Genomic DNA, 72,089 nt, shown 5'->3' on the forward strand with positions numbered 1-72,089 from the left:
TTAAAATTTATTAATTTTTTTTTCTTCAAAAATCTTGCTTGCATTTTTGAAAGTTTTATCACTTTTGAGTAGGGATGACAACGGATAACAAAAAACCCGTAACCTGTGGATACTCAACAGCGATTGACAGGTAATTTTAATAAATTTTATCCTTTGATACAATATAGATATAAATGTGTAACTGTTTGCGGGTCACATACGGATAATGCGTACACTTATCCGTCATGGATAAATCCACGAACTTGTTGTACTTTTAGCAAAGTTTTAGCTTGACGCTTTAAAGGTACTCTAACGATTGGCATAAAATTCATAATGACCCACTTTATATGCAAGATTATGTAAATAATACCAACTTATTGTATATAACATCATTGTGCATGGTAACAAGAAGCACAAGAAGTTAGGGGTTGCTTAGTTAATCAAGTTATATGACAGGGCCATCTTTCTGATCATTGCCTTGTAATTCTGTAAATATGTGATAAGTTCCAAAAGCAACACACCATACCCATAAACATCGGCTTTTTAATAACATATATACTAGTGGATATATACTTAGGGGCTAAGTCGTCTCCCATGTGTATCCATATTCTAATTTACATAACCATATTAACACAACCAATTTTAGCAAATTCTTCCAGTAAAATATTTATACTTGTTTTTAATGGTCATACTCTTTAATTTAATTCGATAATCCGCAGATATACCCATAAGTTTATATAACTGCTCATAGCGGACATGGATAAAATATTTAAGCAGTTGATGGATATACTCGCAAATTGACGGATCAAGAAAAACCCGCAAACATGGTAATGGGAAAAGGGTTTCCTCACCCTGTTACCCGCGGTTTTCTTCTTTACTTTTGAGCTTTAATATCTTGAATTCACATGTAGGCTTCAACTTGACGCTGCTTGAAGAATCTTCTTGATTTACCAACTTTGTTAAGTTAACAAGCTAGATTTTATATAACTTCGAATTTTTCATATCTTTTGCTCCCCTTTAATCAATCAATCAATCTTCTTATTACTTTTTTTTTATATTTTCTATCGAAACACACATTTAATCTTGAAAATGGTTTGTCAAGGAACATCAAGTTGAAACCTACATTTAAGATTCAGACTATTAAGATAAAATTAGTTTCTATATTATTAGTTTCCATATTAATAGTTTCCATGTATTAGGTTAATAAACTATATAAATAACATCTTGTAATCCTCATAATCATAATCAAATACAATAGCCTACAAGGTTTTTCATGGTATCAGAGCCATAATCCGACCACCAAAATTCCGGCCAAGAAAAAAAACCCATAAACCTAATCGACTTCAATTACCCCTTTTAATCTTCGAATTAAACAACACCTCCACTACCAGTAGTCTCGGAATCAAAATCTGAGAAAAACCCTAAAATTTCTCTACCGCCGGAATCCCCACGCGCCGCCATTCTCCGTCGTATAGTTCGCCGGGAAATTCACTAATTCGACAATTAAAGCCGATTTCCGGCGAGTTACGATACACTGCCACCACGATTGTTATCCTCGAAGAATTCCGGTCAAAACCCACACTTTAATTTTATTTTTGTCGCCGTTGACCGTCGTCGCCGCCGTCGAAACCCTAATTTTATGAAACAGAAAAATTAACCTAATCTTCTAATGGCAATTGATGTGACCAATTTATACATATTGACCACATCATTATTGGCCATTTTATTAAGTATTTTAAGTTGATTTTATGTGCATTTGACGCGTTTAAGGTGTTTGTTAGTGTTTTCAGGCGCTTGACAGGTTTCGTGTTCATTCGGCACATTTTCGGATGGTTTATTGGCCTAGAGGTAGTTTTGTAAGATCGAGAGTTGTTCAAGTAAAGAAAGATAGAGAAAGTTTGCAAGTCTTCATGATTTAAAGAGAGTGCTCGGATAAGAGATTATGCACTGCGACGCAGTGAGGACCAATCAGACCCACTGCGCCGCAATGGTTTACAAAGAAAAGGAGAATTCGATCAGAAAGTTGGGACTGCGCCGCAGTCAATAAGTCACAGGGCCACTGCGCCGCAGTTAGCCTAGACAAAAGCGTACCCAGATCAGTGAATAAGCACTGCGCCACAGTGGGGAGCAACATAGCTCACTGCGCCGCAGTGGTTTTACGAATCTGAGGGTTTTGCATCATATTTGAAGGGGTATAAATACAAACCAAAACCTAATTTTTCCAGTTATCAAAAATCTCCAACCATATTTGAAGGGTTCTTCAATCTCCAAGCAAGTTTTCTTAGGCGGATTCATTGAAGATTCACAAGCACCCATCTAGATCGTATCTACTTTTATTGTCTTGCAATTTCAATTTCTCAAACGATTGGTACATCATGTTCTCTTTAATTTTAATCATTATTTGAATTGATCATGAATGGCTAAACAATTTATCATCCACCTTGATGAAACTAGACGAATGATGTGATTTCAATATTTTTAATTTAAAGGGTTTATTTAATTATCATTGGTCTGTGATCTTGATGATTTAATTCTTTTAATAATTATTATGATATTGGTTGCATATAAATTCTTCGTTGGTGGTACCAGTTGAATTTATATGTGATTTTAAAATGTTTGTTTGTCTATGAGCAATTATCACTAGTTCATGGTATGGTAGTGAATATCATTTTAAGAGAAGTGTAATTTTGTCAACGTAATTTATGATGGTTGGTGGTACCACGTTATTTTTACATAGGGGCAATTGATAATTTGATAGTCAGTAAAACTAATTGTTGGAAGAGTTGTCTTGGCATCGGTGGTACTGGTTTGGGTAATTCAACTAGCAACTTAGGTGATTTGGTAATTTGTTCACGGTTGGTGGTACCACGTGAGTACCTTAATCTTTTCATGACTATCCTTAAATTCAAATGAATTTTGTCTTAATTAAATGCAATCACATTTGAAGTCAAGTGAATTCAAGGTGGATGACTTTTATTAATATTGTCTGAAGTTCTTCTTTACTTTTATGCAATTTGGCTTTCAAATTTATTTCAATTTTATTGTCAAAAAGATTTTCGAAGCAATACCCGTTTTTCCAAACCATTTCATCAAACAACTAGTCAATCCAATCCCTGAGAACGAACACGGTCTTACCTTTTAACTATATTACAAACGGTCGGGTCCACTGCCCGTAAGTGCGTAGTAGTGAGTTTTTAGGAGATTCTAGTTTATAAATTTAAAGCTCGATTTGGCACATCAGCAATGCTTGCTTCTATTTTCACACAAGATAAAGCAATCCACAACTCTCACAAATTTGCTTTCAAACTATCTCCAACTAAATATGGATATTGGAAATCCATGCTTGAAGCTTTCTTCACCACACATGGTTTATTTGGTTATATAAGTGGCACAATTTCATGTGCGTCTCCACCAATAGAATCACATACAGACAAAGACAAAGATGTCACTCCATCAAATTCACAACCAAACCCGAATCATCCGATTTGGTTATCTAATGATGCCCATGTACGCATGCTCATAATGTCTGTTGTGTCTGAAGCATCATTCCAACATGTACAAGGATGTACTTCATGTGAACTGTGGTTATCTCTTGCTCGTGCATATTCCCCACAAATCTTGTCTCGGTAATATACCCTTAAATCTCAACTCCTTCAACTTCAAATGAAGGAAGGTGAGTCAACGTCTAATTATCTTACTCAAGCACAAAAGTATGCTGATGTCCTTGCAAATATTGGCGAAGCAGTGAAAGACAAAGATTTTGTGATGCATGTTATTACAGGTCTTCCTGATGATTACAACAACCTGAAATCAACAATACTTGGCCGACCGTCACCATTGGCATTCGCTGAACTGCGCGGGCTTCTCCTTGATCTTGACTACATGGTCAAGAAACCTGTGGCCGATTTAACCCCTACTCAAACTTTCTCAATTGCTACATTGCCACAGTCTTCGACCCCTAGTGGAAATTCATCTTCGCTTCCTATTGATACTATGGATGCCCTTCAACAATTGGTTGCCCGTGTTGGTTTTCAACTTCAGCCATCATTCAATCAATTACCACAAGCTTTGTATACGAATAGGTCGAACAATAACCGAGGCAACAATGAAAACAACCGAAGAGGGTGCGAAAATTATCAGAATTTACAAAATCGTGGTGTAGGTAATTGAAATCAATTTTCTTGGGCAACTAATCAAAACACTAGATATGGTAATTGTAGCAAGTGTGGAATTAGTCATATCCGGTCACAATGCCCAAATCGGGACCCCTCTACAATGCTAGGTAGCCATCTGCTAACTTTGCTCAGACCAACTATGTTGCCAACTCTCGCTCTCCTGCATCAGCTTCATGGCTTCCTGACTCAGTTTCTAATTTCCATGTCAATTCTAATCTTTCTAGTTTTGACACGGTTCGACCATACTTTGGAGATGACAATGTTCATGTTGGCAATGGTAAGGGTCTTCCTATTTTACATATTGGCTCTTCAACGTTTTATTCACCCAATAAAAGACTTTCTTTACGAGATATCCTTCATGTCCCTGAAATTAAACAAATTCTTCTTTCCATTCAAAAGTTTTGCTTAGACAACAATGTGGTTTTTGAATTTCATGCAATTTTCTTTTCTGTGAAGGACAAGGTCACCCGTTCTACCCTCCTCACTGGTCCAAGTAATGTAGGTTACTACTCCTTTTGTCTACCGATCTATCAACCTATCCAAAAATATGTGTTCACCACTGTTTGAGTCTCTCCGGACGTGTGGCATCAAAGACAGGGTCACCCTCATTCAAAATTGTTTTCTTCTATGTTATCAAGATTTAATTTACCGCTTTCTAGTAATAGTTCTTTAAGTAATTGTACTACTTGCTCTATTGGCAAGTCTTCCAAACTGCATTTACCATTATCACGCAATAAAGCTTCAAATGTTCTTGATCTTATTTATTGTGATGTTTGGGGTCCTTCACCCGTCTCTTCTTTTGATGGTCATTCTTATTTTTTGTTGTGTGCTGATGCCTTTTCACGTTACATGTGGTTCTTTCCCTTGAAGCGTAAATCTGATGTTTATCATATATTTACTCAATTTGTTGCTATGGCAGAGCGTCGATTTAAAACAAAACTGAAATCAGTCCAAACCGATGGTGGAGGTGAATTTCTCAAATTATCTCCTTTGTTTTCTCAAATCTAGGCATCATTCACAGATTCTCTTGTCCTCACACAAGTGAACAAAATGAATTTGTTGAAAGACGACACCGACACTACTAGAAATAGGGCTATCTTTGACCCGATTTTTATGAACCACGCTAATAGATGACGCGCAAAATGAGAAATCATAAAATAAGGGTCAGTACGAGTAAATTTACTGTTGGGGATGACGCGTTTTCAGAAGCGTCATAACATATGGGTCATAATATGTTAAAATTTAGGATTCTAGATGACGCTCGTTTTGCTTCGCCAGTCATCATTTTCTTTTGCATGATTCCCTAGGCATCATTACTTATGTTTTTTTTTATAATCTCTGCCTGAATATTTTATTTTTTTTTTGCCAAAATTTGAACGTTCTGCCATATTTTTCATCTCAAAACCTTCCCCCCTTCTTAAAACTCTCAAAACACTCGATCCCGCCCTAAATTTCCCATAACTCTCAAACCTTCACTCGACATCAAACCTCTCTCAAAACTCTCAAAACACTCCCGCGCTAATTTCCCCAGTTTGCCCTAATTTCACTCGACATCAGTATGTGAAGATATAAATAATATAATTTTATCATTTTTTGGTTGCAATTTTGCATTAAGAAGACATTTTTGGATAAACCTTACTGTGAAGAACATTATATTCATGTTTTTCGTTTAAGATAGTCAGGTTTCTATTCTTATGCAGTTTTGGTAAAAAGGTGAAATTATTAATTGTATGGATTTGGGCCTTGATTTATTACTGCTTACTTTAACTACGTCAGAAATCGAGTACACAGATTTTGACGACAATAGTTATTATCCGTGATACTGTTAATAGTAGTGTTTTTTCATCCATGTTCTCAAATTTGCAGTAAAACAAAAAAGTGATATGTAAACTACATTTGTTATTAGTTATGTGAACTTTGTAAATGTGCGAGTTCTTTAGTTGAATTAAATGGAGGAATTTGTCTATAGGGAAGTGGATTGAATTGGACAATTCTAAAACGATGGGATGTGCCATGAGAGTGGTATACGGTTTCACTGACCTCACTTGCTTGTGGATTGAGGTGTTATTCTATGCTCTCTATCAAAAATATATGTTCTTCTGTGTTATTCCATCTATGTGTGCGTGTATACTACTATAAAAATGGTAGTTCTTGTATTTTATTTTTTTTTATATTGAAACCATCTTAGGGGTGGTGAGGGCTATAGAAGATAGTTTATGGATTGTGTTTCTGCAGTTTTAACAGCACTAAGAGGGTCATATGGGTGGCTACTCTCTTTAGCCAGCAGCTAACTCCGTCTGGATCATAAGCTCAACATTGTCTTGGGCATGTCATTCTCACGGCTGGGCATATGGGTAACAACATTTTGCGAATAAGATGATATTTGAGTGTTTGTCAAATCTCATTAGTTAAGAGTTAATGGGTAAAATGAAAGAAAGGGGATTTTTGTGTAAAATGGATAAATGTTTGTTAAAATGGGAGTACAAAATCTCTCGAGCAACGTTAAGTAGGTAAATTTGTTTAACCACTACATGATCAGTTTTATTGCAGCTCATATGAAACTAAATATTCCAAATTGATAATCACCCCCCACATAATGAGATATTCAGAAGCAGAATTTGTTATCCCAAACAGTAAAAGCTGATATTTGTAACTTGTAACCTCAATAATCAGTTAATTAATTTTGAAACAAATATAAAAATATCACCCTTTATTTCTGTAGAATTATTAGTCGATAGATGTCATTTGCTGACTATAATCGGTATGGTACATAAACATGAAATTATAGGTTTTAGAAGTTCTACCTTCACGTCCGTATTTTAATTTGTATTTACCTGTGAACATCTGCTAGAAAAAGTAACTCTTGATCCTTTATACACTTTGGTATTTTTCCGGTGAAGGTAATATTTGACCAGGCGTATGACTTCTTTATGTTTATCTGTGTAATATTACTAATGTACTTCTATAGTTTTTTTTTTGACGAAATTAACTTGTGCAATCCTTTGTTCAGCTTCACGACAGCCGTTGTACTTGCAACACTTTATAGTGTCACCAACAGAAGCGAACAAAATCCTGATGACATATATCGCTATGGTTATAACTAAACTGCTTTTAGTTCTACCATTAACTTGTTAAGTTTACACTTTTTATGGTTCTTATGTAAACAACTTATTTATGCAATTATGCCTTTTAAACTGTTCTTTGTTTTTCAATGACTGCATATGTGTTGCATCTGACTCTACATTTTTCTTAACAATTTTTTTAAGGGCTCAATCTCTTTTTTTTCCCCAATGAAATAATGTCTATCCTGTTTTGAGATTCAAATTCCCTTGTTATGTAGTGCCTTGTGTTTTCAGTTAGAAAAATACTGTTAATTTCATTTAGTTGCATTTCAAATTTGAGGGATCCTTTCAATCTTCAAAGAGGTTGGCTATTGTGGGATGTAATTGGTCTTATTGGAGCCTTAATTACTATCTCGCTTGCTGGAGTTGCCATGTCCTTGTTCAATGGTGACCCGCCTGAAAGAGAGGCTAGTCCTTCAGTTTATAATTGTCCATCTTTCCCCTTTACAACTTGTAAGGTACATGGTGTTAGAATGATTATAACTTAAAGTAAGAATTAGAGACAGAACACTCTTCTTTACCGATGCCATACAAGTTAACAACGTGCGTTCCCATGGATCTTGCTTATAGCTTTTGAGACAAAATCAAGTATACATTCACCTTGCATTATGTGTAGTACTGTAGTTAACTATCCAAGAGTAAAATCAGCCATGGGTTTGACATGATCAGGAAATAGAGTAATTTGTCTCATAACTTTGATATATAATAGTGTAATGATTTGGGTTCATCAACTTTGTTCCGGACTGATGCTCTTGTTCGCTTACTTCCTCTAATTGGATCCTCTGGCGTCAGGTACACAACACTTGTTCATACTCTAATACTCGCACTTTAAAACTATTTTTATTTCCTAATTTTTTTCCTGGATAATATGTATGTCATATATGATTATAGAAATTTTATTCTTTTAGTATTGATCCTGATTTTGGGTTCAACGGTTCAACCCATGCACCCTGTTATGTTTTGTACTGATTCCTTTCCCCTGTTTGAACCATTAGGATAATACATAAGCCAAAATGGGTTGAAACTGTCACATTTCTAATTGGATCTTTTATTTACAAAAAGAAAATATGTAACGATTTGGTGTATTGCAGCACTGCCTACTTAGTAGGCATCACAGGTGTCCTTGCTCCAGTCCTGGAAGAGAATGTGTTCAGTGGCTTTCTTATGGTGGCACTCACTAAGTGGTATGGTCTTCATTTGGGTTCCGCATATGTGTTTCCCTTTTCTCTTTATGCAATTGATATAATCATGTTAGCAATTTGTCCATATACATACTTATAGATCCTGTTACTTAGGTGTGTATATTATCGAATACGATAAGTAAATTTTCATTCAACATAAGTCCCTTAATTGGCCATGCATATGCTTGTCTTATAATAGAAGTATGTTGTGATCATCTGTCTTTGCAGGGTGCCCACACCTGTCTCAATCCTTATAAGTGCTGCAGTATTTTCAGCTGCACATCTCAGAATTTCCATAGCTCTTTATACTCGGTACAATTTCTGCATAGAAGCTAAAAATAGGAGGAAATTCGAGAAGAATGGTCAATGTATGTGTCGAATTTCATTTTTAGGTAGAAAGTATTGTAAACCACATTTAACTAATTATCGGTATCTATTTGGACATGAATCGTTATGTAATGAATTGGTGACACATGGTTTTGATATTTATGAAACGCGTTAATTTTGTACTATTATCAGGTTAATTTATTGTTAGGTTTATTATGTATATAATAAGGTTTTAAGAAAAACAGAAAAAATAAAAAAAATGATTTTATAGGTTATGACATGCAAAAACATATGTCAAAAAAGTGGGTCATAACGGTTATGACTCTCTACTATGAAGGTCAAAAAGGAGAGTCATAAATGTGTGTCATACGAGCACGTCATATACGGATGACGCACAAATGCGGGTCATGAAGCTTTATGACTGGTCCTTCCTTGACGAGCATTTGCGCGTCATCCGAGCTCTTCTTGACGCGCATTGCGCGTCATCGCTGGGTCTATTTGTAGTAGTGCGACATGTTGTTGAAACTGGTCTCACTCTTCTTTCTCAATTCGGTGTCCCATCTAAATTCTGACACTTTGCTTTTGACACTACAGTCTACCTTATCAATCGCATGCCCTCTTCAAACACAACACGCACCTCTCCCTTTGAGTTTTTGTTCAAACGGACACCCAATTATACTTTTCTCCGTGTTTTTGGTTGTCAATGTTTTCCTCACCTACAACCCTATAATCCACACAAAAAGAATTTTCGGTCCACTCCTTGTACATTGTTGGGGTATAGCACCTCTCATCACGGGTATTGGTGTTTTGACCAAGCGTCTGAGCGTCTCTATATTACTCGTCATGTCCGCTTTAATGAACACTTATTCGCATTTCATCAACCCACCTCGCCACCGACACCTACCTCCCAACCAGACGAATACTTCTCGTTTAATCCATCACCTCCACCTCCTACAATCAACCAAGTTTCCGATGAGTCAGCTGACAATATTGATTTATCTCCTCCACTTGAGCCCACAACCACACTCATTCCTCGTGTCCCACCAGTACAACATTCATCCGAACCTGCACGACTCGTAGATCCTATTTCCTCCTCTAGACCCTCATCACCACGCCAACCCACTACACGTACACATCCTTCAAATCTTTGCCAAAATCCGCCTACAACAAAAAATTTTGATTCATCTGCGAATCATACCTCCACATCTCTTTTTGAATCTGAACTCGCTACCTTTCTGAATCTGAACAAAAAATTTTATCGATTGCTACAGGTAACCATTGTCCTATGAGACAATTAGATGTCCAGAATGCTTTCTTACATGGTGATCTTAAGGAAACAGTATATCTACACCAACCACCAGGTTTTGTTGACAGGTCAAAACCTGATCATGTGTTTTTATTGCACAAATAATTGTACGGTCTAAAGCAAGCACCGAGAGCGTGGTTTCATCGGCTCTTTCAGGCTCTTTATCGCATTGGTTTTAGAGGTTCCAAAACCGATCCCTCGCTCTTTGTTTATTGTTGTCGTGGTACATTGTTGTATATGCTAGTGTACGTTGATGATATTATTTTGACAGGTAACAACCCTTTGGTGCTTGATTAGGTTGTTCATCAGCTTAGTCGTGCTTTCGCCATTCAAGACATGGGGCCTTTGTCCTATTTTCTGGGTGTGGAAATCACACGTACATGTTCAGATTTGTTTCTATATCAATCCAAATATATTAAGGGTCTCTTGGAACGCGCAAATTTGTCCAATGCTAGACCAGTTCCATCTCCACTTTCTACATCTGTGGTTGTGTCGAATGGTGATAGCACTGCTTTCTCAGATCCAGTATTATTGAAACAATATTGGGGGTCTCAAGTATGCTACTCTTTCGAGGCCTGATATCGCATTTGTTGTGAACAAAGTGTGTAAATACATACATTCCCCGACTGAGAATCATTGGTCAGCTGTTAAGCATATTCTTCGTTACTTACAAGGGACATCTGATTACGGAATACGCATCTCTAGCAACTCATCGACTCAGTTACATGCTTATGCCGATGCCTCCTTCAATGTTCTTAATGCCTACTCTGATGCTGATTAGGCTGGTTGTCCAGATGACCATTGATCCATGGGGGGATTTGATATATATCTAGGATCTAGTCTTGTCACTTGGTCTGCTAGAAAACAACGCACTTTATCTCAGTCATCCACAGAGGCTGAGTACAAGGCTATGGCTGACACTGTCGCCGAACTTACATGGCTTCAATCTCTACTTCAATAATTGCGCATTCCTATACAGACTACTCCAACATTGTGGTGTGACAATCTAAGCGCTACTTATTTGTCAGCTAATCCCGTCTTTCACGCTGGCACAAAGCATGTGGAAATTGGTTTTCATTTTGTACGAGAGAAGGTTGCTCAAGAAAATTTGTCAATAAAGTTCATATCTTCAGATGATAAGATTGCGGATGTTTTTACAAAAGCCTTATCTTCAGATCGGTTCATGTTGTTGCGATCCAAGCTAAGAGTCGCACAACGGTCTTAGCTTGAGGGGGCGTATTGAGATAAAATTAGTTTCTATATTATTAGTTTCCATGTATTAGGTTAATAGACTCTATAAATACAACCTCTTGTAATCCTCATAATCATAATCAAATACAATAGCCTACAAGGTTTTTCACAGACATCAAAGCTCTAAAGTAATAAAGATTTAAAAGTACACACAATTATAGATTTTAAAAGTTGCATGAAAAGATCAATTGTAGTTATCCGTATTGAAAGAATTTTATTAAGAATTTGAAGATTTAAATGAAAGATTAACTCAAAACCTTGAGTACAAAAAGAGAAAGCTTCAAATTAAGTAAACAGGTTTAGCAAGAAAGACATACTCAATGGGTTCATCATGAAGATTCAAAGCTTGAAAATAATGCACCATTTACAATTCACTAACAAGTGGAGAATGTTAGAACTAAACTTAATAGTGTTTAATTGTAAGTTAGAGTTATAAATTTTTGTATTAAAGGTACAATGGATCCAAACTTAAATTGATGTAGTCTTTACTCTATAAAGCCTCAAACCCCCTACCCTACCTTTTTTCAAAAATGATGATTTGAATATATAAAACTACCATGAAAAATTTCCTCCAAAAACCTACCTCTCGATCTCATCTATCGGCCGCCATTATCTCTGCTAGTCATGACAAACATCGATCACCAACATCATCCTTCGTCATACACACGCTCATCGTACCCATCTGATGCGTTTTTATTTTTAGATTTGAAAACAAAATGATTTTTAGCTAAGAAAACCTACACTGGTTTAAATTTATAATGTTATACAAGTAAATACCTAAACAAAACACACTAATGAGTGGTGGACCCGATCAAAAGTAGATAGTGTTATGGTAAGTACATGATCGTTCACAGGGACGCTTGCACTACCAAGTCTAATAATATGTGTAATTCTAGCGGTTGGGGGTTGTCACGATTTCCTATTAAAACTAATTAAACTAAAAGTAAAATAGAAGCCGCAACTGCTTGGTCTAGCGAGAAGCTTCCGTTAAATCTAGAAAATTGAATTGAAAAGCAAATAACAACAATTAAATTAAAATACTTGTTTGGCATCTTCGAACTCATGGTACGGCCGAATACTATCCTACCTACTTACTAGTCTGTTGGAAAACTTAATCATGACTCAGATTCTCGTTAGATTCACTTTGCCTAAGTAACTAAACTCACACTACTCTTTAAACAAATTATCGTTAGACTAATTGTTTAAGTATTAATAACCTAAGTTTGTATTACTAGTCCATCATTTTAGTATACCCTGCTCTTAAGCTATGACCAGATAATAATTCTCTCTGAAGACCATAGTGCACGTTTCCAGGTTACTAGATCGCGTCTGACATTGTTAAGCGTCGTGTTCAACTTATTCTAATTTTTATGATACTGGATCCGTTCGTTAGAACTAAATCACGTTTTACATCTAATTATAAATCGATTAGTGTTTTCAACCTTTATGTATTAATCCTAGTGTATGATTATAGACCGATCATCAGAATGAAATCAATATAATGCAGATATAGAATCTATAATAATATGAGGAACTTGTTAACCATGGATCTACGATAAACACAATCCAACATATCTAACAAATAAAATAAGATAAATAAATGTCTACATGATCACGTTGATCCAAACAAGTATTCAGCCTATTAGCCTGACATTATTAAAGGAATAACAAAGTCTGAAAAGATGAAAGACATTGTTTACCAACAAAAAGTAAAATAAGAGAATAGATCTAGGTTGAAGATGAAGATCGAGAGGTGTTAGAAGCTCCAAAACCTCCATGGAATCTGCTCTCTCTTAGGGTTTTGAGGGTTTCTTGTAGTATATATAGGCTGAGAGTCGAAACTGAGTCTGAACCGCCTAGCGGCGCTGGAGCTGGGCTCCATCGGCGTTGGGGCCTCCAGTTGATGGGCCAACGCCGCTGGCAGCTCCCGTGCCTTCTCGATTTGCTTCGTTCGACTCCCGAATTACCTTCATGTGTCTTGTAACTTCATCGGCCTTCATGTTGAGTTTATTGATGTCATTCACCCTCACTCGCATCTTTTGTGAACCTGCATTTATATCGAATCCATTAAGTACCAATAGTTCCGAAATATTAATTCATTTATACATTGAAATGTGGCTTATGATGGGGGGAATTTATCACAAAATGAACGCTCATCATGTAACACCCCGCTAAAGTGGAATATACGGGATGTACAGATAAGCACAATTGCACACAGTACAAGTTCCAACACAGCCAACAACATCATTAAGAGAAGAAGTATGATAGTTATTACAGAACATGGGGTATACCCAGAATATTTAATATTCAAAAGACAAAACAATTGTCTTAAAGTACCGAATTCTTGAACTGAATAAGCAAAGGAAAATCTTCACAGCTCCAGGTCTTGTACGCTCGAACAGTCGCCAAAGAGATGAGCTTAAAAGAGGAAGACTCCTATGCTAATGATCTACTAGTCTAGCCTGAAAAGCATGTGAGTTCAAAAGGTCAACTATGAAAGTAGTTGGTGAGATTCACATAAAGTACTATATATTTTACATATAGATACTATGTAGAGTAAGAACAAGGTCATAAGATCTGTACGTTTAACAAAAGTACTTTGTAATAGTAAGAATAGTTCAAAAACGAGTAATGAACTGTAATGTAAAGTAAGAACAAGGTCATAAGATCTGTACGTTTAACAAAAGTACTTTGTAATAGTAAGAACAGTTCAAGAACAAGTAATGAACTGTAATGTAAAGTAAGAACAAGGTCATAAGATCTGTACGTTTAACAAAAGTACTTTGTAATAGTAAGAACAGTTCAAGAACAAGTAATGAACTGTAATGTAAAGTAAGAACAAGGTCATAAGATCTGTACGTTTAAAAAAAGTACTTGGTAATAGTAGAAAAGTAAGAACAAGGTCATAAGATCTGTACATTTAACAATAGCACTTGGTAATAGTAGAAAAGTAAGAACAAGGTCATAAGATCTGTACGTTTAACAAAAGTACTTGGTAATAGTAGAAAAGTAAGAACAAGGTCATAAAATCTGTACGTTTAACAAAAGTACTTGGTAATAGTAGAAAAGTAAGAACAAGGTCATAAGATCTGTACGTTTAACAAAAGTACTTTGTAATAGTAAGAACAGTACAAGAACAAGTAATGAACTGTAATTGTATTATCTCAGCTAACCCGATTGGCCAGAACTGAACTGTAAATATAATGTTATGCTCATAATAATCAAGTAAATCAAGTAAGATCTAGGTCATAACAAGAACAGATAATATGCATTCTCCAGAACTGCGGAGAATGAGGGTGGACCTACCCTAAACAGCGCTGTCCATAATTACCTACAGTTCAATCCCTGAACTGTGGGATATGAATTGATAGCAGTGAACAAGAACTGAACAAGAACAAGTAAGAACTAGAACACGATAAGGAACAAGTACGGTAGTATAAATGTATTTAAGGATCTTGCCCATTCTAGACTTAAATACCTCTTTTTAAAAAGATAGGAATCATATCATAAGTATTTCATAAGATCATAGAATAGTACGTAAAATAGTTCAAGAACATATATATGTACAAAATAGTTTTCATGCTTTTCAGTCCCCGATAAGGAACTTGAACAAAATGTACGAAAGGGGGATTAGTGAACTCATAGTGATCTGGTATAAGCACAGTTTATAAGCACAAAGATCAAGCACAGAAATAGATAAGTTATATCTATCAAAATCCAAGTACATCTTGATGGAAGCCTATGTACAAGTCATTGATCATAAATAAGTACACATATTAATTCGTGTAATTAATTAATCATTGAAATGTTCTTGATGAACTGATGATTAGGTCCTCGATGATCTTTGAAAGTTTTAACTCAAAATAAATTTGAATGAACTTAAGTACTTGAACTGGACTCGATTTGAACGTCTTTGAACTCACACATATGTAAGTATAATGTTACTTAATTGAACGTTTCTTTAATAATGATCTTTAGCCTTAAGAACTTAGTTTGGTGGTTCATAGAACTCGCACTTTAATGATTAAGATGAATCATGACTTTAATGTACTGGTCTAGTGGTTCAAGTATGCCAAGTTATAGAACAAGATCGTTTTAGTGTCAAGATCTTCTTGTGTTAAGATCTTCCTGTGTCAAGATCTTCCTGTGTTAAGATCTTCCTGGGTCAAGATCTTCCTGGGTCAAGATCTTCCTGGGTCAAGATCGTCCTGGGTCAAGATCGTCCTGGGTCAAGATCGTCCTGGGGTCAAGATCGTCCTGGGTCAAGATCGTCCTAGGGTCAAGATCTTCCTAGAGTCAAGATCTTCCTAGTACCAAGATCTTTCTAGTACCAAGATCTTCCTAGTACCAAATCTTCCTAGCACCAAAATCTTCCTAGCACCAAGATCTTCCTAGCACCAAGATCTTCCTAGTACCAAGATCTTCCTAGTTCAAGAACAATTGTTTGAGCAAAACCAATCTAGAAGATTAGCTACCCAAGAAGTTTGTGATTCCCAATCACAACAACTTCGAATGAACAACCAAACACACCAAGAGCCTGGGACGATCTTGGGAAGATGGTCCCAGCTCAAGAATAGCCTCAACAAGTATGAGCACAATAATGAAAGTCTAGATCGATTTTCAGGACTTGTTTGGACATACCACTAGCACAAGTACACTCCATAACAACATCTAGTAACACTTTTAATGATTTCAAGATTAAACATAATATGAACAAGTCATGACTTCAAGAACAAGTTGCACCTTCATTTTCCAAAAACGGGTTTTGTAGATTAAAGCACGTTATGACCCAAATTTGTTCATACATATGTTGTTACACACATTTAGACACAAACCCATTAACATTTAACATGATTTTCGTTCAAGAACTGGACCAAATCATCAAGAACATAAACTTGAAAAAGTATACTTTTAATTTGATCAAAAACTCATCAAATGTTGTTGTTACCTGAGAAACGATTCAAGAAGTGTGTTTTGATTATCACAAGGATGCTAAAAGTACAAACGATTTTGATCAAACGTCTCAAAATCAAGAGATGCCCAAGTGTGTGTTTTATGGTGGCTGAGTGTGTGTTTTAGTGAGAGAGTGGTGAGATGGAGAAGATGAAGAATAGGGCTTTCTCTCACTAACTCTCTATTTATAGTCACCCATAATAAATGAACTTAATAAGTGCAAGGACTATTTGCGAACATTTTGAACTAGAACTTTTATGAACACAAACGTTTACGAGCCGAACTTTAGTACTTCATCGTATTTAATCATAAACTCGTCATATAAATCATGATTTAAGATGAAATTGACCTTCATATAAGCACATAATTGGGTCTAAAGTACGTCAAGAACTTAAATAATTTGAATTGTCTAGCCGTTCTAATGGCGAAAGTACGATTCGAGGAACTTATTCAGAACATTTCTAAGACGGTTGTTACACATCATATACCCCCACACTAAAGTCTTTGCTTGTCCTCAAAGCAAATTGTGACACCCTCAAAGTATATTATTTTGCGGAAAACAAAGGTGTGAACAATAGAGGAAATCACAAACATATATTTTAATAAATGACCTCTATAATGAGACATTTTTAGTAACTTTCATATATAATAATCATTGTTTCTTACAAAAGATGAGTACACATCAAGTACAAATGAGATTCTTTATAAATATAAGCGTATTAACAAGCTAAATACATCTCAAAATGTTTTCTCCTAATATACGTTGTGACTCCAAAAGCATGCATCACGTATATGCATCATATAGCTCAAGTACCTGAGAATAAACTTTTAAATTACGTGAACATAAAGTTGGTGAGCTTATAGAGTAAATATATTATACCATGGATCACAAGATTTTTCTCATATGATAATGCATGCATACATATATCATAAAATATCCTATTTAATTAAAATTGAAATTTAGATTATTAACATAAATAGATTTATACTCTTGGCATATATATATGTTAATCATTGATTTCAAGTAATGTTACTTAAAATAGTATATTTTTAATTGTTTTATTGTAATGTGTATATTATCATGCATCGCATGAGGCATAATCTACTTTTGAAATAAACAAAAATTACAAAACCAACATATATGTAGTCGTCATTAGAACGTCTGAAAATTTGGTAAACAGACGCCGAACAAAATCACTTACATTTAGATGTTACTTCTTTTCTTATTATAATTAATTTAACTCCTTACATAGAAATAATAAAATAATAGAAGTAAATAAGTAGGACCCACCAACCCACCTCTATTTGTCTATTAAAAAACATACATTAATAATCACAAAATGAATGGAATTACGTAAGCCAAAAAATTTAGTCAGGAGTCTTATTTTTCTCTTTTTATATAGGTAGCTCTAAGCCAATGTGTGACTAGCCTATTTGGCAGAGGTTTATGCCTCTTGGGAAGAAAACCAAAGTTCAAACTTCGACGTAAGAGAATTTGGGGTAATTTAGGCTAAAGTGAGTGGGGCCATCCCATTTGGGGCGACTCTTGCCATGTGTTTTTATGTCATCAAAAGGGTAGCCCCTCAAAATTGAGGAAGTCCGTGAGACTACTTGTAAGGGGTGGGAGACTCATGTCTCACATTTCAATTATTGCTTTTTTTTCCGCCTCTTTTTTTTTTATAAAGAAAAATCCATATTTCCATAAATAAATTACATAATAACTATAAATCTGTTACACATAAGAATAAAATACATTATAAGTAAAATTCTACTACACACCTAAAATTACAATACATAACAACTAAAGTTCATTACACACCATACTACAAATAAAAATATATAATACAACATAAGCTAGTCGTCGTCGTTAAAGTAAGACTCAACGACAGACGACACGTATTCTTCCTCATTCGCATTAGACGTGTGGTTCTCTCATAGATTATCCACCAAATCAGCCAATAACATATTATGTGTTTCTCTGCTCCTAACTGCATTTGAGTTTTCAATCCGCTTCTCCATTGGAGTTTCTTGCCTCCAATAATCCCCGTCTAAAGTCGGGTCATGCTCATTGAAGTCTTGTGAAGTCCCTCACTTGATGGTTTAACCCACAAGTGTAGAATACAACAAGTCAAGTAAGCACTAGATTGGACTAGTATTAACAATAGCACTTGGTAATAGTACTTTGTAATGAACTGTAATGTAAAGTAAGAACAGTTCAAGAACAAGTAATGAACTGTAATGTAAAGTAAGAACAAGGTCATAAGATCTGTACGTTTAACAAAAGTAATTTGTAATAGTAAGAACAGTTCAAGAACAAGTAATGAACTGTAATGTAAAATAAGAACAAGGTCATAAGATCTGTACGTTTAACAAAAGTACTTGGTAATAGTAGAAAAGTAAGAACAAGGTCATAAGATCTGTACATTTAACAATAGCACTTGGTAATAGTAGAATAGTAAGAACAATGTCATAAGATTTGTAAGTTTAACAAAAGTACTTGGTAATAGTGGAAAAGTAAGAACAAGGTCATAAGATCTGTACGTTTAACAAAAGTACTTGGTAATAGTAGAAAAGTAAGAACAAGGTCATAAGATCTGTACGTTTAACAAAAGTACTTTGTAATAGTAAGAACAGTACAAGAACAAGTAATGAACTGTAATTGTATTATCTCAGCTAACCCGATTGGCCAGAACTGAACTGTAAATATAATGTTATGCTCATAATAATCAAGTAAATCAAGTAAGATCTAGGTCATAACAAGAACAGATAATATGCATTCTCCAGAACTGCGGAGAATGAGGGTGGACCTACCCTAAACAGCGCTGTCCATAATTACCTACAGTTCAATCCCTGAACTGTGGGATATGAATTGATAGCAGTGAACAAGAACTGAACAAGAACAAGTAAGAACTAGAACACGATAAGGAACAAGTACGGTAGTATAAATGTATTTAAGGATCTTGCCCATTCTAGACTTAAATACCTCTTTTTAAAAGATAGGAATCATATCATAAGTATTTCATAAGATCATAGAATAGTACGTAAAATAGTTCAAGAACATATATATGTACAAAATAGTTTTCATGCTTTTCAGTCCCCAATAAGGAACTTGAACAAAATGTACGAAAGGGGGATTAGTGAACTCATAGTGATCTGGTATAAGCACAGTTTATAAGCACAAAGATCAAGCACAGAAATAGATAAGTTATATCTATCAAAATCCAAGTACATCTTGATGGAAGCCTATGTACAAGTCATTGATCATAAATAAGTACACATATTAATTCGTGTAATTAATTAATCATTGAAAGTACAAGATCTAGTTGATTTAAGTTCAAGTATGCCAAGTTATAGAACAAGATCGTTTTAGTGTCAAGATCTTCCTGTGTCAAGATCTTCCTGTGTCAAGATCTTCCTGGGTCAAGATCTTCCTGGGTCAAGATCTTCCTGGGTCAAGATCTTCCTTGTTCAAGATCTTCCTGGGTCAAGATCTTCCTGGGTCAAGATCTTCCTGGGTCAAGATCGTCCTGGGTCAAGATCGTCCTGGGTCAAGATCGTCCTGGGTCAAGATCGTCCTAGGGTCAAGATCTTCCTAGAGTCAAGATCTTCCTAGCACCAAGATCTTTCTAGTACCAAGATCTTCCTAGTACCAAGATCTTCCTAGTTCAAGAACAATTGTTTGAGCAAAACCAATCTAGAAGATTAGCTACCCAAGAAGTGTGTGATTCCCAATCACAACAACTTCGAATGAACAACCAAACACACCAAGGGCCTTGGACAATCTTGGGAAGATCGTCCTAGCTCAAGAATAGCCTCAACAAGTACGAGCACAATAATGAAAGTCTAGATCGATTTTCAGGACTTGTTTGGACATACCACTAGCACAAGTACACTCCATAACAACATCTAGTAACACTTTTAATGATTTCAAGATTAAACATAACATGAACAAGTCATGACTTCAAGAATAAGTTGCACCTTCATTTTCCAAAAACGGGTTTTGTAGATTAAAGCACGTTATGACCCAAATTTGTTCATACATATGTTGTTACACACATTTAGACACAAACCCATTAACATTTAACATGATTTTCGTTCAAGAACTGGACCAAATCATCAAGAACATAAACTTGAAAAAGTATACTTTTAATTTGATTAAAAACTCATCAAATGTTGTTGTTACCTGAGAAACGATTCAAGAAGTGTGTTTTGATTATCACAAGGATGCTAAAAGTACAAACGATTTTGATCAAACGTCTCAAAATCAAGAGATGCCCAAGTGTGTGTTTTATGGTGGCTAAGTGTGTGTTTTAGTGAGAGAGTGGTGAGATGGAGAAGATGAAGAATGGGGCTTTCTCTCACTAACTCTATATTTATAGTCTCCCATAATAAATGAACTTAATAAGTGCAAGGACTATTTGCGAACATTTTGAACTAGAACTTTTATGAACACAAACGTTTACGAGCCGAACTTTAGTACTTCATCGTATTTAATCATAAACTCGTCATATAAATCATGATTTAAGATCAAATTGACCTTCATATAAGCACATAATTGAGTCTAAAGTACGTCAAGAACTTAAATAATTTGAATTGTCTAGCCGTTGTAATGGCGAAAGTTCGATTCGAGGAACTTATTCAGAACATTTCTAAGACGTTTGTTACAAAATGGTTCACTGGTCTTCACATAATTTTTGGACAAATCTTTAGAGGGCTCCAGTAGTCACATCTGGAGCGAGTCCAGTAAATCTGGACCTAACAAGTCTTGACAGTAAGCTTTGTCTTCATCATGCAAAGTCATGTTATGTAAAATAATACATGCATATATCACGTCATGCTTCTCTCCGTGCTTCAAAACCGAGAAGGAAAACTGATAGCATTCTCTACATGCTGAAAGCTCGCTCAATATTATTTCGTGTCGACTCTTGTTTTTTCTTTAAGTATTTTCTTTTGTCATCAATTGGGTCGGTAAAGAGATGCGGCCAAAAAGGGCGTGCGGGCGGGTTCATCGGGTTTACCAGGTAATGCTGTGACTTCGGATGACTTTGAGATGTGGGGGATAGCTTGGAGGGGTAAATGGACATTGGCAAGTGATAGGTGGATATGAACAAGCAACGGATGAAGATAGAGCAAAAGAAGTGCGAGATAAAAGAAGAGAAGACATATATTAAAGATATGCAAATGTTAGACAATTACACATCCTGGCTCACAGAATTTGATAGAGTAGCTATTGAGGCAATGAAAACAAAAATCCTCGCAAAACATGGTCTGTGAATTTGAAGTATTTTAGTATCAATAAGTAGTCGTTTTAAGTATTTTAATGTTAATAAGTAGCCGTTTCAAGTAGTTTTAGTATTTCTAAGTAGTAGTTTTAAATATTTTAGTATTAATAAGTAGTCGTTTCAAGTAGTTTTAGTATTTCTAAGAAATAGTAGTTTTAAATGTTTTAGTATTAATAAGTAGTCGTTTTAGGTAGTTTTAGTATTTCTAATAAGTAGTACTTTTAAGTATTTTTAGTATTAATAACTAGTTTTAGTAGTTTTAAGTAGTATTTCTATTTGGTAGTAGTTTAAGTTTTTATGTAATATAAGTAAATACTTGTATGTTTTAATGTAATGGAATTATGTATTAAATTTCATCAAGCTGGTGTTTGTTTAATGACTTTATATAAAAATCATGACTTAATCAAAAAACTTAATCCATTAAGTTATCAAAAGTGTTTGTTTTTCTGACTTAATAAACAAAAAATAATTATATTGACTTAATCCATACAGTCATTATTTATCCATTAAATCACTTTATCAATTTAGTAAGTTAATGGTTAAAGAAACAAACAAGGTATGTCTTAGTTTTGAAAAAAGTTTAAATGTAATAAAAAAGTTGTGACTTAATCAAAACACTTGATCCATTAAGTCATCAAAAGTGTTTGTTTTTATGACTTAATAAACAAAAAATAACTATATTGACTTAATCCATACAATCATTATTTATCCATTAAGTCACTTTATTAATTCAGTGAATTAATGGTTAAAGAAACAAACATGGGGTGTAACTGAAAATAAAAATAATTATGAACAAAAAAAATAATAAAGTCATCAAAAGTATTTGTTTTTTTGATTTAATATTTTTATATTTTAGTTTTGAAATAAGTTTAAATGTAAATAAATAATAAAGTAAGAACATATGAGGGGTGTAACTGAAAATAAAAATAATTATGAAAAAAAAAATTTTTAAAAAGAAAAATATAAGGGTTGTCATAACCACTCACTTCAAGGCGAAAACCAAAAACCCTTAGATAAAAGGAACTCCACATGGCAACTCCACATGAATTTGGGGGTTATGAAACTTAAAACCCCTTATGCCCCATTAGGGATGGTAATGAGGCGGGTATCATCGGGGATCTCAATCCCCATCCCCATACCTGATTCTCACTTATAATCCTCATTTCCGTCTCCATCGGGTATCGGGGATCCCCGTCGGGTAATCGAAGATATTTTTTGGACTAAACATAAATTCATTGAAGTAGAAGATAGCTAAAAAACGTGTAGTCCGACTTTTTTCTATATATAAACTAATATCTATGTTAAGTAATTAATAAATAAAGTGTAACACATGGAAAGTATTAAACGAAAGTAAAACTTCAAATAATACAAAAAAAACCTAAAATGTAATTAATAAACATATATATTTTTTTCACATTCGGGTATAGGAATCGAGGATTTATGGTTTCCCATCCCTATCCTCATTCCCATCGGGAAATAGAATTATATTCCCGTTCCCGTCCCTATCCTCATCCCCGGTCAACTCGGAAATTCCTCAATCAAATTGGGTTCGGGTATCGGATTCTCCATCGGGTACGAGTTTTTTTTTTCATCTCTTCCCCATGCCTTTAGGGGAGAAAGACCAAAACATAAAAGACGCTCATGAGAGATGATAGTAGGAGTTGGACCAACTCATAAATCAACATATCTTTTTTTTTTCTTTTTTGGTAGCTATAGTAAAATCCTTAGAAAATACTGTAGAACACAGAAACTTTGAAATAAATGAATTATTTTCCACTACTTAGAAAATCGATGATTGGTGGAATGGCGGGCCCGCACCTTGAAACACAAAAGTCTTCTAACTTCTCGTTGGGTTGAAAATATGGTGAAAACAAAAACTTTGAAATAAATGGAAGTTAATTTCATTACATGCCCATGTGGTTTGTCATATTATTAAGTTTCACCCTTGGACATTTTTTTATTACTACATCACCCTATGGTGATTTTTTGTTTCATTACACACCCCTCATCCTTACGTCCTTTAGTTGGATTCCGTTAATCCCCTCATGTGTATTGCACATGAGGGTATATTCGTCATTTTCAATTAAAAAACATCCAGCCCTTATTCTTTTTCTTCTTTTTTCATATTCATTTATATAAATCTCCATATATTCATAAACAAAACTATATAAAATTAACAAACATGTTCCATTTTTTCTACATACATATACATATATGCATTAATTTCCAAAAACACACAATGAATCCTTTAACAAATAACCCACATCATCTTCATACATATATATAATCATTCCCGGAATAGTTGTGTTGTGGGTTTCAGCTCTAAACGCGGATCTAGAGAGTGTTTATCTATTTCATTTTTCCAGCCACCATACTCTTTTTTGCTAAATGTAACTGTTTGTTTGTTTTTTTGCTAAAAGATGAAGGAAAATTGCATATTACATAGATAGATGAGATTGTGGCCGTTGAGTTTGGTTTCAAGGAAATAGATGGTAGTTAATTAATTAGCTGGAACTTAAGAATATTGATATAGTTTGACATGAGATTTAATAAAATAAAAATGTGGGAGGAGATCGATGATTCTAGAAAGGGACATGTAGGTGGGGTTGTTGTGCGTGTTTGGTTCATAAACCAGAGTTCAAAATGAATATGGAATGGATGGAGATGAATGGTAATATGTATTGTTGTTGAAGATGCTTGATTTTGAATTTTTGATTTTTTTTTTATTAAAATCTGGGTTGTTGATGATAAAAATAATGATTGATAGAAGTTAGGGAAAGAAAATAGTTTGAAGGAGAAGAGTTTTGATCTATTTAGGGAGATAAAATAGTAAGATAGATGGAGATGTTATGGTTCTTAGATCTGAAAAATAAAGGAGGAAGAAGAAAATTAGTGTGTCAGATGTAAAAGTATAAAAATACCCACATGAGAGGTGTAACGGAGCCAAATAAACGGACGTTAGGGTGGGGGTATATAATGATACAAAAAGTGATATAGGGTGATGTAATGATAAAAACAAAAGCAAATAAGTGAAAATTGATAATATGACAAACATGGGGTGTTGTAATGAAATTAACCAACAAATGCAAACCATTTTCCACATTTGTGATCTATGTGTAACGTGTTGAATGAAATGAAACTTTAGTCATGCTGATATATTTATTCTTTTTCCACAATATAGAAATTGAATGATGACTTGATTCACACCCTGAAAGACAAAGTCTTGTAATCTTTTATGAGTTTTAAATATATATATATATATATATATATTGAAATGCATGTTAGATTAAATGTGAAAAACGAGATAAAAATCTAACATGCATTTCAAAATATATATATATATTTAGAAAATGGATTATTGGAGGAATGACCGCCCTAGTATGAAACACCACGTTGATAAAAACAAAAGAGTTCTTAATGATATCTATAGTATAATAATTAAAAGAGAAAGGAGTATATTTGGCACCCTTAAACTCCCCTTTTTTTAGCTTAATTCTCCATTCTAATTAATTATTTATTGTTCTAATTAAAAATTTTATGCCGATCTATATTCTATTAAAAAATAAAAAACAAATTTTTGTATCTTTAAAACTGTTCCAAAAATTATTATATATATACAACCTAAGAAAAAACCCTCACAAATTCTAATTAAAAAAAAAAGAACTTCAACTAACTCATGAATTCTCAACAAATTCGACTAACTCAACAAACAAAAAGGGTTTTATTTATATATATTTTGTTCATGTTTAATCATTATTATTTAACATTGAATTTTTATGTTACTATTATTATTCATCTCTTTTAATTTTGTATATTGTCCATTATAGGTTCATTTTCTTAGATATCTTTTTCTTTTTTTCTTATTAAATGGATAATTATGTTTAAAATCTATCAATAGTCTTTTCTATCAAAATAAATCTTTTTAAATTTTAAAGATATATACTATCATTCAATCTCTCACAAGAAGTTATCATATATACAACCTAAATCATGGTTATATAACTTCTCAACAAAAGAAATATACATTTTTTTTTGTATCATTTTAATATAATTTTTGCTATTTTGTTCATTATTTCATATTGAATTGGTATGTTATTGATATCCTTCAAATTCTTTTAATTTATTTTATTCTCAATTCTAGGTTGATCACGACTTTTTTTTCTACTAAAGGTTTTATTCTTTTAAATTTATTTTGCTCATTAATTTATTTTCCTCGCATTCACACTTTTTTATAAATTAATAAATTATGACATGTATTTTGTTGTTTTTGTTAGATAAAAAGAAGACAACGTTGGTTTATATTGAAGATTGTAACCCAAGACATGTCAATCATCATCAAACACTTGCTATCATTTTGATTCTTTTTGATATATATATTTTGAGACTACTCGTTCATTGGACGGGACTAAAGACTAGTATGCTTATATTATAGGGAGAGATTCCCTCAAGTTAAGTCCCCAACTTCAGTCAAGTTGGGAAAATCTTAACTCTTAATAGAAATCAAAAGTTAAGATTTAAAAATCATCTTTAAATCTTGTTCCTTGATTTCGATCTAAGAGATAATATTATCTTAACATGATTAGTTATGTTAGGGTAATTTGAGGGAATCCCCTCCCTATATTATGTATATAAAATTTGAAAAGAACATAAAATAGATTATAGAAAAACAAAAAAAAAAAAGAGAAAAAAAAATTAAAAATAAAGTAAAATCTTTAATTTAACATAGATATTTTACAAAAGTATATTAATATAAAGAAAATTATAAACCTTTAAGTAACACATTAGAAATAATTATCAATATAATTTAGTTTTGTGTTATATTATGTTAAATTATGTTTCATTATATAAAGATAATTGAATACATATATAATGCAAAAGGATAAGTTACAAAAAATTAATTCTAGTATTCATTAAATATTTATCGTAATTTTCAATAAATAAATTTTAGGTTAGATCAAATTGTTTGTGCATAATGTTGTGGTGAATAATGTGTCATATGAGCACGAAAAAATATATATTTAATTGTCAATATATAAAAAAGATACCGAAATTATCATAAAATGTCACATAAGCGAAAAGCTGAGTTAGTAAACAATCCACATTAGCCCAAATTTATTTTCTCTTAATTACGTATACTAGTGGCGAAGCTTCAAAATTTTCAGTGGGGGGTCGGGATCTAATTTTTTTCTCTCTTACGCTACAATGGGAGAGGGGGGGGGGGTTTCAAAACCGAGTATATTGGAATTTTTTTACACGAAAACAATATACCTCCAAATCAAAAAAAAAAAAAAAACGGGGGGTCGGGAGCCCCTCTCCTCCTCTTAAAAACTACACCACTGATGTATAGAGAAGAGTTTTGCTAAAGGTTTTTATTAAGATTTATCAAATAGTTGTATACGTATAGTAAATGTTAGGTGTGTGTTTTTTATATGAAAAAAATATAATGTTTTTAAGCAAATTATGTAAAGCTCTAAAACTTTATTTAATGTTTTTCAAAAAAATAAATAAATAATAGATATGACAAAGACTAAAGACTTCAAAACAGATGGAAGTATTTTCCACATTCTAGAATAATTGGAGGAATGGCGGGTCCACCAACTACAAAATCTTCTTCGAGTTTATAAAAGTCTGGCATGTATTTATTTAAAAGAAATCACATATACGCACAGTGTAAATATATATGTTTAAGTGTAAATATATATGTTTGAGTTGAGTTTGCAAAGGGTCCATTATTCCATTAACAATATGCAACGTCGAAATAAAATGGAAATGGACACCTGTCATTCCTTTGAGTAGTAAATGAACGCATCTGCACGTAGCCTATACTTTAGAAATGTTATTAGTATTATTGTTTTCAATCAATCTACCACTAGTCCACTGCTTACAATATATGTAGCAGACTATACAAATCAGTAACGTAGTATTATGATAAAAACATTAAAATAAATGATACGATTATCATTTTACATACTTTAATAATGTGTGTACTGTGTGTAGTTACAGGCCCAAGTTGTAGTCAACGTTTGGGATGGGTTTATCAAGCCCACCAAAAACTTGTTTTATTTTAATTATTTTTTTATAAACTTTGTAAATTTGTATTTTTGTTAAACGAGATCAGATATGTGAAATATAATAAACAAAATTTAATTAAATACGTACATAAATATTGTATGTTTTTTAATTATTTTGCATTAATATATTTGCTAAACAAGATTGAATATGTAAAATAAATTAAATAATTATAATTATTTTTTAACACCATACCCTTTACTACCTTCAATGGTCCTATTTATAACAGTTTTAATGAGGATCACTATAAATTCAAAGTCTTTTTTCGGATTTAAACTTCTTTATTTGTTTGTGTTATTAACAATTTAACATCATTGTTACTATGTAACTTTTAATGGATGTTCCTTTGAAGAATGAAGATAATGTCACTGTTAATCATTGTTCGAATCGAACACCAACTTTTGCTGATTTACATGTAGTGTACGCTAAGTATAGTTAAAAACTAGTTTCAATACCCGTGCGCGATGCACGGTTGACGTAATTTATTTTTGAATTTTTGTTGTGCGTATTAATAAAATTTTATACCTATTTTTTTATTCCTAGAAAAACTATAATATGAACATATAAATCTGTTATTTTAAGACACTATAAATACAAAATCCAAATACGTAAATAAATTGTTTAATAATACTATCCGGATATTGCTAAAATACACAAAATTATAGTGTAACTATCATTATCAACACATGGCGCATCTAACACTAAATAAATAAACATATAAGTATTCTTGCTTTGGAAATCTAGTTTCTCATGTTCTGTATGGGCAATTAATGATCCATTTCTTTGAATCGTAAGTATTCTTACACTTGAGTTCATTAGGCGTCTTGCCAAAACACATTATTAAGAAATTCATAGTTCTAAAAAAACATACAAATAAATAATAAATAATAACATACCGCTTAAGAACTAAAAATCCATGTATTATTTTTTTTTTTCACTGAGCGGGAGAAAAAAACCCTACAATTGCATGAAAAATTAATACATCAACATATATTTAGATAAATTAATGGCAAGGCAAACTATAAACAAACAAACCCAATATTGACATGTATTGGTTTGTTACAATATAAATATAAAGTTAAAATTATTAATATAAATCAAATATATGATAATGTATGTAAATTAATAATAATTATAATAATAAGATAACAATCCCATAACTAAAAGAATGATATTTTACATAATTAGTAGGATTAACATGTACTTTAAAAGTGAAATGATCTTTATATAACATTGTCATATACAACAATGTATGCATTATATAGTTTTATAGTATAATCATATAATGCACGTATTGTTGTGTATGGAAATTTTTTTTTACTTAAGATCACCTTCAATCTTAAAAAGGAAATGTTTCATTCAAGTATTATACTAGGTACGGTTCAATTCAATTGGTAGATAAGTTTATATTTCCTAAAAGTATATATCCAAGTTACAAATTTACATAAGAGTAATAAGTAATACTAAAAGGATAAACACCATTTTTTATAAGTAAAGAATTGTTAACTATATCAATTAATGATCAAAGACACATGATTTACCTATAGAAAAGATTATAGGATCGAAATCTAAGAGATATCACCACCAAAGTACCAAGAAATCGCAAATAGCCAACAAAGAGGCTAGGGTTCTAAGGGAGGCTTAATATGTGATGAAAGCTGATTATGAGGCACTAATCTCACGTTCGTAATCAAAACCCTATTGTAACCTGTAACAACCGTCACCTAAGCATTCATCTTACTATACTTTTCCGTCCGAATAAGATTAGTAACCGTCAAATTTAAGTCTAAAGATGTGAGATTGTATGAATTAAAGTATGATTAAGACATGTCATATTTACTATATACTAGTGTTTTAAACTTTTTAAAACGTAGTGCAAAGGTCTGATGAAGACTAGCTGTCTAATAGACATGCCTAAATAAACACATAAAATACTTTCATGAGACAAATATGGTCATGTAACTAGTCTCTGTGTTCGTGATTCAGAAATATATCATAAAATATGGTCAGAATAATTCTATGACATTTGGTGATCCCCCGGTAAGCAAAAGGACTAAAACTATCAGACGTTTTGTTAGTCTGACGGAGCTCCCCTCCCTTGGCCTTGCCTATAAATACAAGACCAAGCCATTTGATTTCTTTTCCTCTTGTGGGATATCCCAAACACTTCACACACACATAAAGTTTTTCTTTCAAATTCTCTCTCAAATTATTGCTCAATTTCGGTTCTAAACGCTTACAAATTCAATCTTTGATCAAGAAACAAGTGTGTATCATCATATTAATCATCAAAAACGTGGGTAAGGTTGTTCTCCATTTTTTTGGTTCAGTTTTATGTATATAAATATGAAAACTCTTCGGTTCTTATCAAAAGCTAAATGAATCATGTCCTTTGATTGTGGATTGTGCATCTTTTGGCTACATTTGTATGTAAGAAACGAACTGAACCTTGATTAAGGCTTTGATTTGAAATATTATACACTCATGTAATCATTTTTGTGCAACTACGTATTGCAGATATCCTTCACTTGGTTAAAAGATTAAAAAATTAGTCGATTTTGTATGATAGATCAAGATTTGTGCAATTGTCAACCGCATGATGTTTGAAATCGGTCGAATTCCGCCTTTTTTGTAATGAATTGAGGAACTTTTGTTCAATCAAGACTCTTAGGTATTAGTTGGCTAGCCATAATCCTCGTTGTTTTAACAAAAATCGCATTGAAATTATTTGTTTTTGCTCAAAATGTGTCCAAATCCGGTCTGGTCTAGCTGGGTCTAGGATGGTCTAGCTCGACCTAGGCTGGTCTAGCTTGGTCTAGGCTGGTATAGCTAAACCTCTTATGTTCTAGCTCGACCTCATGGTCCTTTGTGTTTGGTTTGTCGCTTAAACGGTTCGTAAGGTTCTGGTTTGACTCGAAATGTCTAGTTTTAACTCTCGGACCCATAAGACTTGAAATGAACTCAAATTAACCTCTGTGCAGATTGAACTAGACCTGTCATGGTTGAGTCTAGTCACTTCCCAACTCATATAATCGATTTCTTTAGCCTTTCGTGTCCATACGTGCTTAATAGGTTCATAAACTTGACTAGTTTTCTCACAAAGTGTAGTATTGGTCCAATTGACTAATGTATGGCAAAATGGTTTTAAAATGACATTTTTGGATTGTATTTGGTCAAGTTCAGGTTAAGCTCAACCTCTACTCATTTCGGTTTCGTAAGCTTTTCGGATAAAATTTTCGGTCTCGACTAGTTTTAATTGAATTTGAGTAAAAAATATTTTAGGCTATAAAATGATTTCAAATTAGGTTGTATTGACCAAATGATGTATTTTGAACTTAATAAAGGACATTGGTGTTAAAGCAAGACTTTTGTTCGGTTTATTCGAGTCTTGTCATTTTCAATAAAAGTTGTTTAAAAGTTAAATAAAGACATATGAACCTAAAGATATTTATAATAGGCTAAGACTTAAGCAAAAGATCGTCATTATGACTTGTCATGTATTGTTGATAGGTGTTGATTGTCGTGGACTTTGATTGTGCTTGTCGTGCTCATTTGTTATACTTTCATAACATTTTTCAGGTGAGTTTCGTAGCCCCTCTTTTTACAAGTTTTGAGGTGCAAAGTATACTTGTACTTAGGAGTGTAAACGAGCCGAGCCGAGATTGAATACTGCCAAGCTCGAGCTCGAGCTCAAGCTCGAATTCGTTTTAGAAGCTCGGGCTCGAGCTCGATTGAACCTTATTGTTTATGCTCGAACTCGACTCGCAATGTTTTAAAAAAGCTCGAGCTCGGCTCGTTTGTCAAAAAAACTCTACAAGTTCGAGCTTGGGCTCGGTATGTTAACTAAGCTCGATTATCAAAAGTTCGTGAAAAAAATTCGTTAGTCTAATATGCGTATATATTATTATATTATATGTGAAAGCTCGTTTAGGCTCGTGAGCTTATTCGAGTTATGTATTCGAAGTTCGAGCTCAAGCTCGATTAGTAAATGAGTCAATAGTTAAGCTCGAATTTGACTCAAGCTCGTTTAGGCTCGGCTCAAAACGAGCTTTTTCCGAATCGAATTCGAATAATTCGCGAGCAGGACTGACTCATTTACACCCCTACTTGTACTTTTGAACAATTTTGTCAATTTCTATTTATGTTCAATATTGAGCCGGTACGTAAAGAGTTACTTATGCCATATGATGTGCTTGTTCTTGATTGTATGTGTGTGATTATGTGCTTAATGGTTGTGCTTATGATGTGCTTATTGGGGTGTACTTATTGTGTGCTTTGAAGACTTAGACTATGCCAGGTACTGTAAGATCGGACTTTGAGTACTTTGGTACAATGAGTATTTTGGACATTGTGTGCTTTGGGGCTTTGAATACTTTGCGACTTTGAATACTTTGACTTATTATGGCGTAACTCTCCTCATTATATATTGAACAACCACTTGTTTGTACTTACATAATCGAGAAGACTTATTTCTTTGACTGGACTTTTTGACTAAAACCTACGAACTCACCAACCTTTGTGTTGACACGTTTTAGTATACTTTTCAGGTACTCAGGAAAACCAGGGATAGAGACTTCTAGACTTGGAATTCGAATATTAGTGCTCCATGGCTTATTGTCAGACTTAAAGGCTATATGCCTTGGACTTCCTTTAATGAAACTATTTGTAATAAATTCTAGCATTGTTATGACTTTGAACTCATGTTTTGGGTATTTATTATATTCTATTTCATATAGTAGTATCTATGTAATTTCATGTCGTGCTGTACTTTTTATGACGCCTCATGTTTCCAGCAATGGTGGGATGTTACATAACCACTTTCAATACTTATACATATTCACATTTAAGGCTCAACTAGCTAACGGGAATACTTATCGACATATTAAACACATCCTGACCATCTTAAACACATATTTAAGGCATTAAAACCTTACACATATAGCACATTAATGAAACGTAAGCACTAAATAATCTAAACACTTAACGAACACAAAATGTTGACTTAACTACTCAAATTAACCGTTAAATAAAAAGATAGAGATGCTACAATAATAAAAACATTATCACGTACCAATCGTATAACACAATAGGAAGATTGTCTCCTAAATGTGTCAAACAACCTCAACTGTTTTCAATCACAAGCTCAATCACAATTATTAACCGTAAGTTATGTCATTTTCTATCTATAAGCAATGATCGACTTACGTCACATAATTAATTCAATCGTGGGTTGTGCATATGTGACCATTCAATGTTTAAGAAACCTTGCACGTACGTGACATGATGTGTTGTCCTTTTAGGGTCTATTGACTCTTTAAAGACAGACATAACAAAATCCAAGACCAAACCGGCCATTTAGTAGAGCAAAGTGATCGGTCCAAAACACCTGACATACTCAAACAACCATGACCATAACGTAGGGTGATACCATGAATACCTCCATACACCATACCGTCAAACACACTGCTAACTCCCCGCGGGAGCAAACTTGTTGTATACACCTATTTATTACATAATACAAATTTGTCTGTTTAATTCGTTTAAACATATACTCTAATTATCCAACACATTTACACTAATAAACCCATGATATATAAATCACATTAAAAGTCTTGATCTACATTTCAATCGGAGATAATATATTCTCTTAATAAATAGCGTAATAATCTTTTTAAAAATCTTAAAATATGACAAATGTAATTCACTCATTCTTTTTCTTAATCTCATTTTGGTTCCAGCAAATATCATGATCATATAGTTAGGCAATTTTTTTAGAGGATGGTTTTTATCATTTTTCCTAGAATATTCAACGATATGATGCAAACGTTATTTTACATGCGGGCCATCTAAAGTTTAACTCTTGTGGATTGGTCATGGCAGGCTGAGTAGTCAACAAAAAGTAGCAGATCGATCAACATAATTAATACTATCTAGTTTCTTTTACCAATAGTGCTTGGAGGCCGGGTGGCTTATTTAACTTCACATTTTCTGCTTTCGAAACAATAAACTTAATTGTAAGATCGATCTCCGGTACACAATTTAACAAAGCAAGACTTTCTTGTATTAATTAAAATCCAAAAGAGAAAATTACGATTGCAATAAATTTGTTGCACTAGAATAGTACAATGGCGACCCTAGCTATTGGATCACTTTGTATGCCAACTTCATACCGAGTTACGGGAGTAATTAGATCATCGTCTTGGCTGCCCAACGGTAAATTTTCTTACCCTACCTTCAAAGATTTATGTTTGTTCATGATCTAAAATTATATTTCCCATCCAGAAGTACTAAAAAGTGACTGTATTAATTGGATTTGTACATGTAGGAGGACAAAGTAGTTCAAATTTTCTCCAGATTTCAAAATTCGATAACAATAGCTACATGGCATTGCAACATAGTCGAATTCTCAACGAACCATTTACACTATGCCAAAATACGTTACAAAAGTTTAAGTTTAATGTATCATCTACCAGCAACTCCGAATTTAACGCAACTGAAGATTATTTATTAAGTCCCATGGAATCAGCAATCAAATTTGTGAATATTTTATATAGGTTCATAAGGCCGTATGCAGCAATTGGAACGGTTAGTTTTTATAGAAACTTCATTTTTTTTATTTTATGTTCTTTTATAAGATTAAAAATATTTTTTTGTTTCCTGGTTAATTACTTATTACCAACAATGCTAATCTATCGCATCTAATTTTTTAGGTCTTATGTGTGACTGCAATGTCTCTTCTTACTGTTCAGAAGCTTTCAGATTTCTCCCCGTTATTCTTCTTGAAAATCTTGCAGGTAATTTCAGACTGAACGTTGAACTAATTAAGAATTTAATTTGAGACAGAGTTTGTTGCTAAATTACTTCAGTGATTGTCCAATGTACAATTTTAATAGTAGGGGGAGAGAAAGAGAGAGTGAGGACGGCATGTTCATGCAAACTAAATTCAATTGTACTCCGTAAAATATTAGATAAATAAAAATTAAAAAACTCAAATTTAAAAGTATAAAACACAAATGGTAATCTGATAATTACCAAAAATACCCAAAATACCTTTCATTTTTAACACATTTCTAACTCACACGCTAAATCTACCTAATATATCCTAAAACATTTACATTCATATTTATCCAAACTATCTATCTCTTTTATTAATTAATTTAAATATTTTCACCTAATATTTCTATAATACTCTTAATAAAGTTATTTATAAAAGATACATCTGTTAACCATAAAATAACTACACTATCATTTACATCAATTACTTTTAGATTAATAACCACATTGTTACCATCACCGCCACTAGCACCACCTGTTGCAGCTACCGCCGCCGCATTGCACATGTACCTATCTCGTAAGTTAATAACTAAGTAGTACTAGATTTAACCAACTCCATTTAGGTGGGTTGGTCAGGAGTATCTTCTAAATTTACTATGTGGGTCTTGGAGATGAGTCTTTTTTTCAAGGTCTCAGGTTCAAGTCTTGAGTTTCTCATCTCAATGTATTTTACATGAGGGGGTTGGAAGTCCAACAAACGGCTGGTTAAAATTGTCTTCAACACGTTTGAATCGAAACTAACTTAAAAAAAAAAAAGATAGTAGTAGTACTAGATTTAGACTCATATGGACTAAAGATATATCATAATAATTTACAAATATTTGAATGATATATATTAATAAGTGATATTAAAGATTCTACTTACATATAAAATATTTTGTATGAAGTATGAATTTATAATCGTTAATTAGAAAACCATTTTGATATTTCTAAGGAAGATTGATTAAATAATAATGTTTAATATTTTCAGTCACTTTATCTATCTAATTATTAAAACGGTAGGGAATCAAATGATTCTAAAGCCTCTAAACAATCAAACCTATTTTAAAAATATGCCATATATCTTTGATATTTTGATGTTTATTATTCTTTTTGAACATCACCATCGGTGACTCCTTTACAAGTACCATTATCATAGTTAGAAAACTTATAAACTTTTACATCATCACGATTCTAGTTATTATTAAGATAAAACTACAATTTCTTTTTTAAATCACTCACTAAACAAAAATATATATATATATCTTATCCAGTTACTATTAGATAAATATTAACTACTTCCCCATACACTTTTATATATATATATATATATCTATATATATATAACTAGCCGATCAACTTAGATTCAATCTAAGTTAATATATAGATATTTTACAAATAAACCAAATGATACCCAAGTAATTTGAAACTATGTTGTTATTAAAATGTATAAATAACAACATTAAATAAGCTTAAAAGTTGTGATAAGTTATTATATAAAAAACAAAATTAAACAGAAACACAAAATATATAGTTGTGGACACACGTTGAAACATATACCGTTGGTAAAAACAAAAGAGTGAAACCGTTATTCGAAAAGATACTATAGTTATCGGCCTATATAAAAAAAATTAAAGTGATTTAAATTTTACATAATGACTTGGGCATTTGATAAAAATCTATATTAATAATATATATCTAAAAAAAAGATATTTTAAATTTTAAATTAATATATATGATGATGTATACTAGTACCATATAAGACGGTTTTTAAAAAGATTTATGTCATCACAACGGTTCTTTATTTATAGCAGATGTTTAACATGTCTACATTAAATTATATACAAGCTCCACATATATATGGTTAAGTAGTACTTAAATTACTCGTATTTAATAACTACTTAACTATAGATAATGATCCGTGATATAGCCATAAAAATTTGCAATATATTCATTAAAAATCCAAAATGAAAAAAAGTAAAAAAAAAAAAAGGAAAAAAAAATGAAGAAACACGTATTTGAAAACTTAAACGGGGTACGATGTGACAAAATCCAAATAGTTATACGTGGTATGGCGTGCTCGAATCATAGATTAAATAAAAAAAATTTATGGCCACATAGCAACTAAGCTTTCATATTTTTATTCCTTTTACTCCGAATAGTGATATGAGGCGCGACTTGAACGAGTTATAAATAAAAATAACTTATGGCCACATAATCACTTCCTAATAAGAGTGGCACTATTCAATTTCGTTTCTCTTAATAAAGAAGGCAATTTATTAGCAAGCTTCATAAATTTACATTTTGTTGACATATATATTCCATTACCTCTTTCAGGCTCTAGTTGGAGGCATGTTCATGCAAATGTATGTCTGTGGCTTCAATCAGATATGCGATATAGAACTGGACAAGGTATACTAATTGCAACTTATATATATGTCCATTACTTAGGATACAAACATGTACTTGTGTATGTGGTATATATGTTCTACGTGTATCTATATCTATATTATATTAATAAACAAACTACCGTACTTCTCTTCAACTCTCTACTATTAAAATACTCAAAATATCCTTGATTTTTTAAACATTTCTAACTCACACACTAAATCTACCCAATTTATCCCTAAAATATTTTACACTCATATTTATCCAAACCATCTATCTTCTTTATTAATTAATTTAAATATTGTTACCTAATATCTTTATAATATTCTTAATAAAGTTATTTACAAAAAGTACATCTCTTAACCACAAAATAAATACACTGCCATTTACATCAATTACTTTTAGATTAATAACCACATCGTTACCACCACCGCCACTAACACTACCCGTTGCCGCCACATTGCGCGGGTACCCATCTCGTATATGTATATGCATTTGAATACCAAGTTTGATTACAAAAATACACATGCATATGCCGAATTTCAGGTTAACAAGCCAACTCTCCCATTAGCTGCGGGAGAAATATCTATGAGAACTGCTATACTCGTATCATCAGTTTCAGCTATCATGGTACTTATATTTGATTACTATCATGGTACTTATATTTGATTACTGTTTCCATAACATTTAATTTTTTTCTTATTTATATTAAATCCTTGTTAGATTAAAAATCTTGAATGAGTGTAGTTTCTTTTTTTTGTTAAATAAATCTTCATTTATGTGCAGGGCTTAGCGATAGCATGGATGGTATCTCCTCCATTGTTTTGGGCTTTCGTTGGATGGTTTGTGGTCGGGACTGCATATTCAGCTAATGTGGTAAGATTCAATTTGTTGAAATATATGCATATTAAACATGTAATAATCACGACTAAGTGTAACTGATAAGTATATCATATGTAGCATACAATTAATTGTACATAAATAATTAAAAAAAAAGTAATTTTGGTTACCTTTACTAATATAGTGGATAGAATTGAGAACCAGTTCAAAAACACGAATATAAATTGAAACCAATAATCAAAAGTATAGATATCTATAATGCTAAAGTGACAAATTAATTACAAACTAACTTTTATAAACTCATGTCTAACCGAATGAAGAAAGAAAAAATAACTTAACGTCCACCTAATTTGCAAAATCATTTTATAAATATTTGTTTTTATTTAGTTTATATACATAACATTTCTTTTTTACTTCGGCTACGCAGTAACAACTAAGAAAGATATTTCTTTCTTTTTGGTTTCTTTTCACGGCTCCATAATTAAAAATCAAAGGGATTGTTTTTAGTTTTGGTTTTTAATAGGCAGCTTCAAAGAAAGTTTATTTGCTTTTTTGCTATTGTTTTAACGGCAATCTTGTCCAACAAAATCAAGGCTGTTTTTATATATATATACTAAGGATTTTTAACCCGCACGATGCGCGACTATTGAATTATATTTTAAAAACTTTTAGTATTGAATCAATAAAATCTCTAATAAGCAACGCTTAGGTAAAAAATTATAAAATAATTGAAAATATTTAAAAACCAAATATTCAAGGTTTTCTTAATAGTCAAATCCACTGCATAAATGAGTGGACAAGCAAAATATTAGAATACATACAAACAATTAGCAACAACAATTTTGTGAAATAAACTTGTTATATTGATTTAGTATAAAACACATATTGATATAGACGCTTCTATATGTTAGTAATAAACAAACTTATATATTGGAAAAAAGGTGCTAGCAATTATTTATTTGGAAACAAATTAAAAATTGATTATTTTATTCATAATATGTTGTGATTTTATTTTATTGATATTGTAACAAAAAAGGAATGTAGTATATATTAAATGTGAAAAATTCATAAAGATGACACATAGGAAATATTTAATGTGGAAAAATCTAAAGATAACTTTAAGTTGAGTTGGATGACTTTAAAAAGCTAGGATAACTATTGTTTTATTAGATATATATATATATATATATATACTAGATTATTGTCTCGCGTAATACGCGGGTAAATATATTTTTATACTTATATATATCTAAAATACTATTTTCTTAATTAATAGTTAACAAATTAAAATATTCAATTTCATTTTATTAACATTTGTTTTTTTGACCTTGACAATTTCACAACACTTGTTGTGTTGCTCATTAAGTCTTACTAATTAAATAGATTTTTCAATGCTAAAAGTTATTGTTTATCCATGTCATCACAAATATCTCGATGTCATTCAGATTTTTATGTCATATCATAAAAAATATCAATCATGACACTTTCTTTAGATGGTGTCAAGGCATACAACCTTCTAAACCGAGTTGCGAGCTTGCCACCATCAAGACAATGATTATTCCAAAATCTTGTCTTATTTTCACTCCCAACTGTTCTTTAATAATATCTTAAGGAGGCTAGCAATTGAGTGTCTCAAAGAATGAGGAACATATATTTGCATATATATTATTACCATTTGTTTTACACAGGAACACAGACTCAACCACGAATCACATTGATGATTTTAAACCTAATGTAATTCAGATTTTGAACCACATGTCATATTTATTTGTACATATCAATGCTAAATTAAGAGTATCCAGACCACCAAAACCTAAACCACCCACTTTTTTACTTGACAATTGCCTTCTAGTAGATCTATTACATTTCATTTTCCGAGTTCGACCCCCCCCTTCTCCCCCATACCCCTTCCACCAAAAAAATGAAGTTGTGATCTTTATCAATCGATCGAAATAGAGAAAAATAATATATCCTAAATACTTTGAATTGCCGAGTTAGAATCCATCATAAACAACGCATTAGTATTGAGATTATATTTTATTCTACAATAACTTTACAAAATTTATGAAACATAACCATGGATGGAGTCCCCACTCCAATTTGGTGAATCTTGTCTTATTTTCACTCCCAATTATTCTTTAATAACATCTTAAGGAGGCTAGCAATCGAGTGTGCCTCAGAGAATGAGGTTCCATGTATTATTAAAATTTGTTTACACAAGAACACAGAATCAGAACCATGAATCACACGATGATTTTAAACCTAACATAATTCAGAATTTGAACCACATGTCATATCCATTTGTACAATATCAATGCTAAATTAAGAGTATCCAGACCACGAAAACCTAAATCACCCACTTTTTTAATTGACAATTGCCTTCTAGTAGATCTATTACATTTCATTTTCTGAGTTCGACCCCCCCCCCCCTCCTCCTCCTCCCTTACCCCTTTCACCAAAAAATGAAGTTGTGATCTTTATCATTCGAAATAGAGGAATAATAATAAATCCTAAATACTTAGAATTACCAAGTTAGAATCTATCATAGACAATGCATTAGTATTGAGTTTAGATTTTATTCTGTAATAACTTTGCAAAATTTATGAAATATAACCATGGATGGAGTCCTCACTCCAATTTGGTGAATATTGTCTTATTTTCACTCCCAACTGTTCTTTAATAAAATCTTAAGGGGGCTAGCAATCGAGTGTGCCTCCGAGAATGAGGAACATATATCTACCAACATATTATTACTATTTGTTTCACACGAGAACGCAAACTCAGAACCATGAATCACATTGATGATTTTAAACCTAACGTAATTCAGATTTTGAACCACATGTCATATCCATTTGTACATATTAATGCTAAATTAAGAGTATCTAAACCACCAAAACCTAAACCACCCACTTTTTTACCTGACAATCGCCTTCCAATAGATCTATTACATTTAATTTTCCGAGTTCGACCCCCCCCCCCCTCCTCCCTTACCCCTTCTACAAAAAAAAATAACTGAAGTTGTGATCTTTATCAATCGAAATAGAGAAAAATAATGTATCCTAAATACTTTGAATTGCCGAGTTAGAATTCATCATAAACAACGCATTAGTATTGAGTTTAGATTTTATTCTATAATAACTTTGCAAAATTTGTGAAGTATAACCGTGGATGGAGTCCCCACTCCAATTTTGGTACAGCATAAACTTTTTTAAGGGTATTTTTGTAATTTGTTCCTACAAAGTATTACTCCCTCCGTCCCACTAAAAGTGTCCAATTTTGTTTTGTCAAAGTCTTTCTTTTATATCTTTGACCATAAATATCTTTTATTGCATTATATAATATTTGATGAAAGTTATACTCACTGAAAACATATCGAAACCTCTATCAACTCATATAACTTTCATCTAATATTATACATTATAAATAAAAATATTTAAGGTCAAAGATAAGAGACAAAGACTTTGAAAATTCAAAAGTAGACACTTTTGATGGCACGGAGGGAGTAATAAATAAAGAATACATACAATCATTGACTTTGTCGTCATAGGCATCTTATTTGAAAGTACATCACTTGGTTGGAAACATTATTTTTGAGATAAACCCCTCTATTGGTAGAGTAAAAATTTTAAGTTGTTTCTATTTTTAATAGAATAGAAAGAAAAAAAAAGGTTGAAAAAAGGGTTTTTTTTTTTGTTTGGGTAAATGTACACTACATTGATAATATAATTGTATGTAAAAACATTATATTTTTTTCAAATTCCTTTATAATAGTAATCACAATAGTCATGCATAATTAGAAGCTAAATTATATATCATTAATTTCGATAATTTATTTTATATTGTTTAATAGAGCGCAACTTTTCCGTCACCACATGCTCCAAAAATTGCATATCAATGTTAAAGGTTGACGTTCCCAAAGTTGTCACTCACCTAAGCTAAACTCGGTTTTCTCAACACTGTCGTTGATAATTTCATTTTCCGGCAGTATATATATATATATATATATATAGATTGTAGATATAGATTGTTACGACATTATTAATATTCAATTTTATTTTATTATTGTTTAAAATATAGCTTATTATTTTTATTAATAAAGAATTGATTTATATATTTTATATGAAACATATATTAAATATTTCAAATTAAAATATGTTTTATTTTTTTCATATAATATTAACTATTATTCTATTGGATAAGATCTAAGATAGATAATATTATTCTATTATTAGGATATATATTAGCTATTAATCTATTGAATATTTTATATTAAAATTATTGTATAAAAAGTGTAAATTTGTTATGGAAAATCAAAATGTGTAAATTAAATATAAAGAAGGATTTTTTTTGTATAGTTATAGAAAGTATAAGTATTAATATTGTCATTGAATAAAGATGAAATAATTAAATTTGATCTAATGGGTCTAAATCAAAGATGGAATATATCCAAGGGTTCTTGTTTGTTTATGAATGAATTTAGCACCTTGTTATATATATATTGGTAGATATATATATATATATTAGGTTAATCGATAATTAGGTTAAATCTTTATTTTAACTAATATAGTTATTAACTAAATATAGAGGGACGTTAAGGCTTAAACTAAAAGGCTAGTTATATAGTAGAGTTAAGTAATTTAATTATATTTAGAGTCCAATATATATTTACCAAGACATGTCTAATTAATTTAAAGGCTATTTGTTTTCTTTAACCATTAAAAGATTGAATATATAAAGTGGCTGAATTGATAAATAATGTCGGTATGAATTAAGTTAATACAGTTGTTTTTGTTTATTAATTAAGTAAAAAAAACAAACATTTTTGATTACTTAATTAATTAAGTATTTTTATTAAGTCATGACTGAATTTATTAAGCCGCAAACAAACGCTACCTAATTGAGTTAAAAATGTTTTGAATCAATGTTTAGGCCCCCATGATTTTTATGCTTTAAAAAAAGGTATGTGAGGAGTTTTTCACCTAACTTAGGTATCTAATAGTCTCATATTCCCTTCCCCATATATATATATATATAATATAGGGTAACACTCCGGTGAGAACAGTTTTAAAATAAGAACGGTGAGAACACCTTAAAAACATCATTTTGATGCATTAAAAGTCCATAAAAGTAACATATTGGATAACTAATTATTATTATTTAAATGTTTAACAACACATTCATTCGTCAAAATCAAAATAGTCATGTTTTTTGTTTTGTGCATCCATCTTGGATGCATATTCATCAAAATGATGCATCCAACAAAAAACGTGATTTTTTCGATTTTGATGAATCAATGTGTTGTTAAACACTTAAATAATGATAATTAGTTATGCACTATGTCAGTTTTATAGATTTTTAATGCATCAAAATGATGATTTTAAGTTGTTCTCACCGTTCTTATTTTAAAACTGTTCTTATCTGATTGTCCTTATATAATATATATATATTATATAATATATATAATATATATATATATACAAGATATATGTTATAATTAATGAGGTCTAGGTGTATATGTGTGTAACCCCATAAATTCATGTATATATGGGCATATATTTTTATATGTGATTTGATATGGATATATCCCAACACATAAAACATTATATCTAATTTAATCTAAATCATATATATGCAATGCGTTGGTTCTAAAATATGTTTCAAAAATCTGATGTGAATATTGCGTTCATCATTTTCAGCTTCCCTATTTGCGATGGAAGAGGTTTCCTTTCACGGCGGCCTTTTACATGCTAATGTCTCGGGCAGTAATTGTTCCAATTGGATATTACTTGCACATGCAGGTTAGTTTTGTTCATAGGGTATATATATATCCTCTTAGAAAAATAATTAATGAAAGAAAGAGAAAAAAAATGATTTCTATTTTTTGTTTTATTTTTTAATTTATTTAATTATCTTTAATATATGTTAAAAGGGAAACTTTAAAAAGCAACATGGAGTAATCTTTACCATTCATTAAATTTTCATCTTTATTCTTCGCACTTAGATCATATCACTTACATCATCTTGACTAAACTTTTTAAAAAAAGATCGATGATATTAGTAGTCCTACAACTTCAAATAATTTGCTTAAACTAAAACACAATATTAATTACACTTTTTTTTATCTAACTTTTTATTTCTCATTTTTTTTTCCAGAATAATAATATCAATCTTCTTGTATTTTAACAATTCAATTGTTTTTCTTAAGTCTTTTCAATCGTGAGCTCATGTCACATAAAATATCTTCAAAAATATATTCACAGATGATAATTTTTATAGTTTGGACATTGATATTTAAAAAAATTATATTTTTGTGTCTGATGATATGATAGTTGTCACTACAATCCTGATCTCATGTTATATACTGTATATATGTTACTTAATGTAATTTGCCTCGAAAATTGACTAATATATATATATTTTTTAACCAAAAATACTAATATTTATAGATTTTTTTATAACTATGTTATGTATATACTTGAAGGTGATCAAAGAAAAAATAAAATGTCTGATTTATAGTTTTTTCAAAACAAATGAACATGTAGAAAGGTATTTATGTTTTCATAGTTTGTGTAATTGTTTTTATTTTGTTTTTTAGTCTTCCAATTTTTTAAATCTTTAATTTTTTTTATATTAGGTCAGTTTTTTAAATGTATAAATGTATTTTTTTTATATGGTTCCTCCACGTTTTACGCGGGTTATAATCTAGATTTTTAATAAAACACTATTAAAACAGTTAAAAAATATAAAATTAAATTAAAAAATATGAGTATTTTCTTTTGGTATCTTTTTTTTTTTTATTTTTTTATTTTTTTGAATGGGTCTGTGTTAAAAAAAAAAATAAAGAAAAAAAAGTAACATGAAAAAAAAGGTAATATAAATTAAAAACCGTTTTTTCCCCTTCTTTTCTGAAGTCACTTTCTCATTTCATTTCTATGGTGTGCGTGTCAATTTGTTGAGAAAAAAAAGTCAGAAAGAAATAACTTAAGAATATGTTTGCTTTATGTAAATACATATCGACCAGTAGTTCTTTTTGTCTTTGTTATACAACTAAATTACAAATATTTATCGATCTATAGAATTCTATTTATGGAGCATCCACATTACTTTCAAGGCCAATATTATTCGCAGTCGCAATGCTGAGTGCCTTCTCAATATCAACGATATTCTTCAAGGTGAAAACGTTAATTAGTGCCCTGCCTTTAAATTATCCGTTACTTCCAGCTACTAATTAATTGATCGAATTAATTTGCTTCACTCTTGTTACTAAAATAAATCTTGCTATTATAGGACATTCCCGATATTAAGGGAGACCGGATGCATGGAATTAAGTCTCTTGCTATTAAACTAGGTGAAAAACGGGTAAGCTTATACGGAGAAGTAACTACGTACTCGATCTCATTCTCATCACCGCATTAGTATGTATATACATACGAGTATTTGATAAAGATATATTTCATTATTAAATCTTCGGTATATATGCACGATTATGATCAATTAATTAAGATGGAGATTATATGATTAATTATGACTCAAATGTTTGTAGATATACTGGATTTGTATTTGGATTCTTGAAATCGCTTATCTTGGTGCTGCTTGTGTCGGAGCAACTTTACCCATTACTTGGAGCAAATACGTAACGGTAATCCATAAAATATAAATCTAATAATATATATGCAGTGAAAATTTTACAAACTACAATGAATCTGTGCAATCGTTCTATATATCTAGAATAAACCATTTCTAACTCAGGCCAGGGGCGGAACTACATTGATCATAAGGTTGGCCCTGGATTACGGGTTCGCTGAATCCATATAGTGTAAATTATTTTGAAAACATTGAGTTATTTAATGTTGCTACATGTAAAAAAAATTTGGATACCGGTTAATACTACTAACTCTTAACTTATGAATGATTTTACTAGCATTGAAATTAACTTGCCAAAATCTCTTAAAAAATAGGTGATAATAACATACATTGTTGAAAACGGCTAAAAATCATCACAATCTATACGCTATCGTTACTATGCTAGGTTAAAGAGCGTTTCTAAAAAATTTATGATATAGATTACTTTCGATTCTGGTTACGCTACTATTTCAAACGATGAGTCACATATGTCTACAAGAATAGGCCATTTGCCAATGTTTGTGTACTAATTTTGGTTTTCTGTAGACCGGTAGTCACCTGGCATTGGCATTGTTACTTTGGGTACGTGCGAAGTCAGTAGATCCAAGGGACATGAAAGCTGTTCAATCGATGTATATGTTTATTTGGCAGGTAAAATTAACTTCTTTTGTACACAGTTTATTGTGAGTTAATAGTTTGTCTTTCACTTATTTCTGCCTTGAATTAACTTTTTGTATATATGTACATATTGCAGCTCTTCTATGTCGAGTATGGCCTAATATCGCTTGTACGCTAATCAAATGTTAGAAATATATTTTATGCAATGAATTGCAACTTTTTATTAACTTAGGGGATGATTATGTAATTTGTATTGAAACGTTACATTATTTTATTATATCGCGTTGAACCTTTAACTGCTTATTAAATATAATTCTATCATGAATATTTTATTTAAAACTATGAAAAAACCAAAAAATAACTCGTAGTATTACGGGATATGATATAGCAAAAACATCATCAATATATTAGCTCAGAATTCAAGCGGATACGATGTAGCAAAATGCAAATAGTGGTACGGGGTGTGTCACAAAAAGATTGAATGACTAAAAAGGAAAAAAAATAAAAAGTTTCTGTATCTACTACTCCTTTATAATAATTATTCACCCCTCCTATTTTAGGAAAGAGTTAAAAAATAGTTATATGAGAAATTACTAGATGACCCTTAATAAACAACCCTTAAGGAAAGGGTTATTAGATATTATCAAAATTACCCTTAATGAATTAATTTACACTTTAAACTCTTATCTTCTAAACTATCACTATCACCATTGTATCAACTTACACGGTTAGACCACTCGACACCAATTGTCAATGTCATCGATCACCACCTGTCACCGACACAACTAAACCACCGTCACATTGCGCGGGTACAATGCTAGTAGTAGTTAATGGGGACCAAAACTGCATATAAAATTAAACATTAATTAAAATAAAAAAGAAAAAAAAACATGGTTGGCATAAACTCCCAAATTCCAAATTATATATAGGGATTAGTGTCCCGGAATACAGTCAACTAATACTCAAAAGTTATTGTGTGCACGAACTCTAAGTCAGCTTTATTGTGTTCAGAAAACTTGAAATTATGTTTATTGTGAACATAAAACGGGATTATGGCTATGTGGGACGGGTTACTTCACGTTGACTCATTGACTGCTTACGTGACATGCACACAATAAAATTTTGGGATTAGTTTATGCATACAATTAAAAAAAAAAAATTATTTTTTTCAAACTCGCCAAAAACTGCAAATACTCGACGGAAAACTTAAAATCCAATTAAACCTTCGTTTCTTCGAACTAGACCACGAAATTCGCACCAAAATACTCAAACATCAGCCGCCAACAAAAGTTAAACCGATTGTGTGTGTATATATATTACATCAAAAAGAAGTTTGTGGCGGTGGTTGTGGATCAAAATGTTGAGAAACGCTGAAACGTTGTTGACGATTACTGTTTTCGGCGAGAATCGTTTTTTCAGCAAGGATCTGATCGAGATTGTTTTGAGTTAGGATTTGTGCAGACGTCAATTTTGAGCAGTTTGGTATTGGTTTCAAGTCGAAACTCGAAGAAACAACAAAGTTATAGCAATTTTAATTTTTCCGGCGAGTCTCAATCGGTTTAACTTTGGTGGCGGCTGATTTTTGAGTATTTTTGTGCGAATTTCGTTGTGTAATTCGAAGGGGGCACTTATCCCTTATATATATAGTAGTTTCTATAACTCCCGTTAAACATCCAAATAAAAGTTAATGGTCGTTAGCTGACGGGGACTATAACTGCAAGTGAAATTAAAAACGAATTATTGTTGAAAAAAAACAAAAATATATATATAGTTGGCACAAACTCTCAAAATCCAATTCTATATATATAGTAATGACATCTTTTAAATCTCTCTTAAAGCACAAAACTTGTTATAAGGTAAGGTTTAAATTAAACTTATTGATCCAAAAAGTTGTAACGTTAAGAAAAATCACCGATCTATCCTGAAATTTATTTTATTTTATAAATATAAATATTAATATTATTATTTTTTATATTTTTTCAAATCCAACTGTTTCACATAACGCTTGTATACACCTCGCCGAGGTACCATGTGACCTTGAGCCGGGTACGGGAAGATTAGAATATGGGTGCCGGAAATTTGCTTTTTTATAAATATTAATATTATTATTATTATTTTGTATTTTTTTTTTCAAATCCTACTGTTTCACATAACGCTTGTATACACCTCGCCGAGGTACCATATATGTGACCTTGAGCCGTAGCATTAGAATATGGGTGCCGCAAATTTGCTTTTTGGCGGGTTGTTGGTTTTGATGAATGATGAGATTTGATAGGCTAGAATTAACTAGTGAGGTTAGATATAAGACCTATTAATTAATGTTGAAATTTTGTTCGTTGCCAAAGTTGAAACACTATAAATTGTCACTATCTGGAATTTTTGTTTTTGACAAAAATTGTTAGTTTATGCGCTTTTCTTTCCATAGAAGTAAACGGCCGGCTACGTATAACAGACGCCATTATTCCAAAAATAAATTCTTATAATTTGACCTGACTCAAAAGAAACGTGACCTTATTTTCCCCAACTATTACATCAACTAATAAAATAAACAGCGGCAGATAAAAATATCCGCTTAGCCTAGACTAGTAGCAGTGAGTGGGATTTCAGACAAACGGATCCAAAATAGCTTTTTCATTGTCCAACCACTACAACGAATTTGTTAATTTTATACACTTTATTCTACGCAGTCTTGAAAAAGGCGTAAAATTTTGTTGAATCGCACTTAAAAATGTGTACAAATAGTTTACATTAAAAAATGCGAAGAAAAATTACAAGTTTCACATGTAAATATGTAGAAAAAAAATGTTCACACTAATAAGTGTGTACAAATATCATACTTTATGCATTTATAAGTGTGGAGAACATATCATCGTCAGTGATTTCTATGCACTTGCGTATAAATCACCTGCGAAGAGATGATTTTTTATTGCGTAAAAATCACATGCAAAGAAAATCATGATCTTTACTTATTTAAAAGTGCGTGAAAATATAATATTGTATACATTTATTAGTGTGTAAACACCTTTTTTTCACGTTTTTAAATGTAAAGCTTGTAACTTTTTTCGCACTTTTAAATATAGATTATTTGTACATATTTTCAAGTGCGAACAACTTAACAAAAATTTACACTTTTGAAAGAGTGCATAGAAAAAGACCGTACAACGACAAATTTGTTGTAGTGAACTTATTAATATAATGCGTTCTGACTCCTGATAAGACCCCTTTATAATACCCACCCACTTCAAACTTCCTGACGTTTTGAATTCTATTCCCAAATAGACTCATTCTTCAATCTATTTTGGCCATGTTTTTTTTTATTTAATAAATTTAATAATTAAAAACATAACGCATTTAGTCAAATTTTAAGTTTTTTTTATTAATTTAAGAGTAAATTACTGAAATGGTACTTATGGTTTGGTCGAAATTACTATTTTCATACCTGTTAGATTTAAATTACGTCCATCATACCCATGGTTTACAATTTCGCACTCGGAAGATACCTCAAGTTGACGGTCGTTGGTTGTATCGTTAAGTAGTCAATGTGCCTTTCAGATGAGGCATGAAACATGTAAATTTATACAAACCATAGGTACCATCCGTGTAAATCACACTTATTATTTATCAAAATATTTATTTTTATAATAAATTTAATGTTTTTTAAATAAAACTATTATCCTTCTAAAATTATTTTATTTATTTAAAAACTATTGTTGATTTACAAATTTTACTATAAATTTATTAAAAAAATTAATATTATATATATATTTTTTAAAAAAATTTGTATTAAAGTTCTAAGATTATTATCTTTAAAAATATTAATAATTTATTATTATCACTAATGGGTTGATAGCTCATTAATAATGCTTTTGTTCTTGTATTATTTCACCAAGGTTCGAGTTCCACGTCTTACATTTGATTACTAGCCAAAACATTAATTAATTATTATTATGCAAAAAAAATTTTATAAAAATTGAATTGATTGTTTAATAAAAATCATTTTCAGTTGAGTTACTTTTTTTAGTATTATATTAAAATATTCCTACATGAATTTTTCTTTTTATCTTTCTTAAACTTTCAATGAGATATTAATAAAAATAAAATAAAATAAACTATCAATTGTAACTAACTATATGATATATTAATTATGTTTTTATACCATAGAAATAATATATATTTTGTAAATTTGAAATACTTATAAATTAGTTTTAAATAGTAAATATTTTTATAAATTAATTTTTTTTGATAAATAATAATTATACATTACACATATGGTACCTGTGGTTTGTATAATATTACACGTTTCATACCTCACGTGCAAGGCATGTTAGTTACTTAACGATATAACTAACGATCGTTAGCATGAGGTACCTTCTGAGTGCATAATTGTAAACCATGAGTATGATGGGCGTAATTAAAATCTAACAGGTATGAAACTAGTAATTTCGACCAAACCACAGGTACCATTTCAGTAATTACCTATTTTTTACTTAATATATACAAACACTATTTATACATTCAGCCACTTAACACATTTATCATGTAATGAGTAAAAATAATAAGGGCTAATTACTTGGAAAGTACCTCAACTTGTCACTGAAACCTTTTCCGGGGCTCGAACAAAAAAAACTTCTATTGTGATGAAAAAACCCGGCTAAAATAACTATTGTGGAGATTCGATTAAGTAACCATTTAAAAATTATTTTAACAGTGCATTCTCGAGTTTAATTTAAAGGAAAAAAAAGGAGAAGATAGGATAGGGAAAGAAAAGAAAATTTTATTTCACAATCCGGCCAATATTGGCTGGAAAGTTTTTGATCAAAAAATGGTCACTTTTTCCTTTCTTACACTTTCTATTCTTTCATAAAAAGAACTCAAGAATGCAAAAATAAAATATTTTCTATCCTTTCTTTTCTTATCCCTTGAAAAACAAACTCAAGAATGCACTCTAAAAGTTATTTTTATTTCAGTTTTTGATGACATGTTATTTCCATGTCATTCTCATTTAAAAACAACAACAAAAAAACACACACAAAAATACGAGAAAGAGAGACCTGGGGAACTGACAATCCTATCTTTCATCACCCCCTCCATTTCTTCTAACCTTTTGCTGTTACATCTTCATCACACAAACACCACAGTTTTAAGAACGAATCATGTATAAACCCGTCAGTTTTATCCAGTTCCTTAACCTCCCCTGTAAACCCTTCAATCTTGGTATTGCTTGAATCAATATTCGCACTCTTTCCCTCTTCTATCACCCCTTGGATCTTGGGACTACCTAAATCAAGATTCTGATCGTCAATCTGGTCGATTTCTTTCTTTCTTTTTCTTTTTCTGGTAAATCCTTCAATCTTGGGACTACCCGAAACAAGATCAGGATCTTAAGACTCATCTGTCTCCAAAATTCTTGTCAGGTCATTTGCAAACCCATCAAGATCCAGATCGCAATCACCGTTGCCACTAGAGAGGTCATTGTTTTTCTCCGATTCTTTTCTGGGTTCTGCAAGTTTCTCAATCACATCACAACCCGTATCAACATCTTGACTACAAACACTATTCTTGGTCTCAATCCTACTCAAAACCCCATTCTGTTTCTGTTTCCTTCCTCGTTTGGTAGTTCTTCCAATCTTGTTACAATCCGAATCAAGATCTGGATTGTCATTAATATATTGACATGCTGCCCTCAAAGTAACAAAGCTTCTACTGGAAGAAGATCGGTAGCTCGGTTCCAATTTACCGGGTCTTTTCAAGATGAAAAAGTGGGTGGGGGATTCATGTTCAAAAAATTAAGAACAAATCATGTGAATTTTATTATGTGTTTTATATATTTTTAGTAGATCTACATGGCAGGGGACTTAGAAAGGGTTTATTTTAAATTAGGGGTGTAACCGACTAATAATTGTCCACATAAGCATAATTCGGTCAGAGCCCCACAATAATTATTTTAGCTGGTTTTTTTTCATCACAATAGAACTATTTTTTGTTCGAGCCTCAGAAAAGGTTTCAATGACAAGTTGAGAGACTTTCCAAGTAATTAGCCCAAAGAATAACCCCCATCGCATGTTTACCATTTAGGGGGTCGGACATAAAGTTACAAAATATATAATAAAGGTAATGCCTACCGACTTAGTTGATCAGGTAACGGATGTTTGGACTAAAAATTCAATTTGCTTCCATAAAGTTATAGACAGTATCTTCATTTGTTTCATATTTTAATTTTGGATTTGCTAAATACAACACTTAGAGCTGTATTTAATATTTTCCTTTATTTTTTAATTTGTTTCATTACATGATAATATTAGATTTTGAAATAATTTATTAATTTAAAGAAGTTTAACTAATATAACTAAATTGAATCTAAAATACATAAAAAGAAAATTTTTAGTATCTAACTAGATTATAGCCCGCGTAAACGCGAGAGATATACATAAGAAAAATGCATTTTACCTATAAAAGGCTGACAAAATAACTAAAAAAATATAATCGAAAATATAAAAATAACCTAAATATACAATAAAAGATATAAAAAAAAAACTGACATAATAAAGACTAAAATAAGAACAATAACACAAGTAACAAATGAGACAATAATTAACTTTGTAAAGCTTCATTAGGTGAAAAGCTTCGAACCGGACAACTTTTTTTCACTGGTTACCTTCAAAGGTATTTCGTATAAATTTATTTCATATAATATACCAATAAACTAAAACAGAATTGAGACATCTTTTAACCAACACGTGATACTTTTAGTTTAAAGCAGCATATCTCCTAACATAAATATCATTTCAATATTTATTGTGTTGAAATTTTAGTTGTTTTTTAAATCAACTCGTCGTCTATCCCATTATATGATATTCATATATAAATTGTAAAATAAAATAAGCATCTCTCTATTCATTGGCCTAACAGATTCAAAGAGAAAACATGAAATTAAAGAGCCGTGACGTTGAGCAAGTATCGAATTGCCTATTTGGATGTTGCGTTTGTTATTTCTAATAATTTATTATGTCAAAAATTTCATACTTATTAAAGTTGAGGGCCTGAAAAGGTATAAGACTAAATGTTTAGTCAAAGATGACGTCATCAAGGTTGATAAAATTAATGAGTATTAAATGTTGGAAAATAATAGAGGGTCTTGATTTATTCAATTTGGATTTAAAGGTTCTCTTTTAATATATATATATATATATATATATATAAGAGATACAAAATTATGATAGATAACTTAATATATTGAATTAAAGTAGTATTTTTAAAATTTTAAATAATTTTTATAAAAAAATGATGCATAAAAACACGCAATAACTCAAGCGCAGTGGAAATTAAACAAAATGGAATTAAATATTTTTGGTATTTTCTGGATTTTATGAAATAAACAACAAAACAAGACGATAAATAAAATGATAGATAAAAGAATCCACCAGCAAGATTCGTAAATGCCTAGCCACCGGAATCAAGGATAAATGAAACACTCCAACCCACCACTATGTTTGATAAAGGTCTAGCCACCACAAACACAGATAAAGGAATAGAAAATTTAAGATCTCACAACTATATTTGATAAAGGACGAACCACCACAAATATAGATAAAGGGATCACTCCAAACCACCAAGATCAAAGATCTATAAAGGTAAATGAAGATTTTGGATAAGAAATAGAGGCTGCTCTATTAATATCATTCAACAACATAATCTGCCTTTACAAAATGGAATACAACCTCTATTTATAGCCACATAAACTATTTCCCAAGAGTTATCGAAATAATAATAAAATAATCTAAAAGTTGTCCTGTGCAAAGGACAACCACTAATTTATTAGCCAATGAGAAATGGACAGATAAAGCTTCTAGAAAGATTACTTTTGCAAGAGGGCTCACAAACTGTTAGAAATAACATGGGCACTCATTCCTTTGTTGTCATCTTCTTTGGACAACTGTCATCCTTCCTTTATTGGACCCCACAAGCGCAGTTAGAACACTTTATTAAGGTAACTGGAAAATCTGAAATCTGGACTTCCACTGGAGACGTTTATCCGAAGCATCCATCTGGACACTGGAATTGCTCACTGGAGAGCTGTAGTGGATTGGAGCACTTCAGTGGAGATTTTCTCTGATGGATTTCTGAGGGTCTGAGGGTGGTATCTGGAGCTTCTTGCCACTGGAGAAGTGTTACAACTGGAAACTGAGCTTGTTCAGTGAACACTTATCTGAAATGGGCTATCGCTGGCAGAATTAACATGGCTTGCTCAGATGGTATCAAGGCCTCAGAATTCTGCACTAGCTCAGAATTGGACTTCAGCTCAGAATTTAACTTCATTTCAGAATCTTCTTTTCCCTCGAAAATTTTGGTCACTTCAGTTGTTTTGCTCCGCTCACTGGCAAGGTCCAGTTCAGCGAATCTGGACATTTCTGCATAAAAAAAAATTCATTTAAAACATTATTGTATGATTAAGAAAATTGTTTTGGTTGGGTTGTTGATGGCAAAGTAAAAATTTGGTTTAGTTGGGTTGGTTAAATAAGAAAGAAAAATTGATTTTTTAGTGAATAATATCGTTTGGTTAGATTGTAAATGAGGATGGCTTTAGGGGGTGTTTGGTAGGAGGGAATCATAGAGAATGAAAATATAATAGATAATGGAAATAGTGAGAAAGAGAATGAGTATTTGGAAAGAGAATTAATTTCGTTGTTTGGTATCCACAGAGAATGAATATATATAAAAAATAAAATTTTAAATAATAATACATTTATTACATATAACATTTTCAAAAAAAAAATTTTTTTTTTCCATTCTCCACAATTTGTAGAGAATAGAGAGAATGAAATTGATTGCTCGTTCTCCATTCTCATTCTTTTTCTTCGTCGCAAACAAACAAGGGAAGTCTTTCTCATTCTTTTTCTCTCCTTTCTATTCCATCATATCAAAAGTATTTAGTCAGGAATAGTTCATTCCACTCAGCAAGAGACTTTACCCCAAACGGCGACCGTACTCCTTAGGTGTGCTGTGTACATATCAATTGTCAGTTGTCACTAGATGGAATTTTTATTTTTGCAAAAAGTTGTTTATTTGTTTACCTTTTTGCATAGGAGTCAACGGTCTGCTACGTATTACATACGCCTATACTATTCCAACCTTTTTTTTTATTTATAATTTGACCTGACTCAAAAGAAACGACACATGAGACCTTATTTTCCGCTAATTATTACATATTTATCAACTAAAAAGGGGTTTGCTATTGATATCATTTTTTAGCTATTAACACCCTTTTGAAGGGGCAAATCATATGGAGTAGAAGGGGCAAAAGGGCATACTATTGACACCAAGGAATTTGGATATTGACACCAAACCTCAAAAGGGGTGAATTCTGACCTAAATAATTCGCCCCTTCTGCTTATTAGTCAACAGTCAGTCAACAACATTAATAAGAGTTGATGTTTTAACTTTAAGCAAAAGGGGCAAAATTCGTCCCTTTTGAGGCTTGCCCCTTTTGACTTTTCATTTTTAAAAATGTTACCCATGCATTTCACCCTCTTCTTATTTCTTCTACTTTTTAAATTTTTTGAAAATAAATATTTGATATGTGAAGTAGTACCTTGAGGATTAAAGTATCTTTTAATGGATACGTGACGTAATATATAAGTAACATGTGTCCTTTTAGTCTATACTAATAATTAAATTCCATTTTATAGATAACTAGTTAATTAATCCAGGTTTAACCCAAGTATTTAATTAAAATTTTAAAACAAAAATATATTAAAAAATAGTATGTAATGTATGCTATTGTCTTACTGATACATTTTAACTTGGTATAATGAAAATATCAATTAAAATAATAATAATTTATAAAATAAAAGTATTTATTGTATTAAAAAAAAAGATGCTGAAAAAATGGTGATGTTGGAATTTTTACAATATTTGTTTTTTTATTATTATTATTCTAGGCACCGTACACATATCGGTAATATCTTTTTGATGGATTCTTATATTTAATTTATTTTGGGGCAAGATAATTTGATGCATATTCGTCAAAACATATGATACATCTTTTGTATACATTAAGTATTTAAGTTTATTTTTAAACCTGGTTTGATCGCTAGACGTACATTATAACGATACATATATGATGTTTCTAATGATATGCTCAAAGCACATAGTCTTATATCTTTACCACGAACTTCTTGCACCGTCAATTTGTTTATATGAACATCTAGAGCTTAATTGTTTTTCAGTTACCTTATGTTTGGATTTTCCATGTTTTATGTTACGTGTTACTAATAAAAGTTCGATAGCTGCACTTTTGTCAATTTATTTTATCTTTGTATATAAAGTTCAACATGTTTCATGTACTTTTAACTATATATATACATATTGTTTATAACCTGGTCAACGACCGTGTATAAATCTAGTTACCTTTATTCGTAAGGAAATCTTTGATTATTTACTATATTGATTAGTATATATCTTATAAACAAAAATTCGTTAATTTATCTAGTTAAATATAAATGTGAATTTTTAAATTTTAATGTATAGATTTATAACATCGCTAAATTTATCCAAGGGTTATATTTAATATATTTGAAACTTTAACCAAAAACATTTTTAAGATTCATTTTTATCTATATTTCTATACTATCTTTTTTTAAAAATAGTCCCATGTTAAAAGTTATATAGAGAAAAATGTCTAAAATACCTTTTATGATTATATTACACTATTAGTCATTTATCTTTTAAAATATCTCCATTAACTTTTCGCAACAATTACTTTTATATCAATTCTCTACACCACTGAACGCCTCCACCAACAACAGTCTTCCTCTACCACCACAACGCTGCCGCCATAATCACCGTCACATTGTGTGGGTACTTTGCTAATATGTATTGGTAGAGATCAAATCTAAGTTAAATAAATATACATAAATTTATTTTATTTTTTTAAATAAATTTAAGATATTTTTATACATTCTATATTTATTTTTATATAAAAATAGTTTTGAAGTATGCATTTTATAAGATAAATGATAAATAAACAAAGGTAAAAAAAGAAAAAGAAGAAAGAAGTAGTCACATCGTCCTTTTGGTTTACTTTTGTGGAAATGTCACATCAATGTCAGAAGGGGCAAATTTCGCCCCTTTTGCTAAAATGGTGTCAATAGTATGCCCGGGGCAAATTCGCCTCATTTGCTAAAAAATAAATAAATTGTCCACACAATTGATTTGATGTACACTTTTTATGTTTCCTTTTATTTTATTCTTTTTATTTTTAACTACTTTACATTTTATTACTCACTAAATTCAAAACTGGGCCTCCAAAGACCATAATCTACATAACCATTTATCATCTTTTAAAAAATAAAATCATAGTCCATAAATTTAATATTAAAATTAACATAAGATAATACTTGAATCTTTACAACATATATTAAATGATAATTGTTTGAATATATTATAAACCAATGATAAGATTTGATCTCATTATATTAAAATTTATTTATGTCATAATTTATAATTAAAACTAAAAATTATGAACCTACAAAAAATTTATTTTATATATACATATATATATAAATCAAACAATATCATGAATATTATATTTTGAAAAACGTAGGATTCGAAATCATTTAGTTTTGCTTGTTGACATCTTTTGATGAGTTAACTGTTATAAGTCTGTCAATCTTATTAACTATCTTCATATCCGGTCGTTGACAAAGTTAAAGACAATGTAATATGAAAACATGTCTCACACATGTTCATTTTACTTGAGTAAAATAATGAATATACATAGTTAAAATTTTTGTATATGTTGATTGTCTAGTCTAATAAATAAAGTTTAAATATTCGGTTAACCCGAATAATCTTCTTAAATTTATCGACCAATTTGATACGCTATCAACAAATTAGAGGTTATTAACCAGAAATGGACCCAAAAACATTTTTGCAAGGGGGAACTTTTTAAAGATGTTTGTCATACTTATAAGAGTTATATCCTATAATTTAAAAATAATTGGGCTCTAGCTCGAGAATATAAAATGGACTCTCAAAAGATTTTTGTTCTCCACACCGGGTATATCACTTATTTAAAAATATTAATTTATTTAATAATTAAAGACCAATCGTGTCGGTCAAGGTTTTAGTAAATGAAAAGTATTCATTCATAATGCAAGAAACTCAAAACATATATTATTTTATAAAATAGTTAGCTTGTATATATATATATATATATATATATCTTTATTACGTAACTATTATGATTATTATAGTTAGTTGTTTGTGATAAATATATATAATAATTTCAATGAATTTTTTTTTCATAAACAACTACAATATTAATGTATTACACATTTAAATACCCAAACAAAAAAAGCTTATATCAAATTTTAGCCATCTACAACAAATATACATATTAGACTGCACAGTGTACAACTGTATAAAACATGCATTGTTGTAGATGGCTAAAAGTTGTTGTAGATTTATTACTTCCCTTTTATTTAACCTTTCTTCATACTTTCTATTAAAAATCAACATAATTCATGTTTTTTATTCTGCCAATAGAGTGATCTATCTCAAATTAATATTCGATAACCAACAAATTCCAAATAATAAGCTTATGACAATGAAAGTAACATTTGTACATATTTTCAAGAGTTAATTGCAAGATTGGTCCATGTGGTTTGTACATTTTAGCAAGGGGCTCCATTTTCGAGAATTGTTACAATTGAGGTCCTTATTTTGAGAATTTTTTGAAAATTAGTCCAATTTTGACGGATCCGCTAAAGGTGGCCGTCAAGTGTGCACGTGTGCTGCACATGTAGAGGTATTTATGTACTTTTCACCTCACATGGACCCCTATTGCTAAAATGGAAAAATCATAGGGACCAATGTTGCAACTTTTTTAAAAATCCATCACTAAATATAATACTTTTTAACTTTTCCATAAAAGAACAAATCTTATTAAATAATTAAATTAAATTTTAACACTTTTTAACTTTTCATGATTATTTATTGTTAAAAAACTAAAAAACTATCACCAATAAAAATTCTAAAAAATGTTATTAACTTCCTGGGTATTTGACACGAGAATAGATAATTAAAATACCATATATGACATTTATATTATTCTAACAAATTTTTTTTTATATAATAAATATCAAATTCCTTACGTGCAATCTTTGATTTATTTAAGCTTATATAATAACAAAAATTATATATAAATCAGTTTTTAAAAATAAAAATATTTGTATAAGGTATATCTCCATTATTAAAATTTAACAGTATACATGAATTTAATATTAAGGGCCTAACGAGCAGATAATTGTATGTTATAATCTCCTGAATTAAGTTAATTATAAATTATATTAAAAGTTGTGGAAAAAGTTTTATAAACTTATAATTTTTAAAAATTTATCACTAAATAATACCTTTTAACTTTTTAAAAAGTTTTATAAACTTATAAGTTTTAAAAATCTATCACTAAATAATACCTTTTAACTTTGTAAAAGGTTTTATAAACTTCCAATTTTTAAAAATCCATCACTAAATAATACCTTTTAATTTTTAGTGGTAATATGTTTTCAGTTTTTTATGGAAAAGTTGAAAGGTATTAATTAGTGATGGATTTTTAAAAAAATTGCAAGATTGGTCCCTGTGGTTTTTTCATTTTAGCAATGGGGGTCCCTTTGGGGTGAAAAGTACATAAATATCCCCCCACGTGCGGCACACGTACACACTTGACAGCCACCTTTAACGGATCCGTCAAAATTGGATCAATTTTGGAAAAAAATCTCAAAATAGGAACCCTCATTGCAATGATTCTCAAGTAGGGACCCCCTTTGCTAAAATGTACAAACCACAGGGACCAACCTTACAATTAACTTTATTTTCAAGGTTGAAAGATATATGTTGTAAATAATTTTATTAGTATCTTTGGTGAAGATGTTATATTAGTAAACAAAAAGAATGATATTTTAGGGTTATCAACTACTTAGTTAAAAATTGAAGGGAATAAAACTTTATATGAGGTAGAAATATATATATATATATATATATATATGGGTTAGGTATTGTAAAATAAGTATTAAAGTAAAATAAATAAGACAAGATCTTGACCCTTGGATCATGATTAGATTGATGCACAAAGATTCACGAAACAATTGATACAAAATGATTTTAATGATGCACGGTGATTTTCAGTGAATATAAACTTATTGTTTTATTTGTTTTACGTTAATACTTGTTTTATTTTACCTAAAACCTATATATATATGTGTGTGTGTGTGTATTCTAGTAAATAATCGAAAGTTTCTTTATTGTATTTTGTATTATACTTTTTTTAAACATGTTTTTTTATAATTAATTAACTTTTTAAAATATAAAGTTATGTAATAATATTGAGCCACTATACAGAGGATGTTAAACTTATTTTTTTTTTAAAAATTACATCTTGTAAACAACATTTAAAAGTCGAATCACTTGTTTGCAGAAGGGGCGACTCTTGCAAAGGAGAAGGGGTGGATTTCCCCTTTTGGGCTCGGGTGTCAATAGAAAAATTCCATGGTGTCAATAATATGCCCCCCTAATGCATCGCAGAGGTTAATTTCTGAACCTAAAAAGCTACGACAAATAAAAATATCTGTTTAGCCTTGACTAGTCGCAGTTGGTGGGATCTCACACAAGACACTACAACAAATATATCATTTGTACGCACTTATTTTATACACTTTTTAAAAGTGATTAAAATTTTATAAAGTTGTTCACACTTAAAAATGTGTACATTTAGTTATTGCGAAAAAAAGTTACAAATTTTACATTTAAAAATATGAAGAAAAATGCTTACAAACTAATAAGTGTGTGTAATATTATATTTGTATGCGCTTTTAAATGTAAAAATCATTTTTCTTCGCATTGATATCTACACACTGAAAATTCATTTCTTTGCGGATAATTTCTACGCACTAATAAGTGTATACAAGTTTTATACGTTATGGGAGATCATTTATTCGCGAGTGATTTCTACGCAAAGTGAACAATTTTTGTCACACTTCTAAATGTGAAACTTATAACTTTTTTTTTGCACTTTTTAATGTAAACTATTTGTAGTTGCGTATAAATCACCCACGAAAAAATGATCTTCACACTAATAATTGTATAAAGTATATATTTGTATACACTTATTAGTGTGTACAATTTTATTCACGCTTTTTAGGTTTATCTTTAAACATATAAGTTAGTCACATTAATCGGATGAACTTTTGATCATCTTTTATAAGAAAATATGATATTATAAGTTACAATAATACAAAAGAAATAGGCATTTTATTGCTAATTGTTCAATCTGTTTTAACATGATACATTGGCCACTAATCGATCCAATTCTGCTACTGAACTTCCCTTTTCACAAATCGCTTTCTTGGCAGCCTTGGCAAACTCCTTTGCTCGTTCTCTTTCAACTCGCGATTCGTCACTCACTGATTTGATGAACAACTTAGCTAACACATTAGAATCGGGAACGGTCTTTTCTCCCTCACAGGCTTTCATTCCCACTTTTAAGTCGTGTAACAATGTGGCGTTTGAGTATTGGTCGGCACTCATCGGCCACGTAAGCAATAAAACTTCTGCCACCACTCCTTCGGTAATCGAGTTCCACCCACAATGAGTCAAGAATGCACCAACCGAGTCATGATTCAAGATCGCCACTTGTGGAGCCCACCCTCTAACAACAAGACCCCTCCCAGCCACACGATCTTCAAATCCTTCTGGGATCCTTCCACACTCACTTGCCACGTGTCCTCCTGTGGGTTCCTTGACAGACCATACAAACTTGACCCCACTTTTCTCTAACCCTGATGCGACCGCAACCATCTGACTATTAGTCAGCACCAAGTGACTTCCAAAACAAACATACACGACTGTTTGATTCTCACATGTGTTAAGCCAAGATAAGACATCATTATTCGAACTAGGCCCACCTCTTTCAATTACTTCCGTACCAAGAGGTAAAAGAGGCCCGACCGCAAATACACGGTCATGGCCTAGTTCCTCTTTAAGATAGTCAACATAAATTCGTTCCAGTTCAGTGAACGAATTTATAACAATTCCGCAACTCTCAATATCTCCTAAGAACCCTTCCTTAATAAATTCCGAAGTCGGGTCTCCTTCCACATAGCTTCGATAAACTGGAGATATTTGCCACCAAGGATATTGTGGACTATTAGGAATTTTATCAAATTTTATAATTTCATTCGTATCCGTCTTATCACATCTTTTTGGTTGATATTTCCACAAACAAAAAATAACAGAAAGAGCTAACGCACCCGACGGAGAATAGCAATATCGTCGGATGCCCAGCTCTTTCGCCAAGCGATTAGTCCAACCCAAAAAAAAATCCGACAATATCGCGCTAGGCGGATTAGAATGGTTTCTTGCCCAAGTCAAAACTGGCTTGTAAAGATCACCTAAAGCAACCATCATGGCACTAAAGCCACTCATTGGTAAATCTTTAACATTTTCGATACCGGATGGGTTACCCGGGTGGGGTGGGAGAGGAAGGACAAGGGTGGTGATGGTGGTTGGATGGGCTGAAAGAAGAGAGGCCAAACTAGGGAGGTTTTTTGGAGTAACAAGTATAGTTATGTATACACCTCGGATGGCTAGTTGGTGTGTGAGGTCTAGAAGTGATAACATGTGACCTTGAGCCGGGTACGGGAAGACTAGAATATGGGTGCCGGAAATTTGCATTTTTGGCCGGTTGTTGGTTTTCGTAAATGAGGTCGAGTCTCCAAGTGATATAACAAGTTGAAATTTATATCGCAGCATGCCAAAGTTGAAACACCTAATGTGATGGTCACTATCGCTATTTCGGAATTTTCGTTTTTGACAAGTTTGTTCATTCATTTACTTTCTTTCTATTGGCTACTTACGTTGTATGTATTTTTTTTGGGAAATGATCGATAATTTTTTTTTAACTCTTCTTAGTAATTCTCTTAATGCAACTATTTCATGATAAGTGTAATCCATTTATCATCTCTTCAAATCTCATCCTTTGATTATGTTATGTGTCAGCGTAATCATAAATTTAAAAGGATTTTTAAGAAAATAGGTTAGGAAGAATATTAATCATTTTCTATTTTTTTGATTGTAATTTGTAAAATGGGTTGTTAGATATTTCATTAGTCATTTTTTTATTGGATTACTAGATTAAACGTATTTGTAATGTAGTATATAGATAAAAAAAAATATATAATAATTGATAGTGACATTAGATAAATATATAAATTATAAAAAACTATCAGATTACGACTAATGCAAACAATAAAATTATAGTATATGAATATATGATATATGTCGAATATATTAAAGCATGACCAATGAAACAGAAATATTTATAGATCATAAAAATCTTTTTACGATATGTATTTAATAATTAATTACAATATAATGAGTAATATTTTTCAAATAAAAAAATATAATATAATGTATACAAACATCTTTATACTCATATGAAAATGGGAAGCGATATATTCACAACTCAAATTTCTCATCTACAATAATTGTTTGCTTCAGACACTTGTATAATGTGCAGTAAATGCTTGTAGTTGTTGTAAATGACAAATATTTGTTGTGAATATATCACTTCCATATGGAAATAGTTAAAAAAAAAAAATTAATGAGTAGGATTATGTTTGATCATTAAGATTATACTTCATGATTAAGATCATACATGACAACATAAATATGACAAATTAAATAAAAAAAAATGACAACTTAAAATCTAATGTGGCAAAAAACTTAAAATGTCACCTAGAAAAAAACATATCCTTATATATATAGAGGTTGGGTATTGTAAAACAAGTATTAAAGTAAAAACAAATAAGACAAGATCTTGACCCTTAGATCATGATTAAATTGATGCACGAAGATTCACAAAGCAATTGATACACGATGATTTTCATAATGCACGGTGATTTTCAATGAAGAGAATCATATTATTTTATTTGTTTTACTTTAATACTTGTTTTATTTTACCTAAAACCTATATATAAATATATATAGGTGCAAGTTATTTTAGGACCACCTCTTATTTTAGGACCAATTAGGACATGTGTTTTTTGTAACTTACACACCACCACCATCATCTACTACGATATACAAGACTTTTTTTTGTAAAAACTCTAAGACTTTCCGGCGACAGGCCCACCGGAAAATCATGTATAAGTTAACTTACACATGTGTAAGTTACAAAATACACATGTCCTAAAACTGGCCCTAAAATAACTTGCACCTATATATATATATGTGTGTGTGTGTGTGTGTGTGTGTGTGTGTGCAAATTATTTTAGTACCACCTCTTATTTTATGACCAATTAGGACATGTGTTTTTTGTAACTAACACACCACCATCATCATCTACTACGATATACAAGACTTTTTTGTAAAAACACTAAGACTTTCCGGCGACGCGGTGGCTGAAAAATCATGGTGGTGGTTGGAGATGATCATGGTGGTGTGTAAGTTACAAAAAATACATGTCCTAAAACTGGTCCTAAAATAAGTGGTCCTAAAATAACTTGCACCTATATACATGTATATATAATATATATATATATATATATATATAGGTGGGTTAAATTAAGAACTCATTATTTTAGGGACTATTAGGGACTCGATCTAGAACGTCCATTTTCATCAGATCTAATCACCACTGATCATCTCCGGCGACATCTCTGGCCATATTCATCTCCGGCGACATCTCCGGCGAGACTTACACATGTGTAAGTACAACTTACACATGTGTAAGTTGAATAAAAATTATGATTCGGAGCGGGCTTCGCCCTTAAGGATATTCATAAACCAAAGTTGGTGGGGGTGATAGGTCATTGAGGGTGATAGGTCATAGTGTGATAGGTTATAGAGGGTGATATGTCAGAGGGGGTGCCCGGTGATAGGTGATCTACCTAACAAAATTGTACTTAAAACATGTGTAAGTTACTTACACATGTGGAAGTTTCGCCGGAGATGATCGCCGTCGCCGGAGGATCATGGTGGTGGTCGGAGATGATCATGGTGGTGGTGGTGGTGGTGGCTGGAGAAGGAGGTAGAAGGAGTCCTTAACAGTCCCTAAAATAAAGAGTCCCTAATTTAACTTTTCCCTATATATATATATATATATATATATGTATATATATATATAGATCGGTGGGTTGTTTGACTATTCATAATTGTTCATTTATTTCACCTTCAATTTAATCAACCCGCATATTATGTGGATAACTGAATAAAATTTGATTTTTTTTTTATACAACACATTGAATATGTTTAACTTTTTATTATGCTGAACACTTTTATTGTAAACTTTGAATAAACGATGTTAATATTACAATTTGTTCAAAAATCAAAACATAACATCACGTTAGCTATGTTAAAAATCTAATGATAATTCAAATTTCATGCCTCTAATTCTAAATAGTATTACAATAATCAATTTTGATTTATAAATTTACTTCGTATTTTAATAGAAACCTTTCATAATTATCCACTAAAATTAATTTAAAATTATAATATCTTGAAATAAGTTTCATTATTAATTTATATGGCTCATTATTTTTTGAATGATGTGATAAATATAGAGATTATATATTAACATGCATTGAAAATCTCTTTTAAAGTAAAATGACATCATGACAATTTTATTTTATTAATATAAGAGATTTCACCTTCTAAGTTTTTTTATTTTTGATATTTCAGTTTTATTTTCACATTCCTTTTATTTTTCATTTTTACGGCCTTTAACTTGCCTCATTTAATTAGATACTCTACTATATAATAAAAAATGCAATCAAAATAAAAAGGCAATAGAATAAGTTTAATTAAGAAAATAGAAAGTGAAGTTTTCACCCACCAAGACATCACTTACTTTTTTCACCATAGTATTTTTAACATTTTCATCTATCTTTAATTCTCTATTGGTGGTCACCTACTCTTTTCACGTAAGCTGGTCAATGAGTCGCCTCATGGTTATGTTAAAAAAGTGATTTTTGACAAGGTACCCCTCCGAGCTACCATACGAAGAGCACATGGTAACGAAGCACCCCTACAAAGGGGATAAGCACGAAGGTGCTTAGGACCCGATCGAATAAAGGATTAACACAAAGAAGGAATTCATTGAAACTAAAAGACGAAGAAGATATTCATTGAAGATAAATATAATACTTACCTAGTCTGGAATACCTCCTCAGGAAACTAAATTGGGTAAACATGGTAAGTAGAGTTTGACGCAAAGAAGAAATAGGGAAAACCCTAACCTTCTCCCCCAAGGTACCTCCCCCTATAAAAGGAAGAGGATTCGCCATAATCGATATACTTCTATCATCATACATTCGGAAAATCACCGAATAAACCCCTTACACACACAATCAAGGATCAAACCAAAACCCCAAATAAAACCTTAAGTCAAATTGTTTTAGACTAACATCTTCATCAACCTTCGTTGGCGTAAAGAACACCGTTCCTACCTTCGAGGAATCGCCAACAAATCTCAAAAACCCTTTAGGGTTTTACCTTCGAATTAAGAAGCCTCCTGACGTGATTTGGTGCACAATCATTTGGCGCCATCCGTGGGACCCATCGATAAGAAAAGACCCACCACTGAACCACCACACTGATTTACCACAATCATGTCAAGCGTAGGCCAGGAAATACCAATTAGTGTAGTTGCATCCCAAGTTGTTGGAATCTCATCGCCATCATTCAGCACTCCGAAATTTGCGGCAAATGACAGTCCGGAACTTTCTTTACAGTATCAAAGGCGAAACAACAGAGCCGAATCTTCAAGGCAAGAGCCAATTAACGAAGAACAACTCTTGGGAAATGAAGGCTTGATCGAAGAAGCCCTGAGATTCATTAACAGGCAACGGATGGCGGGTAGAGCACTAAACCTTGGAAGCAATACTGATGAAGAATGGGAGGTGGAAGATCAAGATGGAAGAGCAACATGAAATAATGCACGTAAAGTCTGAATCCCAGAGTGACTCCCTCGCCACAACGAAGGACCTCTGAACTCGAAGAAGATGTGGGCTTTGCTTTTCCAGACTTAACAAGGATCCCTAGATCCAGGGTAGGAACCATCAATACTCCCGGAGTCTAAATTGTCACAGATTCAACAATAACAACCCCTCATGGTGTCCCTCATCCATACGATTATAACTCGTACTTGGGAATACCACCTCTGATGCCTCCGAGGTATTGTCCAAGGCCTCCAGTATATCCCCGAAGCTATCCAATGGTTCAACCACAGCTTCCTGAGCCCCAGCCCTCGCAAGCGACGTTCGGAATAGGGCCTCCACCCATGTATCCTCCATGGTACCTACACTATGGAGTATACCCCTGGGGAGCTAACGCTACACCAGCAACAGCACTCAACACGGAAGGATTGAACGTCAGTCAAGAGCAGCTTTTCCCTCTCGAAGATGAGTCCAACTTTTCACCTTTGGTTGAGTATATACAAAAGTACCCGCTACCCAAGAATATAAAGTGTCCATCCCACCTAGGAACATACGAAGGGAAGACCGATCCCGATGACTTTCTACAGCTATTCAGAGGAGCAGCAGTTATGCAACAATGGAACGATCCCGTAGCTTGTAGAGCCTTCGGTTGGGTACTCAAAAGTGACGCTAGAGAATGGTTCAATAATCTCCTGAAGGGATCAATAACTGGTTTCACAGATCTAAAAGAGAAATTCAGAGCACACTTCAGCCAGCAAAAGAAGTACAAAAAGACCCATATCGCGGCTCATAACATTAAACAAGGAGCAGAAGAAAGTACTAGGGCTTTCATAAATAGGTACACCTTTGAAACTCAAGAGATACCTACCTTTCCAGAATCCCAGAGGATATCAGGCCTTATCCATGGATGCCGAAGCAGAGCCCTTATCAAGCATTTAGTAGAAAAGCTCCCGGAGACCTTCAAGGACACAAAGGCCTAGGCATACGCATGGCTAGACGATAGGGACACTGTTGCCAATAGCATCGGAGGACCAACACAAGATGGGGAGTCCTCCGGAGGCAAAAGAAAGCAAAGCTCCTTTAATAACAAAGATAGCCGAATTAAATACTCTTCCTACAGCAAGGAAGACAAAGGCAAGGAAAGGGCAATCCTCCCAGAGCTTACTAAGACCCCAAGGGCGATCCTAGCAATAGCAAAGGAAGCAAAGACTTTCGCACCCCCTCTGAAGCTCAGTAACAAAAACAAAAATATTTACGATAAGTATTACGAGTTTCACTATGATCACGATAAGAAAAGCAATAAGCAAGGCTATAATGGAAGGAGAGCTAGGTCACTGACTAGTGGAAATTCAAAAAAATACCAAAGTAAAAGATGAGGACGGAAGCCAAGAAAGAAACAATGCTCCAGAACAAACAATCTTCATGATCTACAAAGAAGACGATGAAGAATTGTCGGAAGTCAAAAGTTCCTAAAAGAGCGAAGAATCAACCTCAGATTCAACGAAGCTTCCAAATGCCCTTGACCCAGAGGAGTCCACTGGATCCTTCGGGAAAAACGGGAACGAAGACTAAAAGCACAATGTGCACGGATTGCTTTGTAGCCTTTATTTATTCACATGAGTGATAAGTGTAATAGGTTACGCCCTTAAGGCAAATAAACAACAATCCTAGTAAGAATTTATGTAATCACATAGTGATTAATGAATTTTTTTCATTTTTTTAGGTCACAAACTGATTTCTTATGCATACAAAGGGTCGCTCACTATCGTATTATTATTTACCATGTGCGTACAAATTAACCAACCAAAGACATACTACGAAGGCTAAAAATGAATGTTCAAATGGACGCCTACATAACATAAAAGTCGGATCGTAAGTAAGACTCTAACCTTCTCCCCCAAGGAAAGAAGGAACAGGGAAAACCCTAACCTTCTCTAAAAACATGGTAGAGTTTGACGCAAAGAAGGAATAGGGAAAACCCTAATCTTCTCCCCCAAGGAACCTCCCCCTATAAAGGAGGAGGATTCCCCTTAATCGATATCCTTCGATCATCATACATTCGGAACATCACTGAATAATACACACATGATAAAGGAACGAACCAAAACCCAAAATAAAACCTTAAGTCGAATTGTTTTCGACTAACATCTTCATCAACCTTCGTTGGCGTAAAGGAACATCGTTCCTACCTTCGGGGAATTGCCAACAAACCTCAAAAACCATTTAAGGCACGTTTGGTAGGGAGAAATTTTGAGAAATGAAATGAATCAGAGAAATGAAATTGATTGAGAAATTCAGTGATTTCCTTTGTTTGGTAATGATACAGAAATTGGTCTGAAAATTGAAAAGAAAAATTGTTTTTTTTTTGTTTGGTAAAAAAAATAAAAAATGGAAAGAGATAATATACAATTAGACATAGACATAAACAATATAAATTAGTCTATGATCTTCAAACTTGGAAGCTTTAACAACCCAGCAATCAACTCAATCTGTTATTATCCGTACTCTAGGATTTTACTTTTCCTTTTGATCAATCATAACCTGCCTAAAAATACTTTAAAGTCCAGTATCACCTAAATTTCTGAATTGACGACCCAGTATGACCCAGTTATGGATGTTTGGGTCAATTTGAAACGAAAGAACATGGTTGCCAGAATTTTTAACGGAAGTTTCGCCTGGAAAGTTGATGAAGATGATGAAGATAATTTATGGAAAAATAAAAAGTAAATATAGAGTTTAACCTGTTATTGTAGGTCATCAGGTCAATATTTGGTCAACCATGTAAAAAATAGAAAAGTATGTTGGTGATATATACAAATAATCCAGTTCAATGGGGAACCATGTAAATGAGGGAAAGTACATTAGTCATCCAGTTCAATGAGCAACCATATAAATAGAAATTACATGTTATAGCAGGTTAATAAGTCAGCAGTTGATCAACCATGTAAAAAATTGAAAAGTATATGGGTGATACACATCAATAATCCAGTTCAATGGGCAACCATGTAAATGAGGGAAAGTACATTGTTCATCCAGTGACTTAACCCAAAATTTTATTATTAACAAAAAAATGCATTAATTTAAGTGTTAAAAAAAGAGAAGCAAAACATATATAATTATAACAGTAGTTAATGTTGGTAACATTATCAAACATTCAAACACCATCCTCTGATCCTCTCTCTATCCATTCACTCCATTTTTTCATTTCCAAAGCATATACTACGAGTAATACACAAAATTTACGGTACTCCCCAAATTCCATGAAAATTTACATTTTCACCACTCCACAAATTCCATCAACAAAATGCACGGCTAAACCCCTTTTACGGTGCTCTTCATCGTCACCATCAATATTACAACCGTATCACCACCATTAATCCACCCAGTGAAAAAGAAGATGAAGACGACGACGGTGATGTTGAACTCATTCACGACGACAACTACAATTCTACCTCCTCCGGCAGTCCGGCGTTGCCGGATCTATGACTATTGTCGTCCCCAACACCACCAGTAAATAGATGGGGTTAATGTCAAATGAGTTTTCGATATATGTTTTTTGGGTGATGAAGATGTATGTGGGTTTTTTATATCCTTGCTCAAAATAGGAAAAAAGAATTGAGAAATAGTTTTCTCCGTGTTCCATTTTTATAGCTAAAAAGGAGGAGAAACGGATTTCCTCACAAAAAGTAAAGAAATGAGTTTAGTGTAAATCAATTTCTCAGAGAGTTCCTCTTCTCGTGTTATAATTTCTCCCTTATTTCTTTGTTGTACCAAACAAAGGAAATTACATCATTTCCATTTCTCCTACTTGAATTCCCTCTACCAAACATCCCCTTAGGGTTTTTTACCTTTGAATTAAGAAGCCTCCTAACGCGATTTGGTTCATAATCAATTTCTACAGTATCTATCCATCCTTACATGATGTCTATCTTCACTTTTCTTTTCTTTTAACTATAATAGCGACAACACTAGTTAACTAGGCAAAGTGAATCTAATGAGAGTCTGAGTCGTGATTAAGTTTCCAGCAGACTAGCAAATGGGTAGGATAGTATTTGGTCTTACCATGAGATTGGAGATGCCAAACAAGTATTTTAATTTAATTACTCTCATTTGCTTTTTCAAACTATTTTCAGACTAAGCCGCATGAAGCCTCACGTTGAATAAGCGGTTGTGACTTCTATTTACTTTTCAGTATTTTAATTGGTTTAATAGAAAATTGTGACAACCCCACAACCACTAAACTTACACATATTACTAGATTAGGTAGAGCAACGCGTCCCTGCGAACGATCCTGTAACTTATCACTTTACTATAGTACATCTGATCGGGTTCGCTGTCTGTAAAGGTGTGTTTTGAGAGAATTAGTTGTATTACAATTTATAAATTTATATGTAAACTATTTTCGTGTTTGAGTTTTATCGCATCATGCATGCAATGTTAGTTTACTTGTACATTTATGTTCATGTTAGACTTTAAACAAATTAAAATTTGAAACCATGATAATTCTAGTAAATTTACCCGCATTTTGTTGCGAACGTAACATATTGTAATTAGACTTCGTTAAATTAAAAGTCATGTTATAATTGTTGACGGTTATTAGAGAAAAGGACCTGATTTGTAACAGATTTTGTGACTACACTTAATGCCAGCTAAAGCTTTTTATTGTTTTTTATTTTATCTAATGTCAAGTAATGTAACATCGTCAATGACCGTTAGAGAAAAGGACCTATGTTCTAGCAGATTTTGTGACTATACTTAGTGGCTGTTAATGTTAGTTATTATTTTTGTTTTATCTATTCAATACACAGTTGTATCTAAAGCAATAAAATCAATACTAGTAGCTACAATTAAAATTGTGTCAAGTAATGTAATGACCGCCAATGACCATTAGAGAAGAGGACCTATTTTGCAATAGAGTTTATGACTATACTTAACAACCGTTAAAGTTGTTTATTGTTTTTGGTTTATCTATACAATACATAGTTGTACCTTGTATGCATGGATAACTTGTAAAAGCATATAACTTTTCAATATATATATATATATATATATATACAGGATAATGATAAATGTGCCTAATAATGTGCCTAAAAGTATGCCTAATACATTTAAATTTTGACACATGGATTTCACATATTCTCTTTCATGATCTTTACCATTGGATTTGCTATG

The 72,089-nt window shown here is 31.8% G+C and overlaps 2 protein-coding genes across 3 annotated transcripts; one reads left to right on the forward strand and one right to left on the reverse strand.

The window, feature by feature from the left end:
- Positions 1–33,595: 33,595 nt before the first annotated feature.
- Positions 33,596–46,206, forward strand: LOC122608611 (homogentisate phytyltransferase 1, chloroplastic-like). The gene is made up of 12 exons (XM_043781705.1): positions 33,596–33,858; positions 33,971–34,230; positions 34,356–34,439; positions 36,796–36,870; positions 37,393–37,476; positions 37,633–37,722; positions 43,383–43,484; positions 44,763–44,858; positions 44,974–45,045; positions 45,230–45,325; positions 45,856–45,960; positions 46,064–46,206. Exons 1-12 carry the CDS (start codon positions 33,771–33,773, stop codon positions 46,103–46,105), a joined length of 1,194 nt encoding a protein of 397 aa, XP_043637640.1. The 5' UTR covers positions 33,596–33,770; the 3' UTR covers positions 46,106–46,206.
- A 14,947-nt stretch (positions 46,207–61,153) lies between these two features.
- Positions 61,154–62,678, reverse strand: LOC122609579 (UDP-glycosyltransferase 89B2-like). 2 transcript variants are annotated; one of them, XM_043782608.1, is made up of 2 exons: positions 62,232–62,678; positions 61,154–62,093 (listed from the first exon to the last, which is right to left on the reverse strand). In XM_043782608.1, exons 1-2 carry the CDS (start codon positions 62,653–62,655, stop codon positions 61,258–61,260), a joined length of 1,260 nt encoding a protein of 419 aa, XP_043638543.1. In that variant the 5' UTR covers positions 62,656–62,678; the 3' UTR covers positions 61,154–61,257. The 2 variants fall into 2 exon arrangements, with proteins under 2 accessions (XP_043638543.1, XP_043638542.1); XM_043782607.1 differs by having other exon boundaries at positions 61,154–62,678.
- Between the last annotated feature and the right edge of the window lie 9,411 nt (positions 62,679–72,089).

The sequence above is a fragment of the Erigeron canadensis genome, chromosome 7, assembly GCF_010389155.1.
Source record: "Erigeron canadensis isolate Cc75 chromosome 7, C_canadensis_v1, whole genome shotgun sequence".
NCBI lineage: Eukaryota > Viridiplantae > Streptophyta > Magnoliopsida > Asterales > Asteraceae > Erigeron > Erigeron canadensis.

Excerpts from the sequence above, each read along its gene's own strand:
- LOC122608611 (XM_043781705.1), top strand. The coding sequence starts at position 33,771 with ATGGCGACCCTAGCTATTGGATCACTTTGTATGCCAACTTCATACCGA. Across the intron at positions 34,231-34,355 it reads CGTATGCAGCAATTGGAACG|GTCTTATGTGTGACTGCAAT; the intron begins GTTAGTTTTTAT and ends CTAATTTTTTAG. Across the intron at positions 34,440-36,795 it reads TCTTCTTGAAAATCTTGCAG|GCTCTAGTTGGAGGCATGTT; the intron begins GTAATTTCAGAC and ends TACCTCTTTCAG.
- LOC122609579 (XM_043782607.1), bottom strand. The coding sequence starts at position 62,655 with ATGCAAATTTCCGGCACCCATATTCTAGTCTTCCCGTACCCGGCTCAA.